The sequence below is a fragment of the Tiliqua scincoides genome, chromosome 4 (assembly GCF_035046505.1).
Source record: "Tiliqua scincoides isolate rTilSci1 chromosome 4, rTilSci1.hap2, whole genome shotgun sequence".
Classification (NCBI taxonomy): Eukaryota; Metazoa; Chordata; class Lepidosauria; order Squamata; family Scincidae; genus Tiliqua; species Tiliqua scincoides.
Genome location: NC_089824.1, coordinates 7141290 through 7213016, shown reverse-complemented (window position 1 = coordinate 7213016; position 71727 = coordinate 7141290). Strand labels below are relative to the sequence as shown.

The 71727-nt window shown below is 46.6% G+C and overlaps 2 protein-coding genes and 1 pseudogene across 4 annotated transcripts; 1 reads left to right on the top strand and 2 right to left on the bottom strand.

The window, feature by feature from the left end:
• Positions 1-18219: 18219 nt before the first annotated feature.
• Positions 18220-23085, bottom strand: LOC136649370 (mas-related G-protein coupled receptor member H-like). 3 transcript variants are annotated; one of them, XM_066625947.1, is made up of 3 exons: positions 23011-23085; positions 21562-21789; positions 18220-19751 (listed from the first exon to the last, which is right to left on the bottom strand). In XM_066625947.1, exon 3 carries the CDS (start codon positions 19695-19697, stop codon positions 18777-18779), a length of 921 nt encoding a protein of 306 aa, XP_066482044.1. In that variant the 5' UTR covers positions 19698-19751; positions 21562-21789; positions 23011-23085; the 3' UTR covers positions 18220-18776. The 3 variants fall into 3 exon arrangements, with proteins under 3 accessions (XP_066482044.1, XP_066482045.1, XP_066482046.1); XM_066625948.1 differs by having other exon boundaries at positions 21562-21798; positions 23011-23078; XM_066625949.1 differs by having other exon boundaries at positions 21562-21642; positions 23011-23076.
• Positions 23086-43487: 20402 nt separating this feature from the next.
• On the bottom strand, positions 43488-44951 carry CATSPER2 (cation channel sperm associated 2). Its single transcript, XM_066623196.1, has one exon. The coding sequence runs from the start codon at positions 44949-44951 to the stop codon at positions 43488-43490; it is 1464 nt and encodes a 487-aa protein (XP_066479293.1).
• A 14040-nt stretch (positions 44952-58991) lies between these two features.
• LOC136650080 (5S ribosomal RNA) lies at positions 58992-59111 on the top strand (annotated as a pseudogene).
• Positions 59112-71727: the final 12616 nt, after the last annotated feature.

The following is a 71727-nucleotide window of genomic DNA, read 5'->3' as shown; positions in this document are numbered from 1 at the left end:
CTGAAACAGAGACGCCTGCGTTGGCTCGGTCATGTCGTGAGAATGGATGATGGCCGGATCCCAAAGGATCTCCTCTATGGAGAACTCGTGCAAGGAAAGCGCCCTACAGGTAGACCACAGCTGCGATACAAGGACATCTGCAAGAGGGATCTGAAGGCCTTAGGAGTGGACCTCAACAAGTGGGAAACCCTGGCCTCTGAGCGGCCCGCTTGGAGGCAGGCTGTGCAACATGGCCTTTCCCAGTTTGAAGAGACACTTGGCCAACAGTCTGAGGCTAAGAGGCAAAGAAGGAAGGCCCATAGCCAGGGAGACAGACCAGGGACAGACTGCACTTGCTCCCAGTGTGGAAGGGATTGTCACTCCCAAATCGGCCTTTTCAGCCACACTAGATGCTGTTCCAGAACCACCTTTCAGAGCGCGATACCATAGTCTTTCGAGACTGAAGGTTGCCAACTAACTATCCAGAAATAGTCTCAGTCAACACAAACCAAGACAACCAGGAGATTTCCGCCATCTTGATCCACTTGAATTCGATTTTGGTTGCTCATGACCTGTTATACATTTTACGCCCTAAGTATCTGAATGAGCATCTACTTCCCTGGATTCTGCCCACCCTTTCAGATCTTCACGATGGGGTCAGCTCGGCAAGCTACCATTGGCTGAAGGGCATGCAGAACAGGTCTTCTGCAGTGGCTAATCTTAGGCTCTAGAATGCCCTCCCTCCGGGTGTTCAGTCTGCTCTAGACCTCCTAGTTTTTAAGAAAGTGCCCTGTACCATCTAGCTCTGTGATGTGGAGAGCTGTTGATGAAGGCTGGCTGACTGCATTTTTGGGTATGCTGTATTAGTCTTTCTAGTTGTGTTTTTAATGCGTTTCTAAGTCGTTTTACCCCTGACCCCCCAAATAAGACACCAGGCTGAGGTTTTTTGGGTTGAACTAGGGCCACTTTATTAACAACAACAACACAAAACAGCATCAGGGCTAGATGGGGCCAGGGGGCTAGCCACCCGGTGTATGGGGGCCTAAAATTGGGGGAAATGGACCTAGCCATCTACCTCCCGCGGGCTCAAGGGCGAACCAACTGACTCGGGTTGCCACCAGTTGATCGACTGGGTACAGCCTGTCTACGTCACCCCCAAAGGGGGCAGGGGAGCTGGCCAGCTGGCTTGCTGGGCAAACCATGCAAGCGGAGCCAGACCAGTCAGGGGGGTTTACAGGCCTACCTCTTTGAGCTGGCTAGGCATGATGTGGGCGGTTCTGGCTCGCCCCCCCTTGACCTTGCTGCCCTGGTTGGACACCGAGTTGCCCTACCTACCCCGCCCCGCATGCATCACGCCAAGTGACCACATGAACGAGAACCTATCAGAACCACACCTCCTAGGACAGCAGTCTGGGGCAGGTGAAAAACTGACACCTTCAGCCAATCAAGGTGCCAGCAAAAAATTCCTACCCAGCCCTGCAGGAGCGACCAGCTAATCTCAGACTGTGCAAAGGGTCGCTGCTGCTCCCAGGACTGAGCTCATGCAGGCGGGAATTGCCCATGCGAGTTCAGCCCCCACCGCGCTAAATGGCGCGGGCCAGTGGGAGCCTGTCCCCTGTTGCCTGCATGAGGCGGGGTGGGGCAATGGCCGTTCATGTGCACAGCACTAACGAGCTTTATTGCCTTGGCTATTGTGTTTTAAGTGTTGCTGTTTACCACTTTGGAGGCAGATGCTGCAAGAAAGGATATAAATTTTAAAAGAAAGAAATCCTGTAAAATGGCAGTGCTTCAATTCAGAGATTCTGGCAAAGAGACCAATGTAGGTGTGTCAATTCATTCTGCAACAAATTGCAAATTGAAACAAAGAGGGTTTGTTTTGTTCATTACTCATTCATTCATTCATTCACGCACACACCCACAAAGGTCAGAGTTCCAAAATATGCATTCCATATATTAATTTATTTCAGAACTCATGCAGACCCATTTCAGTTTCCAGGTCCAATGGAGGTTGCAGGGAAGAAGGAGAGAAAGCAGGGAAAGGGAGATTGATGCTGTGTAAAGTGTCCAGTCCTTAACTGAAAACACTTGAGCACAAGTGGTCAGCACTCTCGCAGTTCGAGAACGAATGAAACCAGACCTCCTGAATGCTCCTCAGATTGGAGGATGTTCTGCAAACTCCCACTGGTCCTTGAGTGCTGAGATGTTGAGACAAAAGAAAAAGAAAAAAAAAGAGCAAAACAAAGCAAAACAGGAAGCTTGTCTAAAAGCCGGAACTTCTTCATCTGGTTAGTACTTGGATGGGAGACCGCCTGGGAATACCGGGTACTTTACGTTTATACCATAGTCATTCAAGACTGAAGTTTGCCAACCAACCTTCGTCTGGCCAAATCTGGAGCGATGCACATATTTTCTCACCAACTTCATCCCCTGGTAGTTAATGATGCTGGCATGAAAAGGAACCAGCCTCCTTAAGAACATACGAACAGCCCCAATGGATCAGGCCATAGGCCCATCTAGTCCAGCTTCCTGTATCTCACAGCGGCCCACCAAATGCCCCAGGGAGCACACCAGACAACAAGAGACCTGCAAGGCTTCCTGGGAATTGTAGTTTAAGAACATAAGAACAGCCCCACTGGGTCAGGCCATAGGCCCATCTAGTCCAGCTTCCTGTATCTCACAGCGGCCCACCAAATGCCCCAGGGAGCACACCAGGTAACAAGAGACCTCATCCTGGTGCCCTCCCTTGTATCTGGCATTCTGACATAGCCCATTTCTAAAATCAGGAGGTTGCACATACACATCATGGCTTGTAACCCGTAATGAATTTTTCCTCCAGACACTTGTCCAATCCCCTTTTAAAGGCGTCCAGGCCAGACGCCATCACCACATCCTGTGGCAAGGAGTTCCACAGACCAACCACACGCTAAGTAAAGAAATATTTTCTTTTGTCTGTCCTAACCCTCCCAACACTCAATTTTAGTGGATGTCCCCTGGTTCTGGTGTTATGTGAGAGTGTAAAGAGCATCTCCCTATCCACTCTGTCCATCCCCTGCATAATTTTGTATGTCTCAATCATGTCCCCCCTCAGGCGTCTCTTTTCTAGGCTGAAGAGGCCCAAACTCCATAGCCTTTCCTCCATAGGAAGGTGCCCCAGCCCAGCAATCATCTTAGCAGCTAACATGCATTATGTCTGCAGATGTTACTGGCATTGCGTGGGACCAAAGTGGGAGGAGCAGGCTCTCATGTCCATCTGTTGATTTCCATGGAACTCTTGTCTCAAGTGCACATTCTGGAGAAATTATTTCCTGCTCTATTCTTGACTCTCTCCTCTGGGTCCCAAACCACCACCACCACCCCCCCCAAGCCTGATGAGTGCTCTCCTCTTTGCAATCAGCTTGTGGCACTGTTGCTCAGCTGCTCTTAGCCAGCTCCTGACAGTCCACCGAACCCTGACCAATTCCAGTTTTGCTCCTCCTCGGCTTCGGCTGGGATTGCTCACCAAATGGGGCCAAGTTGGTCTGCAGCACTGATGAGCCTCCCATGAATCCACACCTGCTCCATGGAAACAGGGTCAGACAGAAAGCAGCTTCTATTAGACATCTGACGTGAAGGGCTGGGGCAATTGGCAGAACTCCGTTACGGAGCTCATGAAACCAACCACTCACCTGGGCGGAAGCCCAAAGATGCAATTAAATGCAATGAAATAAATTCTACTCAGCTGGACCACAGCTTTGTCTGAAAATTCAGCTAGTCATTTAATAAGGAAGTGAAAGGCTAGTCAATATCACTGACTGATAGTTTTTCCATGATCATTAAACAGGAGGTTTCAGCTGCCACTCACAGGAATGCTGCAGGTGTTGCTTATCCCTGGTCAGATCAGACAGCTGTGGTTGTCCGATGCAGACCCACTTCCAGCCTTTCCTTGAGCCTCTGGGATTTCTTGCTACTGAATATTTGCACCTGTCCTACCTCATCTCTCCAAAAAGCATCTCAAAGCTTATTTAGCAGGTCTTGCGTCCTGGTGGAATCTTATATTGCTGCTATTCCTTGGTTCTGATAAAAATTAGGGGTGCACTCCTTTTTCTACCAGAAGCTTCTAAATCTTCTAGCCTTCTTTTCCTTCCTTCCTTTATTAAATTATAACGAGAACCAGCTCCAGACTTTTGGGGGATTATTTGACAAGATGCCTTGAGTGGGCCCCATTCCCTGAGTGGACACACCTTCAGCTGCTTTCTCAAGAAAAGTGTATGAAGTAGCCCCGTCCCACAGCAAATGCTCCCCCGTCTTAAAAAAAAAAATACTATTAGAAAATGGATCTGTTACTATGTAACATGTATCACTTACATATTAATTGATCACATGTTTAATGGATCTCTTCCTATTTCAAAAGAGATATTTTCATGCCTCAAGCAACCCAGCTTTAATGTAAAAAATCTAACACTGGCAGTGTGATCCTGAGGGAGGATATTATTGAGACATACAAAGTTATGCTCGGGAAGGATAGAGAGAACAGAGAGATGCTCTTTTCCCTCTCACATAACACCAGAACCAAGGGACATCCACTAAAATTGAGTGTTAGGAGAGTTAGAACAGACAAAAGAAAATATTTCCTTGCTCAGCGTGTGGTTGGTCTGAGGAACTCCTTGCCACAGGATGTGGTGATGGCATATGGCCTAGATGCCTTAAAAAGGGGATTGGACAAATTTCTGGAGGAAAAGTCCATCACGAGTTACAAGCCATGATGCGTATGTGCAACCTCCTGATTTTAGAATTGGGTTACATCAGAATGCCAGATGCCAAGGGCGGGCACCAGGATGCAGGTCTCTTGTTGTCTCGTGTGCTCCCTGGGGCATTTGGTGGGCCACTGTGAGATACAGGAAGCTGGACTAGATGGGCCTATGGTCTGATTCAGCAGGGCTGTTCTTTTGTTCTCTGCTCAGAAACAGAATCGGCTCAGAATAGCATTGTTTATTCAGAAATGTCTTGTATATGCCAATAAAGGATTCTATATCTATCAGAAATGTCTTGCTATGTTTGGTAGAGCTCTTAGCCCCTTGTAACTATGCTTATGATTACAGTCTTCATTCATTTATGAGGGGGGGCTATCTGTAAAAAAAATTGCTTTAGTAGAGTGTTGATCCTACTGTCAACCCAGCTTCAGAGAAACTAGGTATTCATGTGTGGTTGGAAGAAAAGGACAGATCTGTAACGGAGAAGAAATCAATCGATAACCCATTCCGACAGTGGTCAAAGGGCTTGCTTTGTGCTGTGTTATCAGAGAAAGGGACAAAAAAATTGAAAGTTGTCCAGGCTGAGCGGTGACTCCTCTCCTTTGAGCAAGCAATTGCCTGGGAGCAACTCCTGCTTTAGATCATTAGGTCACGATCAGAGCCATGTGTGTCTCGCTTTTAAAATCACATCCTGGAAAATGTGACTTCCTGTTCCAGTGATTTCCCAACAGCAATGGGAGGCACTGATTGATGTGCCTGTTGATGTTGACCAGTTATACTGGTGTTCTGCTCTGGTGTCAGGTTCTGCCAAAATTCAAAGCCTGCATCTCAATTCCAAACACATTTTAGAGAAGTAATGTTCATAGAAACCAATGGGATTTTCTTCTCAATAATGGGCTTAGGACTGGCTGTTAGATATCACTAAACCACGAATGGAATGTCCACCTTCTCTGATTCCAGACTCGTTTTGGTGAATCAAGGCTTTAGACTTGAGATAGCAACCAATATTGCTAACAATTAGATTGTGTGCATCTTCATTGTTACAGGCCATTCTAAACAGATCACCATGTGGAATATTTGTGTATCTTTTTGCAATTGTGGCAAAATGGGATTTGTGATGGATCTTTCTCTAGTGCCACAATTTCTCTGTACCAAAGGTTTGGTGATTTGGTCTGATTTGGTGTAATGGTTTTGTGTGTTTGTGTGTTTTCTCCCCCTATATTTTTAAAAAACCCAAAATAAAACAAATACTTGAAAAATATTTTTAAAGCTGACTGGCAGTGATTGATAAATTTATCACCTTAGGTTAATGGCTTGTACCCCCGTAATGGATTTTTCCTCCAGAAACTTGTCCAATCCCCTTTTAAAGGCATCTAGGCTAGACTCCAGCACCACATCCTGTGGCATGGAGTTCCACAGACCAACCACACGCTGAGTAAAGAAATATTTTCTTTTGTCTGTCCTAACCCGCCCAACACTCAATTTTAGTGGATGTCCCCTGGTTCTGGTATTATGTGAGAGTGTAAAAAGCATCTCCCTATCCACTCTGTCCATCCCCTGCATAATTTTGCATGTCTCAATCATGTCCCCCCTCAGGCTCCTTTTTTCTAGGCTGAAGAGGCCCTGACGCCGTAGCCTTTCCTCATAAGGAAGGTGCCCCAGCCCCGTAATCATCTTAGTCGCTCTCTTTTGCACCTTTTCCATTTCCACTATGTCTTTTTTGAGATGCGGCAACCAGAACTGGACACAATACTCCAGGTGTGGCCTTACCATAGATTTATACAACGGCATTATAATATTAGACGTTTTGTTCTCAATACCCTTCCTAATGATCCCAAGCATAGAATTGGCCTTCTTCACTGCTGCCGCACATTGGGTCGACACTTTCATCGACCTGTCCACCATCACCCCAAGATCTCTCTCCTGATCTGTCACAGACAGCTCAGAACCCATCAGCCTATATCTAAAGTTCTGATTTTTTGCCCCAATGTGCATGACTTTACACTTACTGACATTGAAGCGCATTTGCCATTTTGCTGCCCATTCTGCCAGTCTGGAGAGATCCTTCTGGAGCTCCTCACAATCACTTCTGGTCTTCACCACTCAGAAAGGTTTGGTGTCGTCCGCAAACTTTGCAACCTCATTGCTCAACCCTGTCTCCAGGTCATTTATGAAGAGGTTGAAAAGCACCGGTCCCAGGACAGATCCTTGGGGCACACCGCTTTTCACCTCTCTCCATTGTGAAAATTGCCCATTGACACCCACTCTCTGCTTCCTGGCCTCCAACCAGTTCTCAATCCATGAGAGGACCTCCCCTCTAATTTCCTGACTGTGTAGTTTTTTCAGTAGCCTTTGGTGAGGGACCGTGTCAAACGCCTTCTGAAAGTCCAGATATATAATGTCCATGGGTTCTCCCGCATCCACTTGCCTGTTGACCTTTTCAAAGAATTCTATAAGGTTCGTGAGGCAAGACTTACCCTTACAGAAGCCATGCTGACTCTCCCTCAGCAAGGCCTGTTCATCTATGTGTTTTGAGATCCTATCTTTGATGAGGCATTCCACCATCTTACCCGGTATGGATGTTAGGCTGACTGGCCTATAGTTTCCCGGATCCCCCCCTTCCCCTTTTTAAAGATAGGCATGACATTTGCTATCCTCCAATCTTCTGGCACCGTGGCCGTTTTGAGGGACAAGTTGCATATCTTAGTCAAGAGATCTGCAATTTCATTCTTCAATTCCTTAATAACTCTTGGGTGGATGCCATCAGGGCCCAGTGACTTATTGATCTTTAATTTATCAATGAGGTCTGAAACATCTTCTCTTTTAACCTCTATCTGACTTAACTCCTCAGTTAGGAGGGGCCGTTCGGGCAGCGGTATCTGCCCGAGGTCTCTCCCTAATCACATGGGGTGGGCAATTCATCTGAACCCCCTCTTTGCACACACTGCTGCACCTACTTTAAAAGTAAATATCACAGTGTGTGAAGGGGAATAGTTCATTTGACCTGCTTCCACACAATGACAGAGATTTACCAGGAAAGCGGGAGAAGGGCTAGGAGATGCACACATCATGAGCATGCACATTATGTAACAAGGGTCAAACAGAGTAAGAGTGCATGTCTACTCAGAAGTAAATTCCATTGAGTTAAATCAGACTTACTCCCAGGTAAATGTGTATAGAATTGTAGCCTAAGTCATGTCCAAACTGACCACAGGCACATATGCACCTTCTCTTGTTTTTGTTGGTGAGATGTAGGAAGCATGTTTTGAACATTAAGGCCCACACCTTAAATTAGAATTCCCATTCTGTTTCATGAATGAGTCTTGATATGCAGTTGACCACTTCCTTTAAAAGATTTTTTATCCTACAATAAAATTTCACATGGGGGCCTGGGGAAGAATAAACAGCTGAATACTCCCAGGAAGATATGGAAGATCACCACTTCAGGTGGAATAGTTCAGTGACATGATCTCTGCTAGTAGTACAGCTGGTGAGAAGCAGGAAATGTATGTGTTGGGGGGACTTTACTGACTCCTAAGGGCCTTACTCTGCATGTGGAAGGCAATTCAGAATACATCCAAACACTCTCCACTTTGGCACCTTACAAACAGACACTTTGGCACCTTACAAACAGACACCTTACAAACACTCTCCACTTTGGCACCTTACAAACAGACAAAAACATTTCAGGGTGGGTGATCTTCATTCAGGGACTTCTTGACTACTAGTGACTGGATCTTGTGCATTTTAGTTCTTTGACTGATGCATGACTTCTCCACTTACTTCAAATGTTGTAATTGCATCTTGCAAAATATACCACAAACAATGATTTAGTCATTAAGGTTTGTTTAATAAAGTAGCACAAATTAAACCCAATTGCAATTTGGTGACTTCGCTGGGGGGTGTGAGCATAAATAGAATGATAGATATAGGGAGATGGCAGCAAGTATCTTATGGTCTTGTGTGTGCTCCCTGAGGCATCTGGTGGGCTGCTGTGAGATTCAGGAAGCTGAAATAGATGGGCCCTGCGGCTGATCCAGCAGGGCTGTTCTTATGTTCTTAAGGTACTGCCAAACTTTGGTTGTAAGGATGTCTGTTGAAATTCAGTATTTCTCTCTATTTGAGTGATCAGTTCTATACTTTCCTAGCCAAGGAATAATTGATAACCCTGCAGGTCCTAAAACTGGCTTTGCTAACTTCTTTGAATTGAAATGTTACAGGTTTCAGATTGACAAAGTAGGCATCCCATTTTGGTTTAAACTGGGGGGTTCCAGTTCCTGCCCATAGAATATATCCTTGAAAACCCGCTGAAGTCTGCTCTTCATCCTCTCTCTACCTTGACCCTCCTTCTGCCTGCCAACTGATAAATAAATAAGTGAATTAATGCAGCTCTTTAGACAGATGCATACATTGCTATATTCCATTAGATTTTCAAATTTAAAATAATGAAAAGTGAAATAAAGGACACACTGCGGAATAGTGAAGATTGTGAAGAACAGGAGCGCAAGCAAGATGGCCAGTAAGAGCCTCCACCCCTGGTACTGTTGTAGTTTACAGCAGACCTTAACTAACAGGGTCACAGTAGAGATAGTGGTGACCACCAGGCAGCCCAAGGCAGTTAGAACAAAAGGGAAGTTGTCTACCTCATCCGCATATTCACCATTCCCAGTCAAGAAGACAGTCAAGTCGATTCCACAGATCAAGAAGGAGGTGGACCATATGAGGGAGCATGCGGTGGTGGTCAAGTGCTTTGGCCGACGGCATCGGTGCCAAACTGGAAACAGGACAATCACACAACTGTCAATACTGATGGCTGCCAGGAGCACATGACCGGTGGCATACAGGAATAGCAAAGGCTCAGCAAGTATCAACAGCATGAAGAAATAAAGTGTGGCATCATCAAAACAAACTCTGGTCGTCAGTGTGAGAACTAAAAGAAGTAGGACAAGGAGGGCCCCAAAATCAGCAATAGCCAAATTCAAGACATAGGTGGTTAAAGAGTTCCTCGGAATGTGGCGGCCAAGCATCCCAATAATAATGCCATTTCCCACCATGCCAAGAACGCAGAGAACTATCACAACAACATCGGGTAGAACAACTTCTAAGGGAAAATCGTAGAAAAACTCGGTCAGATCGCAAAGAAGGTCGTCATCTGGGAACAGGTTCTCATCATCAAACAGCGATGTAAAGTTGAAATTGATGGCCATGCTCCGTTCTGCGTTGGAAGTGTCTCCTCTTCTGATTTAGACCTTTGTGCTAGGACAAAAGAGAGAGAAGTGGATGCAGTTAGGAAGTGGCACAAATAATTTAAAGGCAGTGGTTCACAAGCTTTTTTTTTCAACTGGTGGCTCCTTTGACCTATTAGGCCATTGGCTGCAGCTCCCCATTAGGGCTCCAATCCTATACATTGTTTAGGATGGCAGGCTTTTTGCAAGGATTCCACGGCTCCACTGGCTGGTTTCCGCAGCTCCCCTGGGAGCCAAGGCTCACGACCCTCTGCATTATGGTGTTGTTTCATTCTTTAAAACATTGCTAAATAAAATTTTCTTCTTTTCAACCACGAAAACCAGACAAGTTCAATGAGAAATGGAAATTCCATAAATTCATGAAAATATGAAATTCCTCAGAAAGGACTGATTCTAAAGGCTCTTGATTATTTTGCTCTTGTTCTTTTTCAAGCATTCATGGAGGGGAAGATCTAGGTAAAATCTCTCTACATAAACTTTCTGAAAATGTTCCTTGCTCATAACAATCTGAAGCAACTTGACAGCTCACATTATAAAGAATTTGTTTTTGGTTTTTTATTTTTTTCCTGTAGCCTGGCACCCTTACTATCAGCCAACCCCTACCTGAAGCTCCTACTCCCGTCCCCCTAAGGAGGGAAGTCCCTGAACTAAACTATTAACTTCCAGCTTCCAAAGAGGACTGCTCCTGCAGCCATGTATCCCAGAATCTTCTAATAATACTTGTAATGACATTCCTGGTTAAGTGGTATAAAACACGTATAATGAAAAAAGGAATAGCTGATACTTGGTACAATCCTAAAATAGTATAATACCTAATGCTGGAAAAGATCATTATAGACTCATACAGGCCTATTTAACTATTGAACATAGACTACAACAGCTGTTCCCAAACTGGTGAATTGTGATCTACCAGAGGAACTGGCCTATTCCCTCTTAAGGGGAGTGACCCAGGAATGGGTCCCTGATTGCAGTGCTGGGGGAGGACCTGGGGCCAGTTCCCATGCATTGGGGCATCCAGAAGTCTCCTGGAGAGTCCCAGGCTCACAGCCCTCTCTCAACAATTGAGTTAAATGAGAACATAAAAATGTGACAATTGAAAGGCTGTCTGTCCCCATGCAGCTGGATTTGTCCTCAGTTTATACCACACTAAGGAGAGACCAAAACAACAACTGGCACTTTGCCTCTGTTGTGGATTTGAGCCCTCTTCATCAGATCGCAAAAACCTGGGCCAAAATATAACCATTACCAACTACCAAGGTTCTTTTCACTTAGCAGCATAAACATCAACCTGCTCCATGCCTGGATACCAAAATATTGGAAACAGTTTGGGGAAATTTCTATTGAAAAATAGTATTGAAATCTCATTTAAAAATTGAAACAAACAAGCAAAGGCATTTGGTATACTGCCATTGGTATACTACCAATATATGGCATTTGGTAGACTGCCATATACAGAAGATGGCTGGTATGGCTAATATTCCTTAACTCCTCATGTCTATGAATTTATATATATTTTCAAATATATATATTTGAAAGCCCTCTATGCAAGTGTATCTCTCAGTCCTTATTGCACTGCAGTTCCTGGGACTGACTATTGCACTGATTCCTGGGACATGGACTCAGGAGTTCCTTAAAACTGTCAATCCTTCATCTATTGCCTCACTGAGGCAACCACCAAGTTCCTGAATTCCATGTGAAAAAGTGTTCCTTCTTTCAACACCACTAAAAAGAATATAAAATACTCTCAAACCTCCCTGTAGACTTTTTTAAAGTCCCAGATTTGGTTCATTTAAAATGCTCTGCGTCATAAGAAAGCCTAACTCAACTTTCTGAAATTCATTTTGAAAAGTAGCAACCAGGACTGAACACAGTCCTGAGGACTGGAATGACCTTCAGGTCCTCCATAATGCATACTGAAGTCATAAGCAAGGAAATTCTAATGCCCCTCAACCCTGTGCATCTGCTCAAACATTTAAGTTGTTTTGCTGATAATTTGAATTGAGTAATGTGCTTACAGCAGCAGCAACAGGAGGTGTGTGTTTGGGGGTGGAGTCTTCCGGATGGTTTTTGGTTTTACTGGAATGGCGTAAAGGGATCACTTTGCATGTTGTCTAGTTGAAAGCTTCTCTTTATTTCAGCATGTTCAACGAGCTACCTAGAAACAGTTATCCACATGGTAACTCTGGAGCCACAACACAAGTGCAAAGGGAATCTGCTGTCCAACTCCAGGAACTGTGCTCCCATGACAGTAGTGCAATAGCTTCATGAAACCAAAAACCATCTGGAAGACCCCCCCCCCCAAAAAAAAACCACACACACACCTCCTGTTGCTGCTGCTGTAAGCACATTACTCAATTCAAATTATCAGCAAAACAACATAAATGTTTGAGCAGATGCGCAGGGTTGAGGGGCATTAGAATTTCCTTGCTTATGATTTCAGTATGCATTATGGAGGACCTGAAGGTCAGCTTCCGGACCAAAAAAAAAATTATAGAACTTTAGTGCTGAAAGGTACCTTGGAGGTCATCTAGTCCAACCCCCTGCTCAGTGCAGGCAGTGTTCCTGAGATGTGACTATCCAACCTCTGCTTGAAAACCTCTGATGAGAGAGAACCCACAACTGCATGATTGTTCCAATGCCAGTCAGCTCTTACACTTAGGAAATCCTTCTCTAATTCTAGTCCAGTGGTTCCAAAACTGTGGGTTGTGGCTTCTTGGGGAACTGCAAAAACCACTTAGCGGAGGTGCAGAATCCTTGCGAAAACCATGGCACCCTGTACAATATATAGGATTGTAGCCCTAATGGGGAGCCACAGTGAATGGACCAGTAGGTCAAGGTTGCCACCAGTTGACAAAGTTTGTGAACCACTGTTATAGTCTAAATCTGATCCCTGATAGCTTCAAGCCATTGGTTCTAAGTCTATGCTCAGGAGCCACAGAGAATAAGTCCTCCCCTTCTTCTGTGTGTCACCCCTTCAGATATTTAAAGGCAGCTGAATAATCAGATACAGCTCTTTACTCCCCAGCAGGTCCTTCCTCTGCAGGAGCATGAAAGCAGAGGAAAAGCTGGCTACCTTAAAGGGCTCCACTCACCTGTCGCAGGTGAAGTTTGTCTCAGGCTGGCAAGACAGTCAAAGATCAGGGCAGCTGCCGCTGTATCTTCACCTGCTTCTCTAGTGCTTTACTGTGCCTATAGCAGCAGCAACAGTGGATGATAATTTCAGAGAGCTTCCAGGGTGACCCTCTGGGATTTGCGACAGTCAGAGCTTGTTCCTTATGCAGCCCAGGTGTTTGTGGTCAGCAATGCAAGACAACAACTCGGATAAAAAAAACAACACCTTTCCATTGCACAGGAAATTTGTTGACTTTGTCCAGAACATGTTGGAAGGTCAGCTCTATGTTAAATGTGTTATCTTGGCCCCTGCCAGGGAGAAGTTTCATATTATGTCTAATAATCAGCTTTCAGGTTCTTTCTTGTTTAATTAGTAGCAGTTTTTCTCTTCTAGTTAACTTTTTGCAACTTTTTTTTTGGGGGGTGCTGCCAAGCTTTTGTGCCCTCCAAGAAGAACACACCTTAATTCCATCAAGCCCAGGAAACTCCTGGCAGCAGACTGTTTGGGGCTCTTCAGTCTAGAAAAGAGGTACCTGAGGATCGGGCTCTGAGTTGGTGTAATTGCTAAGAAAGACCCACTCCAAGGCCCCTCCAATCCCACTTTCAAAAAGCAATGGAACCTGAGCGGAGCTTCTCTTGCCAACTTCAGAGGACACATGGGAGGAAGCACCAGGCAGGCAGACCCAAATCTGTCTACTAGCAGAAAAGTTGTGACTGCAGGCAAAATGCTCAGATCCCTGGAAACACAGAATGGATTTAACGAACTCATTGAGGAATCATCAGAGGACAGCATGATGCCTGCCTGCTGTTGCTCAGCCTTTCTCATAAGAGCAAGCAGGTGTTGTGTAAAAGAACCAGTAGATCTGATTATCAAAGACAGACATTGATACATGCTTTACTTTCACTTAAATCAATAGGTATGAAAAGGCTTATGGAAAGCAAGCCATTTCTATTTAGGGTCTCATCAAGGTGTGTGTCTAAATTTAGATTGCTTAGCCCTGATATTAGCATCTATATCAATGAATTGTTCTTAAAGTACCAATCTTGTAGCACTGAAAGTAAAACTCATTTTAGAGGCTTAAGCCTGGATTTAGTTGCCTAATTTGTGGCCACCTGTTCTTGGAAACCTTGACCTTGGCTCTCATATGAGCTCTAGCTCAAAGGTTTTGGCCTATATGATTGGGTCAAGATTACCTGGGGCTGAAGGATCATTTAGGTATCAGGTGTTACCAGATGGTAGAATGCTTGTCCTTGCTGACCTCAGCAGTATGTGGGGGGGAGGGGTCAAAGGAGGTTTGCCCAACCAATAAACCTGTTGTGTAAGAGTTACATAAGGGTAGTAGGTGATTTTTGTAGGAAAGTGGTGGGAAGGTATCAAGATAGCTCAAAATTTGTGGGAAAGTTCTGTGACTTGCAAATTGTTTGGACCAAAAATCATATACTGTTCCTGGTCTATTTATGGTATATCCACCGTAATTCAGAAAAACAAAGCAAAATTATCATAGAACTGCGTGAATCTGTCAGGGAACTTGATAACAGGGTCCTGATTTACCAGGGGGGGGGGCACTGTTGTACCTGCAAGAGGAAGTCTGAAACTGGGTGCTTCAGGACCATGCAATTCTCAAATGGATGTTTAGCGTCCTGGAGGGGCTACCAGGCAGGGCCTGTGGTGCTGTTCTGAAGGGAAGAGTCTTCTCAGATATCTTCACTAGAGCTACAGCACACAGAAAGGAGGGACTGCACGTGCTGCTCTGTGTTCTCCTGGTCTTCCCACCCTCCATTCCTTATGATCTCATTTGCTGCTGCTGTATTCTAATTCTTTGCTCTGGTCTGGACAGTTCTGGTCCAGTTCCTGTTCTGGTTGCCACATCTCAAAAAGGACATAGTGCAAATGGAAAAGGTGCAAAAGAGAGACTTACTGGGCTGGGGCACCTTCCTTATGAGGAAAGGCTACGGCATTTGGGCCTCTTCAGTCTAGAAAAGAGGCATCTGCGGGGGGACACGATTGAGACATAAAATTATACATTGGAAGGATAAAGTAGATAGAGAGATGCTCTTTGTTGGCAACCTTCAGTCTCGAAAGACTCTGGTATCGCGTTCTGAATGCTGGTTCTGGAACAGCGTCTAGTGTGGCTGAAGTGGCCAATTCGGGAGTGACAATCCCTTCCACACTGGGAGCAAGTGCAGTCTGTCCCTGGTCTGTCTCCCTGGCTGTGGGCCTTCCTTCTTTGCCTCTTTGCCTCAGGCTGTTGGCCAAGTGTCTCTTCAAACTGGGAAAGGCCATGCTGCACAGCCTGCCTCCAAGCGGGCCGCTCAGAGGCCAGGGTTTCCCACCTGTTGAGGTCCACTCCTAAGGCCTTCAGATCCCTCTTGCAGATGTCCTTGTATCGCAGCTGTGGTCTACCTGTAGGGCGCTTTCCTTGATGCTCTTTACACTCTCACATAACACCACAACCAGGGGACATCCACTAAAATTGAGTGTTGGAAGAGTTAGGACAGACTAAAGAAAATATTTCTTTACCTATAGTGTAATTAGTCTGTGGAACTCCTTGACACAGGATGCGGTGATGGCATCCAGCCTAGATGCCTTTAAAACAGAATTAGGCAGATTTCTGGGGGAACACTCCATCATAGGTTACAACCCATGATGGGTATGTACAACCTGCTGATTTTAGAAATGGGCTATGTCAGAATGCCAGATGCAAGGGCGGGCACCAGAATGCAGGTCTCTTGTTATCTGGTGTGCTCCCTGGGACATTTGGTGGGCCGCTGTGAGATACAGGAAGCTGGACTAGATGGGCCTTTGGCCTGATCCAATGGGGCTCTTCTTATGTTCTTAGAATGATATGCTTCAAATAAGACTTTTTTTTCTCACTAGAGCTGTGGGCCAAGTCAGTAAAAGACAATTAAGACATTTCACACAAGTATTTATTAGTTCCAGGACATATTTATGAACCCAGGACATCCATTTGGCAATAAATACAAAGAGACTCACAATTTGAGACTTAAGAATTTAAAGTGCAAGTTACGTTGGTGAAATAACATCTTATAATTATTATAATTAGAAATGTACACTGCTTTACCAACTGAATGTGCAATGTGTATTGTAATATTTAAGCCAAGAAGATTCAGTCATGTTGGTGCAATATTACAGATGGGCTTCATAATGGCAATGATGAATTTATACTAGAAATGTACATTCATTTCAGGACAAATGAAAAATTGAACCCTGTTATTTGGAACTTATAGGTAGGGGGCTTATGTTTCCTTGAGGCCGCAAAGATCCCCTCAGTGGTTGCCTCCCAGTACCACCAATTTCTCTTCCCGCAATGCCTCAGGACATTGCATTGTTCAGGACATTCTTTGTTCCAGGGCATTCCTGAGAAAGAAAAATGATAGCCACCAGTGGGGTGCAACCTGCTGTTCTTTTCCCCCAATGTCTGCACTACCAGAATATCTGCTGTACTGTGAGAAAATTGAATGGCAACACAAAGAGGCAGCCTCTAAGACAGGGGTCTCCAAACCCCGGCCCAGGGACCACATCCGGCCCGCAAGATTCCCAGCATCTCAGAGCGGAAAATAGCTCCAAAGATTCACTTCCGAGTTTCCCAGGATAGGTATATATCACATTCAGCCACTAGAGGTACTGAATGTAATGCAATGGAATGGAAAGAAATTATTCCATTACATACAGCACCTCTAGTGCTGGGAGACCCAGAATAGAAATATAAATTAATGTCTACATTAAACTGATATGGAGCAGGAACTGAGACACACACACACACACACACACACACACACACACACACACACACACACACACACCCCAAAAAAGTTTGTGATTTGCATCATAAGTTGCTTGATGCTTTTTCAAAATCCATTCCTCCTTCTTTCCGCCTTCTGCTCCCCCCAATCCTTTTTCAAAATTCATTCCCCTCTTCCTGTGCAAGTCAATTTTGTCCTCTGCTTCCCTCTTCTTTCCACTCCCAGCCACTTGTTGTATTCAATCAGCACATCGCTTCTCCATGTGTGTGTTATTTCTTCTCCAGCCCTCAACACTGTGTCAGATATACGATGTGGCCCTGGTGCAAGAGACCCCTGCTATAAACAGAGGTGTTTTTTGTTGTTGTTGTTTTCAGTGAGTAAGATAGGATTATAGCCTAAATCTTTCAGAATACAGTGGACTTATTTCTGAGTAAAATAACAAACACCTCTAGCTATAAAGCAAATGTGAGTTCCTTTCTTCTTTGCAGCGTGCTTTTAAAACATCCACGCCTGTCAGGTCTCCTTCCAAGCTCTTGACAGGGATTTAGGGGAAAGTTTTGGCATATGGAAAGAAGCTGGGACCATTTTAATAATGGCTAGAGGCACTGAGTGGCATTCCTTGCACCCGCCACCACTGCCAAGGAAATCTACGGTGTGGCAAGCATTGAGTGCAATGAGGATTCCCAAAGAATAGCCATGTTATATGTTTGCAGCAAAAAGAACGAACACACGTACAATCCTTGGCATGTCAAGCTAATAAAATAAGCTCAGTTGGGGAGAAGATGCTTGATGGCGGGGGGGGGGGGAGTATGCTTGAATGAGACCTACACAGCTGCTGCTAGCAGATAAACAATATGAGGCTAGCTGGAGCAATGTTCTGACTTTATAACAGTTCAATACTGCCACCGGGTAGATGGGACTCGTCAGCCTGGGAAGGCAGCTCATCTGAGAGAAGGAAAACTCTGATCCCAAACCTCCACTGCCTTGTGGCTACATCCAGTTATGGAAAATGCTTCAGGAGTCAACCTCGAGGCAAAATCCGGAGCCAGAGTCCCTGAGGCAGTTCATGGCTGAACACAGTCACGTTCTGGCAACTCCTGCGACGCTGCTGGAACCAACCGTATTGGCCTCTGCCTTTGCATTGGACCATTTCAGCGACGTGGAGAGGGGGGATTTGCTGCGTGGGTAACAGCCTATCCTCCATACCTACTTTACCCAGGCTTCACACACTGGAGAGGACACTCTGTTCCAGAACCACCATTCAGAGCGTGACACCATAGTCTTCCGAGACTGAAGGATGCCAACAAGAAGACTATCACATTCTGTATGGCAGCAGAACAGCGTCCTGTTGTCGCAAAGTATGCATATTTTACTTACCTTCTGCAGCTGTTCAATCCCCACCACCAAGTATGCAGCTTGCACTCCACTGGCATGGCTGCACACTATAACATAGAGGGGGAAAGCGTTGGGGCATAAGACTGTTTCACATATCATCTGTTGACTACCTGGACTCAGGTACGCAGGCTGCTTCTGAGCAAAGCGGAACAGATGTCCACACAGCAAAAATGGGGTGGAACAGGCTACTAGAGGCCTGCAGGGGTGGTGCAAAAGGGCCACACGTAAGAATAAGCAGCTTCTCTGCAATGGAGCACAAGTGGGAAAGGGATGATATCGATTCTCATGCAGCTTGCTCTGCTTGCTGCTCTACGTAGGCAGAGGAAAGTAAAAACATACCACACATCTCCTTATGAGGTTACCTTAAACATGAACCCATTTATTTTGAGCTGCCTACATTGTTGGGATTTTTGGACCATCTATGGACTGAATCTTGCTTATTGCACCCTGTAGGCCATCAAACAGACTTTCCTGACATCTCTGAATCAAATCGTTACAGAAGTTACCATTATAACAAAGTGCATAACATCTTTTGGATTTTATGGACATATCATAACTGGTTTGGAATTGATACTTCAACGCCTTCTCTAGAGTCTTCCTCCTCCTCGAAAACCCTCTGCAGAAGAACCTTCATGCTCACACAACCCTGGGTCTGTCTCCCAACCAGGAAATAAATCACTGGCTTAACACTGCTGTTTAGACACACCCCTAACAAGCCACAAAGTATTGCATGAGCAGGGACGTACTGAAAAAAATGGACGATGAAAACGACGTTGAAAAGAGAAGCAAGGAGGATGGAGAAGAAAAGAGTACTCAGGATGGCTGCTGAAAGCTTTCCGCTCTGCCTCTGTTGTGTTTTAAAGCCAGTGTGAGCGAACAGGATCAGACTGGAGATAGTCATGAGTAATAAGCAAACAAACTCAGTCATATAGTATGGGGTGAGCACCAGTTTAGAATTTCTAGTGACCTTAATGAGCCGAAAAAAATAAAATCCAGAGAGAAGGCAGGAGAGGAGCCATATTAGAACACACAGAGTCGGGGACAAGTATGCTGGTCTGCGGCATCGATGCCATGCTGGGAAGAAGATGGACACACACCGCTCAATGCTGATGGCTGTCAAGAAGAGATGACCTGCCATATACATTAACAAGAAAAGCTGGAGAAGTGAAGGAGGAAGCAGTAATGGGACATTTCCAACAACGGCCCCATAGAAACCAAGAATTCCAGCTACAAGAATACCAAAGTCAGCGACAACCAAATTCAGGAAGTAGGGGGCAAAAGTACTCCTCTTAACATGGAAGTCAAACAGCCAGAGGACCACTCCGTTCCCAACAAGTCCAAAACCGCAGATGACTAGTATGCAGATCCAGAGGACACATTGCAGATTAATGGATGATGGATTGTTGAGTCTGACGTTGACTTCTGGTTCAGAAACTGTAGGTGGCACCGATGCCAGGCTCAAAGTGGACATGATGCTCAGACACAAGCACTGGGCTCCCAGCCCTCTTGTGTACAGGTGCTCCAACTAAAAGGAAAAAAGGCAGGTATATATTCATTAATTTAGGGCGCAATCCTAACCCCTTATGTTAGGCGAAATCCCAACAGCACTGGCATAGCGATGCCAATGGGACGTGTGCTGCATCCTGCAGTTGGGTGTCACTCACAGAGGCCGCCTCAAAGTAAGGGAATGTTTGTTCCCTTACCGCAGAGCTGCATTGCCCTTATGTCATTGCTGGAAAGCACTGACATAAGGGGCTAGGATTGCGCCCTTAAAGGATTTTATGCTGCTCCTCCACAGCTCAAAGCATAAAACATAAAAACGTAATTTAAGATGACTAAAAACAACTATACAAAATTTTTAAAAAATGAGGACTGGCATCCCCATGTATGTGCAAATTCAGGGCCTGATCCAGAGCCCTGTGCACACCAGCTTAGCGCCGGCGCGCACTGTCATGTTTGTGAGCCCAGACCGTGGGCCTAATGCCAGAAATAGCCTAGTGCGAGCTCATGTTGGGCCAGCTCCAATGCTGGGCCTGTGTTCTGCCACCTATTAGTTGCCCGGACCACACGGTGGCAGAGAGGTGAGTGGGGGTGTGGGGGAAGGCAGGGAGGAGACATTCCAGGGTGGGGGGAGGTAGGTAGGAAGGTCAGGGAAGGTGTGGCGGGGAAGGGAGCACTCCATCCCCACCTTTCACAATAATTAACTTTGTTTTCATTCTTACCAAGAGAAACAAGAAAAAATGTTCTTCCTTTTACCGAACACTACAAACATGCAAGCTTATAGCAGGACGCGCAGGCAGGTAGCCTGAACACTTGAAGAAGCTAATCAAATGCTAACAGCAAGAAGTTAATTTCCTGCTTTAGTGTTCAGCATGCGTGATAAAGACCCGATCGTGTGATAACAACCTAAATGACGTTAATGGGCACAGGGATGCACAGAGATAGGGTCCCCCAGTAGCCACAGTTTCTGCATCCATGGGGGGTGCTGATAGGAGTGTGCCTGTACTTTAAAACCAGCTAGACAGCAACATTGTATGAGCAGATTCATAAAAGCAGCATTAAGTAGACAGGAAATGGTCACAGACTCACATGGGGGATCATCCCTTCTCAAGGCATAAGAACATAAGAACAGCCCCACTGGATCAGGCCATAGGCCCATCTAGTCCAGCTTCCTGTATCTCACAGCGGACCACCAAATGCCCCAGGGAGCACACCAGATAACAAGAGACCTCATCCTGGTGCTCTCCCCTACATCTGGCATTCTGACTTAACCCATTCCTAAAATCAGGAGGTTGCGCATACACATCATGGCTTGTACCCCATAATGGATTTTTCCTCCAGAAACTCGTCCAATCCCCTTTTAAAGGCGTCTAGGCTAGACGCCAGCACCACATCCTGTGGCAAGGAGTTCCACAGACCGACCACGCGCTGAGTAAAGAAATATTTTCTTTTGTCTGTCCTAACCCGCCCAACACTCAATTTTAGTGGATGTCCCCTGGTTCTGGTATTATGTGAGAGTGTAAAGAGCATCTCCCTATCCACTCTGTCCATCCCCTGCATAATTTTGTATGTCTCAAGGCAAAGCGAAACAGCTGTGTTTTTAAACCCCACTGGAAACTTTATAAGAAGACCTATCCCGATCCAAGGGAACAAAAGTCCCCTTGCCTCAAGCAGACCTCTTGATCTCCACCACTACCACCACCACTGTAGCATGCAGTGTATCCCTCCTTCACAAGGCTGGAAGGGGACAGGATTGGGGCAAAATTCCATCACCTCCTCCTGCTCTAAGCCCACATTTCTCCTCAATGCTAACTTCCCCATTTTTATTACCTCACCTGTTTTCACAGCTGTGCCAGAACTTTCCCCCTGGTTGCTTTTTCTTTCCTCAGAAGTGACAGAACTCCCCTTGGTGGCTGCTATGTGGAAGACATCAGAATCAACTCCCAACAGTCAGCGTGGGTGTCCGTCCTTTACCAACAGATTTCTCATGTTCTAGAACCCTTTGAGAGCCCCACCCGCGTTGCTTTGTGACGAAGGCCTTCTCTTCCTCCTCTGCCTTGAATCTGCAATGACTCCAAATGAAAAAAGGGTTGCCAACACTGACTCAAGCTATTCCTGGAAATTATTTGTTCCCCAGCGTGATGTGATGTTGGAAATACAGTACCACTACAGTACAATTATGCAGGGGATGGACAGAGTGGATAGAGAGATGCTCTTTACACTCTCACATAACACCAGAACTAGGGGACATCCACTAAAATTGAGTGTTGGGAGGGTTAGGACAGACAAAAGAAAATATTTCTTTACTCAGCGTGTGGTTGGTCTGTGGAACTCCTTGCCACAGGATGTGGTGATGGCGTCTGGCCTGGACACCTTTAAAAGGGGATTGGACAGGTTTCTGGAGGAAAAATCCATTATGGGTTACAAGCCATGATGTGTATGTGCAACCTCCTGATTTTAGAAATGGGCTATGTCAGAATGCCAGATGCAAGGGAGGGCACCAGGATGAGGTCTGTTGTTATCTGGTGTGCTCCCTGGGGCATTTGGTGGGCTGCTGTGAGATACAGGAAGCTGGACTAGATGGGCCTATGGCCTGATCTAGTGGGGCTGTTCTTATGTTCTCTGAATTGGGCTTGGTGTAAACCACACTATTTCGTAACGTTTCCCTGGAAAACATTTTTGTGCAGAGCCCAATTTGAAACCCAACATGGGAAGGCACCTTTTCCCTGGAGGAATACAGTCCTGCTGTGAACAGTCTGGAGTAGTCAGGATTGTTTGTGGGTCCTAAAAACGGAAACTGAAAAGCCGATAGTGGACAAGAAAGATGCATTGAGCCCTATGGAAAGCGAAACTGAGCAGCACGTGCATTTGCCTACTCGTGAGTAGGCAAATGTGTCTCAGCTCTCATGGAAGGCCAGGTGAAGGAGAATGCAAGGCCACCAGAACGGTCCTGATGTGATGAATGTGGAGCTCAACAAACAATCCAAAAGGTGGTATCCCCCCCCCCCACCATAGTAAAAGGGATGAAAACAGAGGCTTGAGCCACTGGTAAAGTGAAACTTTCTTTCTAGTCTCATAAAACTAGGTAGGTCCCAATGCATAAAACCTCCCCAAAAGTTGTCTAACAGAAAAGGACCAACCCACAGCTCTGCTGTTGCCTGTATTCTGCCAATAACAGGCCTGGCGCCGGGCAAGGGCAGGAGTAACCCTCCATCAAATACAGAGAGGGCCATTCTGGCATGGTGAAAGTTGGACTGGTGCCTCCTTTAAAAGGTGTTACTCACATGGCATAGGCAGTATTCCTCAGGTGGGTGGGGCAGGGACTCACAGCAGGATCTGTACTTGCTCCTTGGTATTTGATTGTCAGTCCAGCAGCAGCAACAGCATAAGATTTCAGGAAGTGCCTGGGACCCCACTAAGGGATTTGTGACAGACGGAGCTGTTTTCGGAGCTGCTTTCTTACACAGACCACCTCTTATGGCTGGAAGTCATAAAGGGACCTTTGAGGGGGATTGCAACTGTCAAAATTCCTTGTTCGACAATCCTGTCTTGGTTGCCAGCAAATCCAGAGGCCCCTTTGGGATGCATTATGCTCCAGCTGAATCTGACTTGTGGAGAGTGCTAGATTCATGGGGTGCCTGCATGGCATTTGGTGGTCAAGCATGCTATTCTTTTTTCAATTACAGGCCCAGCCTATTTATACACGGATTTTTTATACATGGATTTGACTCAACAGGAATGGCCCCTGCAAATGAGAAGGAATGTGCTGATCCCTGGAGAAGGGGAAAATGCACCCCTTTAAAATCAGTTTAAAAAACTGAACAGTCCTTTAACAATAGCCTCCTTAATGAGAGAGAGAGAGAGGGCAACTGACTGACAATCCATCAATCCTTCTCTCTCCAGGCGACCCCTCCCTTCCCCTTGAACACGTGAAAGAAAGGTGATCGCTTTGCATTTGTGAAGGGAGGGGCTGAGTGAAGCTTTCTAAGCTCTTGGAGGAGGACTGGTTGATGGATTGTCTTCTTAATGATTCTTATCTTAGAGTCAAAAGGTCAGCAAGGCTGTTTTTCAATCAGTGGAGCAAAGAAACTTTGTTTTTTAAATTGATTTGCTATAGTGCATTTTTTGTCATCCACGTGAGTGCTTGGAACGGAACCCATGCAAATAATTAGTCTCAACCTGTATACACAATGCATTTGCTGAGTGACCTGGTGGTGGGATTATACATTTTGCACAGGAGAGGGATAGGTGCCATAAGGTGAACCACTATGTGTTTCCACCCATGTTTCCCCCTTTGCCTGAGGTTGTCCAGTGGTATGTGACTTCATCTGACTTCATCCTGGGCATCTCATGATTGCTAAATTCACTATAGGGAAGCGAGACTAAGACCCCTAGAGACTAAAAGGTGCTTCTGGTCACTCTGGAAGGCATCCTGGAGCCTATAGAGGCAAATGGAGTGGGTTGTGGGCCCAGCACAACCCAGAAATGGCCTCTGGGGTTCACAGAAAGACTTTGCAGCTGAGTGTTGAACATGGGGCCATGATCCCCACACATCAGGTCATAACCCACAGTTCTCTCTCTCTCTCTCTCTCTCTCTCTCTCTCTCTCTCTCTCTCTCTCTCTCACACACACACACACACACACACACACACACACACACACACACACACACACACACACACACAAATCCACTTGGCAGAGATCTGGAAAGGTTTTTGGTGTGTTTTGCAAAGGGAGAAACAAGCTGGGGCCATTTTCATAATAGCTACAAGATGCTGTGGCAGGACTTGTGTTCCCTGCACTTGCCCACATTTCCAAGGAGATCTATGGTAAGCCAAAGGATGGGTAAAAAGAACAGAAAGGATTCAGGACTTTTCGACTAATTCCAAAAGAACAGCCATGTTTTTTTCTTCTGCATTGAAAAGAGGAAAAAAAGGAACAGTACTGCTTGTTCCACATGCACAGCAAGGGCAGTCAGTCCTATGTCTTCCCAGATGGCTAGTGCTACACTGCCAGGGCTGCAGGCTCATGGGGAAGGGTCGCAGTGGGAGAATAAAGGCCTGGCGCATAGAACAGGTTGCAGGTCCAATCCCTGGCACCTCCAGATAACAGATGAGCTGGCAGGTGATGGGGAAAACCCTTGCCTCAGCCCCTACAGAACCTCTGCTGGTCAGCGCAGATAATGATAGGCTAGCTAGAGTAATGGTCTGGCGCAGCGCAAGGCATCTTCATGTTATTCATTCATTCCCCAGACTCCAGTGTACAGGCTGCTCCTGGGAAAAGCAGAAATAGAACTTCACACAGGGGGCCTGAGGAAGAGCAAGCCGCAAGATGCTCCCCAGGGAGCTGCAGATGGGCCTCATGTAAGAGTGAGCAGCTTCACTACAGCGTTGTCTGCACGGCAGCGCACTGGAGGACAAGGGGTAAGTTAAGGTTCCTGGCCTGGCTCCAAAATCCTATGGAGCTTGCTCTGCATACTGCTATGCACATGCAAGGTCAGTAGAAGGGTGTCCCAAAACTCCTTATTGTGGCACCTAAAAGATGAGCTCATTTATTGTGAACTATTAACACCCTTGGGCTTCTGACTCCCTAGTGACTGCATCTCAATAATTTCAGTTGCTTGACTCATGCGTCTTATATCTCTGTTTTCTAATCTCTTTTTCCAAAAGATGATGCCACCAAAAATGGGTTTGTCATCAAGGGGCCAGTTTGGGCAATATTTTACCCCCTAAACCAGCCCCACATTGTAATGAATGTGCAGGCTGATGGGGCCCTCTCCTTGCTTCTGAGATAGTTTCCCTAACCACACCGGGAGAGCAATTTCAAAATAGGTTTGGCAGCACATGGAGGCATGTGATTCAGATGAACCATGCACCCACATGATCAGGGAAGGAAGTGCACAAGTGTTATCTCATAGGGGAGATTCTGGAGATGCAAGGGAGGGCACCAGGATGCAAGTTTCTTGTTATCTGGTGTGCTCCCTGGGGCATTTGGTGGGCCGCTGTGAGATACAGAAAGCTGGACTAGATGGGCCTATGGCCTGATCCAGTGGGGCTGTTCTTATGTTCTTAACTACGATTCCCAGGAAGCCTTGCAGGTCTCTTGTTATCTGGTGTGCTCCCTGGGGCATTTGGTGGGCCGCTGTGAGATACAGGAAGCTGGACGAGATGTGCCTATGGCCTGATCCAGTGGGGATGTTCTTATGGAGGTAAAGGAGCTTGGCTTTTCAATGGCTGTCCTTTAGAAGAAATTATTAGTGTCTGGTTCTTCATGCTAGTTATCTGCCCTTCTGGACTGCTGGGAAATGGAGCTGTCATCCACCGAGTTGGCGTGACAGCCCTCAGAGATATCTGTGCCCCAAACCTGTTCATCCAAGTCTGCTTTAAACCTCAACAGGGGCAGAGGGAGAAGCTCCCAATGGCTGTCCTGGTCACTCTTTTCTTCTCCATCCTTTTTGCTTTTCCTTTCAATGCCATTGACATCCACAGGTTTTTTGTTTTTTTTTAATGAATCCTCATTAATAGTACATTTTGCTATGCTTCCATGCCAGTGCTAGTTTTGCAGACCCTCACTCCCTGCGCCTTCCAAACTCAGCAAGCTTTCTTTCTCTGCTTTGTTTATCATCTTTATTCCCCTCTCTCATCTTGGCCCAATGTTTTTAATCCCCCTAATTAAAACACTTTATTTAAAGTTGTTTTTAAAGTAATATTTTTACCCCCCCCCCAAAAAAAACAACTATAACTGGCTTAAATGAGAAACTTAACAGAGCCAGACCATTGCCATTTTGAAAGACAGTCCCCAGATTTCATTTTAATTTCATGTAATGCTTGACAATTTATGATGTTTTGTGATGATGCATCTGTTTTTATGATGTTGTTAATCAGACTGATTCTAACTTTCATGCCACAACATTTCTAAACAAAGTGTCACTATCTTTGTGAACCCTGAACTTTCTCAGGCAAATAAGAAGCTTTTGCTGGTTCCTCCGTGGACCAGTTTTGGCAGACAGTTTGTACAAGTACAGACACTGCAAAACACCTCTCTCTCTCTCTCTCTCTCTCAGACAGAGAGGGAAGGGGCTATGCTAGACATGCATTCCTGAAGCACAGTGAGTGTCATAGAGAAAGTGATGAAGAAATTGGCAAGTGTTGAAAAGTTGCAAGACTCCTTACAAGCCCGACAGATGCAAGTCAAGAGAGGAGAAAGGTGGCTGATACTGTGGAAGAAATCCAATGTGGAACAACCCAGAAGACCCCCTTCCCAGTGTAAAGCAGTCGGAGAAGAAGCACTGAGAGATGACTACAGTGAACAGCATCACCCAGAGCTTAAAAAGACAAAGCACCAAAGAAAACTGGCAGAGAGCCCAAGCAGCTGCTTCTCTCCGTCCCTGGGATAACAAAACCATCATGTGTGCAGTGACTGGCTAACCTCAGTAAGCATGTGCGGGTGAATGGATGAGTGGAGAAGCATATGCCTTATTAAATTGTCAGCTTGCTGGTCCCCCCTCCCAATCTGTGTTCAGTAAAGCTTGTTTTAATTGGATCTTGCTGCCTCAGAGTGCTCTGTAGAAGCAGGACCAAAAGTCATCACTTGGGGGTGGATTCCCTGGGGCCTGCACAGCCCCTCTCCCCTGGAGGCAGACTCCAGTGGGCCAGTGTCAGTTTGCCCTCTAACACACTGAACAACAATATAGAAAATGTTTGCAGAAATAAGCAGGACACCTTCAAGCAAAATCAGCTATCCCTGGAAAAAAAGCTAAATAATGATGTCAATGAAACAGGTTATAGACCAGAGATGAACAAGGCCTAGTCCGGGTAGCATTTGGGGGAGTTTAAATAAGCCACAGAACCAACAGGAGAACAGATACTGCAACTTAAGCTGTAATGGATGTGCATTGCTTTGTACTTCTTGGGCTCCAAAACTGATCAGCCAAAATCTCTAGCATATTCTCATGTTGGCAACCTTCAGTCTCGAAAGACTATGGTATCGTGCTCTGAAAGGTGGTTCTGGAACAGTGTCTAGTGTGGCTGAAGAGGCCGATTCGGGAGTGACAATCCCTTCCACACCAGGAGCAAGTGCAGTCTGTCCCTGGTCTGTCTCCCTGGCTATGGGCCTTCCTTCTTTGCCTCTTTGCCTCAGTCTGTTGGCCAAGTGTCTCTTCAAACTGGGAAAGGCCATGCTGCACAGCCTGCCTCCAAGCGGGCCGCTCAGAGGCCAGGCTTTCCCACTTGTTGAGGTCCACTCCTAAGGCCTTCAGATCCCTCTTGCAGATGTCCTTGTATCGCAGCTGTGGTCTACCTGTAGGGCGCTTTCCTTGCACGAGTTCTCCATAGAAGAGATCCTTTGGGATCCGTCCATCATCCATTCTCACGACATGACCGAGCCAACACAGGTGTCTCTGTTTCAGCAGTGCATACATGCTAGGGATTCCAGCATGTTCCAGGACTGTGTTGTTTGGAACTTTGTCCTGCCAGGTGATGCCGAGAATGCGTCGGAGGCAGCGCATATGGAAAGCGTTCAGTTTCCTCTCCTGTTGTGAGCGAAGAGTCCATGACTCGCTGCAGTACAGAAGTGTACTCAGGACACAAGCTCTGTAGACCTGGATCTTGGTATGTTCCGTCAGCTTCTTGTTGGACCAGACTCTCTTTGTGAGTCTGGAAAACGTGGTAGCTGCTTTACCGATGCGTTTGTTTAGCTCGGTATCAAGAGAAAGAGTGTCGGAGATCGTTGAACCAAGGTACACAAAGTCATGGACAACCTCCAGTTCATGTGCAGAGATTGTAATGCAGGGAGGTGAGTCCACATCCTGAACCATGACCTGTGTTTTCTTCAGGCTGATTGTCAGTCCAAAATCTTGGCAGGCCTTGCTAAAATGATCCATGAGCTGCTGGAGATCTTTGGCAGAGTGGGTAGTGACAGCTGCATCGTCGGCAAAGAGGAAGTCACGCAGACATTTCAGCTGGACTTTGGACTTTGCTCTCAGCATATTCAGTGAAAGGCAAAGCAGACCCTCCAATTGGTCCTCGTGGACCTTGGCAGCAGGGCCGACCCAAGACTTCCGGAGGCAGCATGTGAAATCCTGCCCCTATTAGTCAGTGATGAGGCAGCTTCTGCTCTTTCCACAGTTCAATATTCTAGCTCAGAACTCTCCTGCCCTCTACATTCCTCTTACTCGCTGTCTCCCGCTTCCATTTCTAGTCCAGGGAGCAGAAGGAGAAAAAGGAGCAGTGGCGGCAAGTAGGAGGGCAGCGAGGGCACACCTCACCAGTCTGCTGCCTGAGGCAACCGCTTCAGTTGGCCTCATGGAGGGGCCGACCCTGCCTGGCGGCACCAGGTGGGCAGCACACTTGCTCACCCACTCATATCCATGGTGGTGGCACTCAGTGGGGGTGCCCTCAAGAAGAGCCCTCAAGGCGGTGGCGTAGCTGGAGGGGGGCTCCGTTTTGCCCCCCCCCCGCCGGGAATGGCTCCGAAGGGAAGGTCCGCTCGCCCACTTCCCTGCCAGGCTGAGTGCTCCGCCCCCCTCCAGCTATGCCACAGCCTCAGGGAGCACTTGGGTCTTTGAATCAACTCCCCTGGTTTCAGCTAATCCAGCTCTGTCATATATGGTTCTTCTTTAGGAGTCTAGAAGGTGATGGATGACCATTTGTAAGAATTTCCAAGTACTTCTCTGACAATTACTTAGTTACTTTTCTTGGTTTGTGAATGATTTATTATACAGACACTTCCGTTTTTCTCTCTCACGATGATTAAACAGGAATGTAATAACCTATCATTCTGAGATTATTGCCTCAATATTAGTTTAATGGAGAGTTGAATTAAACCACCATCTCCTGCTCTGTACAAAAAATTATGAATGAAATTATGCCAAGGATGAACCTAATGAATGCAAGCATTCGACTGTGCACTTTGAAATATTTCAACCTGAAGGAGAATATCGCTACAGACCTAAACTCAGAGTTTGCTAGTGAGTAATCCCCATTAAACACAATGGGATTAACTTCCAAGGCAATATGCTTTGGATTGCACTGCAAAAGTACCATAAGAAGAGCCCTGCTGGATCAGGCCAAAGGCTCATCAAGTCCAGCTTCCTGTATCTCACAGTGGCCCACCAAATGCTCCAGGGAGCACACAAGACAACAGACACAACCTGCTTCCCGGTGCCCTCCCCTGCATCTGGCGACCGGAGGCAGCCTGCCTCTAAAACCAAGAGCTTGTACATACCATCCCTGCATCAGCTCAATCGATGTGAATAGGAGTTTCACAGAGCAGAAGAGTTTGCTTTCATCCATGATAAAGCACCTGCTCTGCATGCAGAAGCTCCCAGTTTATTTCTTTATTATTATTATTATTATTATTATTATTATTATTATTATTATTATTATTATTATTATTATTATTAACAGTATTTATATACCGCTTTTCAACTGAAGTTCACAAAGCGGTTTACAGAGAAAATCAAATATCTAATGGCTCCCTGTCCCAAAAGGGCTCACAATCTAAAAAGATGCAACACCAGCAGACAGCCACTAGAACAGACAGTGCTGGGGTGAGGTGGGCCAATTACTCTCCTCCTGCTAAAAAAAGAGGAGCACCCACTTGAAAAAGTGCCTCTTACCCAATTAGCAGTGGTCTTTACTCAGCATGTGGTTGGTCTGTAGAACTCCTTGCCACAGGATGTGGTGATGGCGTCTGGCCTGGACGCCTTTAAAAGGGGATTGGACAAGTTTCTGGAGGAAAAATCCATTATGGGGTACAAGCCATGATGTGTATGTGCAAACTCCTGATTTTAGAAATGGGCTACGTCAGAATGCCAGATGCAAGGGAGGGCACCAGGATGAGGTCTCTTATTATCTGGTGTGCTCCCTGGGGCATTTGGTGGGCCGCTGTGAGATACAGGAAGCTGGACTAGATGGGCCTATGGCCTGATCCAGTGGGGCTGTTCTTATGTTCTTATCCCTGACCTGTCCAGATAGGGCTGGGGAAGATCTGTGGCTGAAAGCTCTGGGGAATTTTGCCAGTAGACAGTATACATGGACCAGGAGTCTGACTCAATATAAGGCAGCTTCATATATTCTCACTGGGCTTTGGAAGACACAGAGAAGAATTCATGAATGGTGTTCTCACCTGGAAGTTACTGTGAGGACAAAATGGCAGGAGTTATTTTCTGGATTACCAGGAATCCACCATGCCCCACCGGGCAAGGAAAACTGAGCAATTGAATTGTTTCAGCCAGGTGCCTTAGCCTTCTTGCCTTACCTGGAAACACTGGTTGAGAAAAAAAGAAATGAAGACTTCTTTGTAACTGTATAAGACTATGAGTCCAATTCTGAGCTTGCACCATCTGCACTGAGTGTGGCAAACGTGCCATAAAGCACATTTGTGATCCCCAGCGCCGGTCCAACAGCTGTGCTAGCTCAGCTAGGCTAGCTGAGTCAGTGGTCGCATGGATGGCGGAGAGATGAGTGGAGGCGAGGAGGAAGTGTTTTGGAGTGGGGGAGGCAGAGGGAGGGTGGAGGTGTGCCAGGGGAGGGAGGGAGGCGGGATCGGAGGGAGATGCACCACTGGATCCTGAGCCTCCATGTCGAGTTTGACCCCAAACAAAGAGGCTCTTGATTCTGCAGTGACCGAAGGGTTGCTGTAGAATTTAGCCCCATTGCAGGGCTACTTCCCTTACCCTTACCCCCGAGGAGTTGCCGGTGGCTGCCTGGTTGCGCTCAGGATACCGTGGTAGCCATTTTTGGCGCTGCAGCAGTCCCAAGCTCTGGACAGCTCAGGACTGGGCTGTATATCTCATTTAGAGCCCAATCCTATCTCCCCCCCCCCCCGTGCAAACACACCAAAAAAGGGGGGAGGCATATTAGGAGGCTTCAGGGACTAAAGAGGATTTAAATCTGAGTAAACTAGTTGTTTGATTTTTCTCTGTAAACCGCTTTGTGAACTTTTAGTTGAAAAGCGGTATATAAATACTGTTAATAATAATAATAATAAAGTCTCCTGACCCACAGTAGGTCTCTGGAATTTCTCGTGTAGTTGATTTTCTCCCTGGCAACCTTTTAGTTGTTTGGTCTTGTTTGCTCTGAAACATTTCAATTAGTCTTTGGATACTTGGTAAGAGAATTTTCACCAACATTGAAAACACCAAATGAAAATCCAGTTCTTCCTGGAGAGATTTATCGGCTGGCTTCCTTCCCTGATCCTTGGGATTTCCAGGCAATTTACCTTTGAGATCACGGATTGTGTGCCCTTGGCCATCCTCTTTTTCACATGACAGGCCTTTGCTCAATTTTGTAACCTTTTCCTCTCACTGTGTAGAGTGCATCCAGATTCTCACAGAATACTCCAGGGATCTCTTGGGTTTCTGTCTGTAGGAACAGATGGTTGATAACACAGGGAACCACAGCCAGGAGTCACAAGCAATGAAGGGAACCCTCTTCTCTGATTGGTGCTCAGCTTTCCATCTCTGCTCACAAGTTTTCAAGCAGGATGAAAATGACAAACCTTAACACTTGCATAGGTGTCAATAAGAAGTATTATTCCAACACACTGGGAACGTTGGACATAATTTAAGGAAACTGATCACAGTCAAGCCTCCTCAGATATTATGAAACTGTGGTGATCTCTGCAGTTTGACAACATCCACAAGCACATCAGCAAGCCATATCCCCACCACCAATGCATCCATTGCTCTACGCACCACACTTACATTGTGTGTTTGAAGCAACAAATGTACTCAGGAAGAGACCCTTCTTATGGGCAGGGAAACTGGGTGGGGTTCTCCAGCATGCTTCCAGATGTTCTGAAACGATGGCAACTCTCCCCAGTTTCATAATGTCTGCAGAGGGCCAGAGAGTAGACTATGTCTGAAGTGGGCTCCAATCACAATTTTTAGCTTCTTAGAGGCTTGGGGAGCCCTACAGAGGCATTTGCAGGACTCCCTGCACTCCCTGGAAGTCGGCGCTCGCTTTGGAAATTACAAACCCCCCCTTCTGTCCCTGGCAGTGGAGCAATCCTGGGGATCATGTCGCTGCCATCCCCTGCCCCACCCCACCTCACTCCGCCCTTTGTGGGGCCAGGGACAAGTGCTTCCCTGGCAGGTGGATCACAACCCACCAGTTTGGAAGCCACTGCTATAGTAGATCATTTTGCTAATCCATTTCTTGTATTGGGAAGTTGCCTCTTGCATACATAACAGATGAAAAAAAAAAATCCTAAAGGGGCCTCCCCTACTACAAGGAAGAATCATCTCCCCCCACTTTCCAAGGCAGTTCCTTGTTGGCATCCTTCAGTCTCAGAAGACTATGGTATCGTGCTCTGAATGGTGGTTCTGGAACAGTGTCCTCTCCAGTGCGCAAAGCCTGGGTAAAGTAGGTATGGAGGATAGACTGTTTCCCATGCAGCAAATTCCCCCTCTCCACATCGCTGAAATGCTCCAATGGAAAGGCAGAGGCGTCTAGCCTAGACGCCTTTCTTTAAAAGGGGATTGGACAAGTTTCTGGAGGAAAAATCCATTATGGGGTACAAGCCATGATATGTATGCGCAACCTCCTGATTTTAGAAATGGGTTAAGTCAGAATGCCAGATGCAAGGGAGGGCACCAGGATGAGGTCTCTTGTTATCTGGTGTGCTCCCTGGGGCATTTGGTGGGCCACTGTGAGATACAGGAAGCTGGACTAGATGGGCCTAGGGCCTGATCCAGTGGGGCTGTTCTTATGTTCTTAATACGGTTGGTTCCAGTTGCGTCGCAGGAGTTGCCAGAACATGACTGTGTCCAGCCATGAACTGCCTCAGGGACTCTGGCTCCGGATTTTGCCTCGAGGTTGACTCCTGAAGCCTCTTCCATAACTGGATGTAGCCACAAGGCAGTGGAGATTTGGGATCAGAGTTTTCCTTCTCTCAGATGAGCTGCCTTCCCAGGCTGACGAGTGCCATCTACCCGGTGGCTGTTTAGTCGCCTCTTACGACAAGTACAGCCAAACTGAGGGCCTATTCAAAGCACTCGCTTTGGAAATTACAAACCCCCCTTCTGTCCCTGGCAGTGGAGCAATCCTGGGGATCATGTCGCTGCCATCCCCTGCCCCACCTCGCTCCACCCTTTGTGGGGCCAGGGACAAGTGCTTCCCTGGCAGGTGGGTCACGAGCCACCAGTTTGGAAGCCACTGCTATAGTAGATCATTTTGCTAATCCATTTCTCGTATTGGGAAGTTACCTGTGGCATACATAACAGATGGGAAAAAAATCCTAAAGGGGCCTCCTTTACTACAAGGAAGAATCATCTCCCCTCACTTTCCAAGGCAGTTCAGCATACCACAGATACGGACTGGGCAGGGTTCCAAAGAAAGGTGCATGCAGGTAATAATTCCAAAACACCCAAAAAGCTGAGCCAAGGATGAGCTACAACATCCGCCATACAGATCCAATGTTTGAGAGAGGGGAAACTCAAAGAAGCGGAAGTGACCTGGACTTTTCTCTCCCTGTTCTTGCTGTAACATCAGTAGTGAACTCCAGGGGGCATCTGGAGGCCACCGATTAGCTACAGAGTTCATTTCTCTGTGAATTTTCTCTTGCTATATGAATTCTACATCAGAAGCAAAGAATCAAAAGCATGAGCAGCTCACACTATTTGCAAGGCCGGTGTGGAAAGAAGTCCTTTGACTGAAATTCATGTAGTCTCTTTGTTAAAAGACTCCAGTATCCACATTTCCACAACTCCTAGCCTGTTGTTCCATTGACTGGCTGCTCATTCAGAATGGGGCAGAAGTAAATTCAGTGGGGCCCAAATGCTCCTAGATCAATATTTTTTCATTCTCTAAGGCAGTGGCGTAGCTAAAGGGGTGCAAAGTCTTGCAGGGATCTTCACCACAGCATGTAAGGAGTCCCTCCCTCTCCCCTTCAGAGCCATTCCAGACGGGGGGGGGGGAGCAAATCAGAGACATTTGCCTTCACAGTAAATGATAAATAAAAGAACTTAGCTATCTGTGGTTGGAAAAGGAGAGAGAAATGCTTTAAGCACAAGGGTTTTGAGGTCTTCAGGGAAGCTTCTCACAGCCCAATCCTGTACTTCCCAGTGTCCAGGACTGCCAAAATGGCTACCACTGTATCTCACTGGGCTGGGAAGCAATGCTGGGCTGGGCTGGGAAGCAATACCCTTTTTAGAACGCAAATCTCCAGAAGATTTAGAACGCAAATCACCAGAAGTGATGTCGTGACCGAAAGTGACATCATCAAGCAGGTAAATTTTGAACAATCCTGGGCTGCAATCCGACCCAGACTTACCCAGGAGTACCTCCCATTGTTAAAACATCATACATAGTAGCTTGTTAAAAATACAGGTCTGTAACTATATATGTAGGCAACCTTCAGTCTCGAAAGACTATGGTATCGCGCTCTGAATGGTGGTTCTGAAACAGCATCTAGAGTGGCTGAAAAGGCCGATTCGGGAGTGACAATCCCTTCCACACTGGGAGCAAGTGCAGTCTGTCCCTGGTCTGTCTCCCTGGCTGTGGGCCTTCCTTCTTTGCCTCTTTGCCTCAGACTGTTGGCCAAGTGTCTCTTCAAACTGGGAAAGGCCATGCTGCACAGCCTGCCTCCAAGCGGGCCGCTCAGAGGCCAGAGTTTCCCACCTGTTGAGGTCCACTCCTAAGGCCTTCAGATCCCTCTTGCAGGTCCTTGTATCGCAGCAGGTCTGTAACATGCAGTCACATGCCATGGTAGCATCAAGTCTAATAGATTAAAAATAAAATATTTAAATGAATGGGGACCCACCTGAAATGGACTCGCGACCCACCTAGTGGGTCCCAACCCACAGTTTGAGAAACACTGATGTAGTGGAACTGCCTGCAACAAAATGCCCGATTTGAATATAAATCACAAAACCATCTCATCAATAGATGACAATCAGATTACGGTAATTGAGTTTGTTTTCCTCTTCTTACCGAACGACAGGGAAGGAGATTCTACGGGATCATGCTTTGCAATCCAGTAATACACTCCCTACTCTAAATAAGATGTAATTCAGTACATTGAATTTTTATGCACATATCTTTGCCTGCATAACAAAGCAGGAGTTACTGAATGATCAGGGCTGTACTTAAACAGTTGCTCCTGTCAGTTATACTAACATAGAGGGCAGGCAGATGGGGCCTAGATAGGATCTTCTGAGTACTAAGTATTTTCAACCCTGTGTTCTTTATTGCATTAATTCCCTGGCTCTTTGACATTGATTTATTACCAATCTTTCTCCCTCTGGTCCCTAAGCAAATTCTTTTGTATTGGAAGCATGCTTTTTTCATTAGCAACAATACAGTAATGCTCTAGAAAAATTTATACGGTTACAGCCCAATCCCACAGGCACCCTGCACCACCAGAACTCATGGTTCCCAGCACAAGGCGCTTTACAGCAATGCAAAAGCCAGGCTGCTGTCACGCACTGCTGGGCTGATGCTCTGACTTGGCCACTCAAGTTAAGCCGGTGGCGGCAGCGATGGCAAGGAAGGGGAGTCAATGAACCAGAGGGTGTGTTGGGGTAGGAGTGGATCTGGCGGCAGTTGTGTGCACCAGATCCTATGCCCTGAAACCCCTCCCCAGAATGCCCCCCTCACCATTACACCTTCTTTGTAGCTGACTATAAGGTAGACCACAGCTGCGATACAAGGACATCTGCAAGAGGGATATGAAGGCCTTAGGAGTGGACCTCAACAGGTGGGAAACCCTGGCCTCTGAGCGGCCCGCTTGGAGGCAGGCTGTGCAGCATGGCCTTTCCCAGTTTGAAGAGACACTTGGCCAACAGTCTGAGGCTAAGAGGCTAAGAAGGAAGGCCCATAGCCAGGGAGACAGGCCAGGGACAGACTGCACTTGCTCCCAGTGTGGAAGGGATTGTCACTCCCGAATCGGCCTTTTCAGCCACACTAGATGCTGTTCCAGAACCACCTTTCAGAGCGCGATACCAGAGTCTTTCGAGACTGAAGGTTGCCAACGCCCATAAGTTCAAAGAGACCCATAGGCCATCAGGATGGGTCTATAGAGAGCTAAGGAAAAGATATTTGCCCTTAATTTGAGCAGGCCTCCTGATTCCGCCCTCCCACCATTGGCTGCAGAGTTTGCTCCATCAGCACAACTGCACTGACGCCAATGGTGGGGCATAGGATTGGGCATGTATCTGTCCAGTGGCGTAGCTAGAGGGAGTGCAAAGCACTAAGTTTTGTAGGGTGCCTCACCACAGCATGCAAGTAGCCCGTCTCCTTTGGAGCCATTCCGGGCCGCTAGAACAAAATGGAGGCCACTTGCACACCATTGTGAGGCACCCTGTAAAACTTAGTGCTTTGCACCCCTTCTAGCTACTCTACTGAATCTGTCCATTTAACAACAGTACGTAAGGCTCAAGACAGACATCCATGAAAACAGTCCAGATTCAAGTCATGCCCCAAAAACACAGAATCACATTGTTATATGTCTTGGCAATGGAAAGCCAGGCATCAGGCCTGAAGCCAGTCTACTTTTTTTATTGTAAACACATTAAAAAGAATTAAGTAAATTTAAATTATCTTTTCACAACATTTAGAATTTAGGAGCACCCCTCCCTACACAAACATCTGTAAAGATTCGCTCCCTGATTACGGCATGCCTGACTTCAGAAGTCAGATGCACCCATAGAAAAAAAACCTTTTAGAATGAGAATCTGTCAGGACCCACTGGAAGTAATATCATGACCGGAAGTGACATCATCAAGCAGTAAAAATTTTTAACAATCCTAGGCTGTAATCCTACCCACACTTACTCAGGAGTAAGTCCCATTGACTATCATTGTTAAAAGCATCTTCATAGTAGCCTGTTATGTTATCCATGACTTTGTTGTAGTTGTCCATGTAGTTGTCCATGACTTTGTGTACCGTGGCTCAACGATCTCCGACACTCTTTCTCTCGATACCGAGCTAAACAAACGCATCGGTAAAGCAGCTACCACGTTTTCCAGACTCACAAAGAGAGTCTGGTCCAACAAGAAGCTGACGGAACATACCAAGATCCAGGTCTACAGAGCTTGTGTCCTGAGTACACTTCTGTACTGCAGCGAGTCATGGACTCTCCGCTCACAACAGGAGAGGAAACTGAATGCTTTCCACATGCGCTGCCTCCGGCGCATTCTCGGCATCACCTGGCAGGACAAAGTTCCAAACAACACAGTCCTGGAACGTGCTGGAATCCCTAGCATGTATGCACTGCTGAAACAGAGATGCCTGCGTTGGCTCGGTCATTTCGTGAGAATGGATGATGGCCGGATCCCAAAGGATCTCCTCTATGGAGAACTCGTGCAAGGAAAGTGCCCTACAGGTAGACCACAGCTGCGATACAAAGACATCTGCAAGAGGGATCTGAAGGCCTTAGGAATGGACCTCAACAAGTGGGAAACCCTGGCCTCTGAGCGACCCGCTTGGAGGCAGGCTGTGCAGCATGGCCTTTCCCAGTTTGAAGAGACACTTTGCCAGCAGTCTGAGGCAAAGAGGCAAAGAAGGAAGGCCCATAGCCAGGGAGACAGACCAGGGACAGACTGCACTTGCTCCCGGTGTGGAAGGGATTGTCACTCCCAGATTGGCCTTTTCAGCCACACTAGACGCTGTTCCAGAACCACCTTTCAGAGCGCGATACCAGAGTCTTTCGAGACTGAAGGTTGCCAATACACTACATAGTACAGATCTGTGACATTTCTCCAAATGCATTCACATACATTGGTAGCACCAAGTCTAATATATTAAAAATGAAATATTGAAATGAATGGGGACCCACTGAAATTGGCTCACAACCCACCTAGTGGGTCCCAAACCACAGTTTGAGAAACACTGACAGCACTTCGGCTGTGTCAAAAATGCACTAGGTAGCAATGCAACAGGTTTCAAATGATTAGACTAGTGTTTCTCAAACTGTGGGTCGAGACCCACTAGGTGGGTTGAGAGCCAATTTCAGGTGGGTCCCCATTCATTTCAATATTTTATTTTTAATATATTAGACTTGATGCTACCATGGAATGTGACTGCATTTGGGGAGATCTGTACTTTTAACAGGCTACTATGTATATACTTTTACTCCTGGGTAAATGTAGGTAGGATTGCAGCCTAGGATTGTTAACAATTTTCCTGCTTGATGATGTCACTTCTTGTCATTACATCACTTTCAGTGGGTCCTGACAAGATTCTCATTCTAAAAAGTGGGTCTCAGTGCTAAATGTGTGAGAACCACTGAATTAGACCAAAGTGTCCCAATTCTTAGCTGTGCTGTTGCATTCTAGACCAGGTAAAGTTTCCAGCCAGTTTACAAGGGCAGCTCCACATGAAAAGCCCTGCAGTAATTGAAGAATAAAGCTGAAATAATGTTCACAGCAGCTCTTGAATACATCATAACGAATCTGCTGTGGAAAGTCATAGAAATAAATCAAATCCCATGACTTTGATACATATTACATTAATAAACCACAGCACCTACAGAGGCCTTGAACGCAATCAAAACTGTGAGCACAGGTAAACAGTTGCCTCTAGCCCTGGTACATTTTCCTCACATAAAAACTATGTTAAATACAGGGCTTACATATGAATTTTTAAAAAATGCAATTAGTAACCAAGGCAACTCACTGTGATGAAACCTTACTTTTCATAACAAATACCAAAATAAACATTAAAAAAACAGTGTTTAAAAAAGCATGGCTGCATATAGTATGCAAATTTAGATCATGCTATAAGAGATGGAGGGACAATGAATATCAACCTGTCAACACATTATCTATTTTTTAATAACAAAGCTTTCAGTCCTTGCGCACGTACAGGAATGGCCCAGTATCCACGAATTCGGTATCCACAGTTTCAGTTATCCACGGATACCATGGACACCCCTTAAAAAAAGATAGGGGAACAGTTTTTACCCAGATTTTTTAATCTTTCCCCCATCTTTTTAAATGTTTCCCAGTATCCACAGTTTCAGGTATCCACAGGGGAGCCCGGAAGGGAAACGGTTATTTATTTATTTACTTACTTACTTTTCACATTTTTATACCACCCTTCCTCCAAAGAGCTCAGGGCGGTGTACACAGTTGCTCCCCTGTCTTCACAACAACCCTGTGAGGTAGGTGAAGCTGAGAGAAAGTGACTGGCCGAAGGTCACCCAGGAAGCTTCATGGCTGAGGGGGGATTTGAACCTGGATCTTCCATGTCTAAGTCCACCTCCCAAACCAATACACCACCCTGGCTCTGGGGCATACCTGTAATTCAGGATCAGTATCGTAGCTAGAGGGGGTGCAAAGCACTAGGTTTTGCAGGGAGCCTCATCGCGAGCCTCACCTCTGTTTTGCTCCGCCCCCGTCCTCCAAAGGGGAGGGACCACTTGCACACTGCGTGGAGGCTCCCTACAAAACTTAATGCTTTGCAGGCCCTCTAGTTACGCTGCTGCTGCAGTGTATATTTCTGCAGCTATATAAAACACACAGTAAGTACTGTGTGCTATGGACAAATGCTTCTGCAGTAATTGCCATCTGCCAAACAAATGAGGTCTGTCTTCATCATGTCCACCTCTTGTGCTACAGTTGTTGATTTTGCAGGTGATACCATTTGACCTTTTAAGTCCACAAATGTAGCTCATAAGGCTGGTAATTGAAGCACACAGAGCTCTTATTTTTCCCACAGGGAGAGGAAGGGAACCTGGAGTATTCACGCTGATCCTCTTTGTTTTTAAATCAATCACACTTCTTTCACATAGATTGTTATGAGACGTTGCTTTTGCTCGGGTAATGATTTGTTGTTCAATTGCATTTCATGCTGCTATTATCTGCAAAGTGCTTTGAGATGCTTCGCACGAAGGCGGCCCTGCTAGCCGTTTATGGGATGGAATGAATACGCAGGTATCAACAGGCTGCGATTAATGGACCTGCACTAAATAATCAGAGCGCTTGTTCCTTCCTTGATGCCTGCCTGCCTGCCTGCCATGTGAGGCAACACGGGGATTGAAAACAAGCAAACAAATGTCATACCAGAGATTGAGATGAGCATGGCTGATGCCTGAGTCCGGTGGCTCAAAGCCTCAAAAGAATTGATCATTGATGCCACTTGTCATTATCCTTATTCCACAAAGCTGTCGGCGGTGAAGTAATAGACCCGGAGCAAACTGGTGGCCTCCACTGGCCAGAGCCAAGTCTGTTATCAGGTACCCAAACAACAGAGCTAAATCCAGGTGTGACAAGAGGGAAGGTGATGGAATGCTGGTTGCTCCCACACTCCCAGCATTGCCTAAGCCAGGGGTGCTCAATGGGTGGATCGCGATCTACCAGTAGATCACGATGCAAAATGAGTAGATCGCGGAGTGCCGACCCCCCCTTCAGGTGCCTCTGGGAGGAAACGCCGGGAGTAAGGCCCATTGTACTCAATGGGGCTTACTCCCAGGTAAGTGTGGCTAGGATTGCAGCCTCACAGCCTAATCCTAGGCATGTCTACTCAGGAGTAAGTCCTGTTATACTCAGTGGGGCTCAAGGTACACCAACATACATTGTACACATAAATGTTATATGTTATGATGGCGTGAACATTGTAAAAAAAAAACTCTGGTAGATCTCCGGGCCTTGCTGGGTTTCAAAGTAGCTCTCGAGCCAAAAAAGTGTGAGCACCCCTGGCCTAAGCATTAGGGCTGCCAGATCAGTCAGGAGGAGAAAGGCAGTCCCCTTTGATTGGTCCCATGGCAGTGCCTCCTTCGCCCCTCTCCCTTCTCACCCTGTCCATCTATCCCCATCTCTGAACTTATTGCCTTCATTCCTGCAGCAGCTAAATTGCTTGCTGCCACTGTGAGACCATCAAGGCAGGCAGGAAACTCCTGCCCATATAATTTAGATGCTGGATGGAGATACAAACAGCCCCATGCAAGTGTCCTGGTAAGGGTTGAAGAGCAACCTTTTGACGCCCTGGCCTGCATCTACTCAACAATCACACACTTTCATGGTTCAAAGCCCTCTTATTATTTACTTACTTGTTTCAAAAAATGACAGACTAGCTTATAAAACAGCATTAAAAGCATAAACATCAGTAAATTATGAAGAGATTATCACATTTGGCCTTGCAGGCTCACCGGAAGAGCTGCTTTTTGCAGGCTCACCGGAAGAGCTGCTTTTGAGTAAAAAATAAAATTAAAATAATTCTTGTGATATGTCAAAAACTCCCTGTGTACTGAAAAGTAGCATGTCAAGAAGAGGAGGAGGTTATTCTCTTCCTCCTGATTAGCTAGCTTTCCAGTGGCAGAGCCGAGAATCACAGACATTCAAGTTTGTGTCATCATTGTCCCCCCATCCCAGTTGCATAGTAAAATATTACAGCCCCGGGAAGTGTGCATCATATGATTTTGCTGAATCATTTCAGAAAATATTGTTACCCTGCACATGCCTGATCTTGTCTAATCTCAGAAACTAAGCAGGGTCAGGCCTGGTTAGTACTTGGATGGGAGACCGCTTGGGAATACCAGGTGCTGTAGGCTTATACCATAGTCTTTCGAGACTGAAGGTTGCCAACCAACCATTAGGCCCAGCTTAAACAAAGGGCCTTCTAAGTTTGCATTGCTGATAGTTTTTGAGAGGCTGAAGGTTGGTGCCCAAGGATGCAAAAAAAGACCAGGAATGATTGCACAAGAGAGACCTTTGCAAGAGGTGCAGACACAGGGCAGCGAGTGGGAGAACAGCTGCTGTGGCAAGCATACCGCCACCCATCACTGTGGTGCTGGGTGGAACTCATTCAGGAGGAAGGACTGGAAGTCTTGACCAAGAGACACACATGGAGGAGAGGCAGGCAAATGGGTGCCCCCAGCAATAGCAACCTACCAGCAATGCATTGCATGGTGGCAGACTGGCTGCCCTCCATGCAGGTGGGACTTCTGGAGGACTGGATTCCTTAAGGAACATCACAGAGTACAGCAGTGGATTAGATTCCCCTTTGGAAGAGGCCACATGACCACAAGTGTACGTAGAAGGTGGCACAAGGCCAGCCCCTTACACCAAGGTAGGATTAATCACCCTTAACTACATTACTTTACCAGAATCCTTTCTCCCTTTTCTTCTTTCAAGAACATAAAAGGAAAATTTATGGGCCTCTCCCCCCATCCACCCCCAGGATGTGTGAGCATAAATCTTATTTCTTCCCCATTTTCTCTTGCTCAGGAGCAGCGTTGCTGCCCCTTTCCATGTTTTACATTGTTCTATGTACATTGAACATTGTACATCTACATTGTTTTATTGCTAACTCCCCTCCCCCAAGTATAACTCAATCAAAAAAGCAATCAAACAGCCCTGCAGCCAAGAAGCTTCTACATACACACACAGAGAGAGAAAATGCCATTCATACTCTCCACCGGAGTGAGAGGAGAGAATGCTGCATGAAATGGTAAATATCTGAACTTGCAACTGCAGGGTAGAGTTTTTATGTCAGTTCAGGATTTATGATGTGGAAGCCCACCAGTATCAGACCATTTCAATGGTTGCTGCGGCACCTGACTTAGAGCAAACCAGGCAAGCCCTGTGATCTGTCTTGTACAATGCGGTTTTGGGGGGATGATTGAATTCACACACACACACACACACACACAACCTGGTTCAATACCTATATTTTGCCTTTTTTCAAGGCTCTGCTAAATTGGGCCGGGATGGGGGTGGGAGACAATGGTGGGTAAGATCAGGATAGAGGAAAAGAGTTGATTTCCTTAGGGTCCATTTTGCTGGCTTCTTTCCTGGGGCAAGTCTGGTTCTCCACCCCTACTTATCCTCCAGGTTCGAAAGGGCCAACGCAGCATATTGCTGCAGTTGTTTCCGTTCCTCCAGGTTATACTGCAGCTTCTCCAGCAGCTCAAAGTAGCGGAAAAGGAAGTCGCGGGGCCACACAACTTGCTCATCCTCACCTGCTTCATACAGGCCAGGCAGGTTCTTTTGGATGTAAGTCTCCCAGTCCAAGCCCCAGTTTGGTAAGCCAGGGTATTCTGTGGATCGAAAATCTGATCTAGTGTCTGAGCTAAGGTTGTCAGTGCCGTGTCTTGAAGCCGTATCTTGCTGCCCCTGAGACAGAGTATACCTCCTTTCCAAAAGTTCCATTTTGAACTTGTCTGCTTGATGCTGAGTCTCAATCTGCTTCACTTCTTCACTCAGGTCATTCCGGATATTCTGGAAGTTCGTGACCATGATAGCCACAAAGAGGTTTCTGAAGATAAACGCCCCAATAAAAAGCCATAGGAAGATGAACAGGCCACTGGTGACCATGTTGATCTCTGGGATCTTCCACATGTCCTGCAGGAGAGCGTACCAGTGGTCCATGGTGAAGAGGATGAAGATTGTCACCAAAGCATTGGGCATGTCTGTGAAATAAGAATTGTACTCAAGATCCTCCTGGTCCGAACGACTGTAGTTCTCGAAGAAGAAAATGCCTGAGACAGCAAAGACATAGAAGAAGAAGAGCAAGAGCACCAAGATGAAAACCATGGCCTTCAGTGCTTTGAAGATGGCCAGGATGAGGATGCGGACTTGGGCTACCCTGGAGAAGAGCTTTAAACAGCGCAGCACACGGCAAATCTGGAGGAGTCGTAAGACGGGCAGATTGTCGACACTACTGGCGGCATTTATGATCTCAGGGAAAAAGGATAACACGGTGACCGTGAAGTCAAAGATATTCCAGCCATTGAGCCAGTATCTCTGAAAGCTAACAGCCCAATTCAAGCCAATCTCCATCAAAAAGATGAGGATGATGCCCCAGATAATGACCTCTAAAGTGAATTTCACTCTCAACCAGTAATTCTTCCTATAGTCCGCGATCTCCGTTGAGACCATGAGGACCACCATATTCAAAACAATGAGGAAGAGGATGAAGCTTTTGAAGAGACTGCTGTTCAAGATCCAGGCTGCCCACATGTTCAGTGGGGGGAACTGACTGCAGCGCACCTGAATACGGTTTCGCCAGCGTTGCTCTTGGCTGATCCTGATGTTACGGACAGGTGCAATGTTGAAGCGGACCAACTGGTGGTGGTCCGCAAGCATCAGCTTCCTCTGCTTCTTTTCCGACAGGAAATCCTGGATGTTGTGTCGTGGGACAGCATGGATGAGCCCCTGCAGGTGGTCAATCAGGTAAAAAGTGTAGATCAACTTGGAGCGAATGGCATCTGCTCGGGGAAGCACCCGGAAGGGTACGTTGTCTCTGGGTGGGGGGGCACCTTTGGAGGTTGGAAGAGCCATGGATCCTGCCTGCAGCTTGCCTGCAATTCTCAAAGTGGAATGGAAGGCTCTTCACAGAAGCGTCACAGATTCCAGTGATGACCTCACAGATTGGAATACGTGTAAGCTGTGGTTGCAAAATTCCACTGGGCTTCCTTGCCATCTTTCAAACTCCACCCTGTACTCCCACGCAGAGGCATCCCTGAGGCAGGTGACACCCAGAACAGCAGTACTGACCTGAAGAAGGTCCGCATCCTGGAAGTTTGGGGGTGGACTCATGATGTAATCACATTGCCTCCGACCTTCCAGATTCTCGCGTTGATTTAGATATGATTTAGATTGCCTCCCTTTGGCAATCTTCAGGCCGCTATGGGACCAGCTGCACATGCTCTCACTGCAAGCAGTAAAACCACAATCGATTGTGAGAGTGTGTGATAGCTGGGCCCAAGGCAGCCCAAAAATTGCCAAAGAGCGGTGTGATGGCATGCATTACTGGGGGCAGCCAGCCCCAATCACCCCCTTTGTGACACTACTGTTTCCATACCTTTAACAGCTCCAAAACTGCCTTCCTGACAATGGAGTTCTTCATACTGGAGCAAAAAGCCATAAAAGAGGGCAGGAGCAGCTTACCCAGAGAAGGGGTTCTACAGTCTAGGGGTGGCAACAGAGGAGGCCCTCTCCTAGGTCCCAACCAAATTCAGCTAAGGGTTGGATGCACAAGAGTTTCCGTACAAGTTATAGACAAGTTTGTATGGGAAATGGCAAGCCACTTAAAACCCTTTAGGACTTCAGAGCCCAAGCCACTGAGAACTTTAACAATGAAAGCAGTTGGAACTTGAGCCTGGAGACAGACGGGAAGCCAATGAGAAGACAGGAACTAGGAAGCCACATGGTTTTGATAACTGGCACCAGTCAACAGCTTGGCTATAGCATCCGGATCAGTTCTGGACACTTTTCAAAGGAAGTCCCATGCAGAGTGCATTTCAATAGTGAAGCTGTTATGTAATTAAAGCATGTCTCAACAAGGCCAGAGGTCCCTTATTACACAGGAAAAGGCCTTATAGTCATATAGATTCAACAATGGAGCAAATTTCACCCCCAGACTGTGAACCAGTGACTTTATCGGGAGATCCAATCATCCACTCTCCTCCATTGAATTTCCTGTTTCCAAATCAGCAGGAGGACACCCCCCCCCCCACCATGGGTCTTGCCTGAATTAAGCTTCAGATTCTTCTCCATCCAACTCATTAATGACTTCAAGTTTCAGCTCAATTCTGCAATGGTCTCCTTCGTTTGAAGTAGAGACACAGGTTTCACCTATATATTGATGACACTGTGATCTAAATCATTAGATGATTTCTCTTAGCAGTTTCATATAGATGTAAATGAAAAATGTAGGTATGAAACAGGATGGGGGATGAGATAGAACCTTTATCAAACTGTCAAGGTGTTAAACAGCCAGCGCTATCTTCTGAAACTGCCCTTCCAGGAAAGAGCAGACCAAACATAAAACAATGTCTTTTCCAGCCAACAGAATACCATGATCTGTCAAAAGCCACTGAGAGGTCTAGCAGACTTGCAAACCCCTTGTCCAGTCCCCTGTGTAAATCATTTGCAGGAGAGACTAAGGGCGCAGTCCTAACCAACTTTCCAGCACTGACTTAGCTGCAGTGCAACCCCTAAGGTAAGGTAACAAGCATGCCCTTAGCATGAGGAGACCCCCTTGACTGCCTCCCCACTGCAGGATGCAGAGCATGCCACATTGGCACAGCTATGTCAGTGCTGGAAAGTTGTTTAGGATTGTGCCCTAAGACTGTCTCTGTATCAGAACTCGTATGGAATTTGAACTGAAATGGATGTAGAATATTCACATCATCCAGGAACATAAGAACAGCCCCACTGGATCAGGCCATAGGCCCATCTAGTCCAGCTTCCTGCATCTCACAGCGGCCCACCAAATGCCCCAGGGAGCACACCAGATAACAAGAGACCTCATTCTGGTGCCCTCCCTTGCATCTGGCATTCTGACATAGCCCATTTCTAAAATCAGGGGGTTGCACATGCACAACATGGCTTGTAACCCGTAATGGATTTTTCCTCCAGAAACTTGTCCAATCCCCTTTTAAAGGCATCCAGGCCAGATGCCATCACCACATCCTGTGGCAAGGAGTTCCACAGACCAACCACACGCTGGGTAAAAAAATATTTTCTTTTGTCTATTCTAACTCTCCCTACACTCAATTTTAGTAGATGCCCCCTGGTTCTGGTGTTGTGTGAGAGTATAAAGAGCATCTCTCTATCCACTCTGTCCATCCCCTGCATAATTTTGTATGTCTCATTCATGTCCCCCCTCAGGCGTCTCTTTTCTAGGCTGAAGAGGCCCAAACGCCGTAGCCTTTCCTCATAAGGAAGGTGCCCCAGCCCCGTAATCGTCTTAGTCGCTCTCTTTTGCACCTTTTCCATTTCCACTATGTCTTTCTTGAGATGCGGCGACCAAAACTGGACACAGTACTCCAGATGTGGCCTTACCATCGTTTTGTACAACGACATTATAAACATTTGGGGTTGAGAGGCTGCCGCACATTCATTCAGGTTGCCCAAAAATGGAATGTTAGAGCCTGGCCAGAAATTATCCAGTGGGATTCAGGGAGAACTTTTTAATTCAACAAAAATACGTATGAAACTGCTTTATGCTGAATCAGACAATTGGTTCATCCGACTGTATTATCAATACTGACTGACAGAGGATCAAGAGCGTTTCAGAGAGGAATTTTTATCTGCCCCGCCTTGAGACCCTGCAGGTTGAACTTGGAACCCTCTGTGTGCAAAACACGTGGTCTATCATTGATCAACATCCCCTTTCCTGGTAAGGGGGTCTTGCTACTGTCTCCTTTAAGCCTGCTTGTTCGTAACTATCCCACAGGGCCAGCTTCAGGGCTCAGTCTGGTAGGCGACTAATGGAAGAGGTGGTGTCCAAAGTATGATTAGAGGGCAAGTGTAGGTGCCATGGAGGGGCCCAGTACAGGACTTTTCACTAGGGCCCCTCCAACCTGACACTGGTTCTGCTGTCCCGTAGAGAAGGAACGGACACCTTCCTCTGTGGGTCACCGATTCTTCTGCATATCTCAATTGAGAGTGATTGAATCTGTTGTTACTGGATCATTTAGAGCGCAATTCTAACCCACTTTCCAGCATTGACATAAGGGCAATGCAGCTCCAAGGTAAGGGAGCAAACATTCCCTTACCTTTAGGAGGCCTCCATGAGTGTCCCCCAACTGCAGGTTGCAGCACATGCCCCACTGGCACAGCTATGCCAGTGCTGGAAAGTTGGTTAGGATTACACCCTTAGTCCTCCCATGTGGAGATGCAGCAGAATTGCTAATGCTCAAAGGAGGCTACCCATAATGCCACTGAATGAGTCTCTGCACATCAGTTGCCTCCTTCTAGTACTTAGACCTGCCCAGGAGAGTGACTCATGCAGAAACATAGGGAAGGATGGGTTCTATTGAGAGTGGATAAGTCTTAGTCTTACACATTCAGGAAGAAAAATGCGCCTGAAATATTGAAAGTCTGGGAAGCATCATCCCAGGTCCTTTAAGTCAGGGGGGCCCAAACTCCGGCCCTGGGGCCACATGCGGCCCTCAGGGAGCCCCCAGTCTCCAATGAGCCTCTGGCCCTCCAGAGATTTGTTGCAGCCTGCACTGGCCTGACACAACTGCTCTCAGCGTGAAGGCAACTGTTTGACCTCTTTGCATGAGCTGTGGGATGAGGGCTTCCTCCACTGCTTGCTGTTTCACGTCTGTGATGCAGTAGCGGCAGCAAAGGAAAGGCCAGCCTTGCTTTGTGCAAGGCTGGCCTTTTATAGGCCTTGAGCTATTGCAAGACCTTCATTCATTCATATAAGTTCATCTTTAATATATTCATTTATGTAAACTTAAGTAAATTTATTCAAATTTTAAATGTAAATTAATTCTTTCTTTTATTGAAAGAATTCCCCCGAAGCAGTGTCAGAGAGATGATGTGGCCCTCCTGCCAAAAACTTTGGACACCCCTGCTTTAAGTGAACCTAGATGCAGTAGCCGCTCAGAAGCAGTAGAGGGGGTAATTCTGTTATATTCCAGAGCCAAGAGGTTTACAACACAGTGTCATGAATCTCAGAGAGGGAAAAACAGAGACCAGTGCCATCAGCCTGCTATTATAGATGCTGCTGGCTTTGGGTTTTGCTTAAAAGCTTTCTCATTTCGAATCCCATTACAGCTCTATGCAGGCCATTAGTTAATTAAGTGAAGCCACCAGAGTCTTTGATTGTCTGAATATGTCATTACTCTCGGCCAACTGTCTTTTGGGATTTACCTCCTCCACACACCCACACTTGTGGAATTTGGAAAACAAATAAGAAAGAGAAGCAACACAGAAATAAGAAAATGAATTCCTCCTGGGATTGAGCCAAGTCGGCCTCCTTCTGCCAAACGCATTAAATCACGGGAGCTGGGCTTTTTCGTGCTCAAGTCACAGTGACACTGGCAGCCTTTTGAGTAACAGAAAAAGATGAACTCCTTGCAAACTCTGGTTATTTAATGTCTTCTTCAATACTGTCAACACAGCCAATGACATTTCGCCTTTCTCCCCAAATATCAGATCTTTATGTGGTATGTTCTTTTATTGAATGATTGACAGTGGCATAGCTAGAAGGGGGTGCAAGGTGCTAAGTTTTGCAGGGAGCCTCACCACAGAATGCAAGGGCCCCCTCCCCTTCTGAGCCATTCTGGGAGCAAATAGGAAGCAAATGCCAGAAAAGACCCAGGGGAGAGGCAAATGCCTCCATTTTGCTCCCACCTCCCAAAATGGCTCTGAAGGGGAGGGTGAGAGGCCACTAGCATGCTGCGGTGAGGCTCCCTGCAAAACTTCATGCTTTGCACCCCCTCTAGCTACACCACTGATGACTATAGCATCCTTGCAATAGATAGTTATAAACAAAGTTTATAACCAAAAATGTAATATTATACTATTATTATTAAGAATATTTATGTACTGTTTTCCAACCAATAAAAGTTCGCAGAGTCTGTACAAAGAACGTCAAATAACTAGATGGCTTCCTGTCCCAAAAGGGCCCATAATGGCAAAAGATGCAGAAGAAACACCAGCAAACAACCAGTAAAAATGTCACTGTGGTGTAGTCAAGAGGGACAGTTACTCTCCCCTTGACAAGTGCATGATGAGCACCGCTTGACAAAGTGCCTTGTTAGCAGGGGACACAGTGTCAGGACCACTACCCTAGTGGGCAGGAGGTCTGGTCTAGAGGGTAGAGCCTCCATTTGCCTGAAGATTAACATCCACAAGGTCGGCAGTTCGAGGCCACCGGCACCGTGCGACCTTGAAGCAGCTGGCAAGCTGCAGCTGAGCTGTTCCATCTGCTCGGAGCATGGGAGGATGGAGGCCAGAATGTTAAACCAGATCGGAGTGTAACACCTTGAATGTAGTGGTTCTTGAAAGAAAGAACCTTCTTTCAATTTGTAAAAATCCCTGCGTGGATTTAATAAGCCTGCCTATGTAAACTGCCTTGAATAAAGTCTTGAATAAAGACCAAGAAAGGCAGTATATAAATACTGTATATTATATTATTATTATTATTACCCTAGCTGGACTAGATGGGCCCTTGGCCTGCTACACAGCAGGGCTCTTCTTATTAAAGCAGGGCTCTTATGAATATTCTGTTTACAACAGATTGAGCCCACTTCACCCCCATTTTGCCTTCCCCACCCTCCTACCACCCTGTTCCACCTCCCCTGCCAGCCTACCTTCGTTGGCGGACCTGCCACAATCTGATGGCATGCAAGAGGCCACTCTCTTTTTAAGTTTTATGTTTGTTTTACGGCTGCTATAAGGCAGTCGCCACAAGGGAACATGCATTTTGCTGATGGCTGACCTGAATAGGATTGGGTCATTTCTCTACCAATGAGAAAGGATGTAGTGTATCATATGTAAAGAGCCAGTGGGCACAGCTCTCTTGAAACAGGTCATGCCACAGCAAGGTAGTTTCCAAATAAATATTCCATAGTCCAGTGTTTCTCAAACTGTGGGTCGGTACCCACCAGGTGGGTCGCAAGCCAATTTCAGGTGGGTCCCCATTCATTTCAATATTTTATTCTTAATATATTAGACTTGATGCTACCATGGTATGTAACTGCATTTGGGGAAATGTTACAGATCAATATTTTTATCAGGCTACTATGAAGATTCTTTTCTGAGGATCTTTTCTTTTCTTTTCTGAGGATCTCCTCTATGGAGAACTCGTGCAAGGAAAGCGCCCTACAGGTAGACCACAGCTGCGATACAAGGACATCTGCAAGAGGGATCTGAAGGCCCTAGGAGTGGATCTCAACAAGTGGGAAACCCTGGCCTCTGAGCGGCCCGCTTGGAGGCAGGCTGTGCAGCATGGCCTTTCCCAGTTTGAAGAGACACTTGGCCAACGGTCTGAGGCTAAGAGGCAAAGAAGGAAGGCCCATAGCCAGGGAGACAGACCAGGGACACACTACACTTGCTCCCGTTGTGGAAGGGATTGTCACTCCCGAATCGGCCTTTTCAGCCACACTAGACGCTGTTCCAGAACCACCTTTCAGAGCGCGATACCATAGTCTTTTGAGACTGAAGGTTGCCAACTACTACAACTACTATGAAGATTCTTTTAACAATGATAGTAAATGGGGCTTACTTCTGGATAAGCGTGGGTAGGATTGCAGCCTAGGATTGCTAAAAATTGTCCTAAAAATGATGATGTCACTTTCAATCATGACATCACTTCCGGTGGGTCCTGACAGATTCTCATTCTAAAAAGTGCATCCCAGTGCTAAAGGCATGAGAACCACTGCCATAGTCTATTGCAGGGGTCTGCAAACCCTGGCCCGGGGGCCAGATGCAGCCTGCGGTGAGCCTCTATCCAGCCCGTGGCCAGCCTCTGATCCCCTGAGAGCCTCTGGCCCAGCTGACCAAACACAACCAGAGTTGCGCTTGTGTGGTGGGGGAATGGGGTCCATTTAAGTGTATGCTTTATTTCTTGGGCTGTGTTTGTTCTTGGAGAAGTTCTGGACATTTGAGCCCATTCCTTTATTCATTCATCTAAGTTCCTTCTCTAATGTATTGATTTAAATTTTATATTTATTTATTTTTTTTATCTGGCCCTCCACACTGTGCAAGATATTTGATGTGGCCCTTTGGCCAAAATGTTTAGAGACCCCTGGTCTATAGGCTGAGAAAACTTTATAGCCATCCAACTTGTACTTTAGAGAAGCAGATTTTTATTCTCCCGGAATGGAACTTCTAAATCAGGTACTCTGGAGGGTAAAATGATTTCCTTCCAGTGGGGAAGCAAACCAAAAAAAAAAAATCTCCTCTCCACAAGAGGATGTGGTACAGTTGCTCAACAAAGCCCTGGGAGAGGTGATGCATCTTGCACTTCAGCCACCGCAGAAACACAGCCCAAAGGCTATACAGCAAATGAAGGCGCAAACTCCTCTTGACAAGCGACAACATGCGGTCCTGGAGCTCCTGCTTATTTACTGCAAGTTTTCGCAGATTTAAGAGTTGTGCCTCAGGAACGAAGCTCTCTGCTAATCCCACAGACTCCATTGACCAGCCCCTCTGTTCCTTCCTTTTCTTTGTGGCAATCTGCCGTTAGCGACAGCTCAGAACAATCCCCCACTTATCCACCTGGCGAGTGCGGCTCAACATCTTGTCACCTAGTATTATCCCAGCTGGGGAAGAGATGTTTTCTCAGGGTTTCTTCTCACAAGCATCGTCCCCTTTCATGTTTACTCCGTCACAAAATGCAATGCGCATGGATTGAGGGCACGTCTCCTGTGCTGATTGAAGGAATTGGAGTATTGAAGAACTGGTCGCCACATCTCAAAAAGGACATAGTGGAAATGGAAAAGGTGCTAAAGAGAGCAACTAAGATGATTACTGGGCTGGGGCATCTTCCTTATGAGGAAAGGCTACGGCTTTTGGGCCTCTTCAGCCTAGAAAAGAGACGCTTGAGGGGGGACATGATTGAGACATACAAAATTATGCAGGGGATGGACAGAGTGGAAAGAGAGATGCTCTTTACACTCTCACATAACACCAGAACCAGGGGACATCCACTAAAATTGAGTGTTGGGAGAGTTAGAACAGACAAAAGAAAATATTTATTTACTCAGCATGTGGATGGTCTGTGGAGCTCCTTACCACAGGATGTGGTGATAGCATCTTGCCTAGATGCCTTTAAAAGGGGATTGGAAAATTTCTGGAAAAAAAATCCATTTTGAGTTAAAAGCCATGATGTGTATGTGCAACCTCCTGATTTTAGAAATGGGCTATGCCAGATGCAAGGGAGGGCACCAGGATGCAGGTCTCTTGTTATCTGGTGTGCTCCCTGGGGCATTTGGTGGGCTGCTGTGAGATACAGGAAGCTGGACTAGATGGGCCTATGGCCTGATCCAGTGGGGCTGTCTTAAATGTGCATCGGATTGCAGCCTGAGCCCAACTGGGACCTTGCCCTACTAGAACTAGCATCAAGATGTGGTAAGACAAGCCTTAGCCACAAAAATGAGTGGTGCAATCCCATGTAAAATTATTAGAAAACTCCCCTCAGGCCCTATTTGCTGTCACTTTTATTCTCTTACCAAACAAGTTTACATGGGCTGGTGTAGAAATACATAATTCTGAAAAAAGCTGGGTTTTCAGAAGGCTCTTTGGGATGTTAGTTTCCTTCCGCACATAAGCTGTCTCATTGCCCTTTCCAAATGTGATGTGGCTTTCTGTTTCTTATGATGACGGGCTGTCCATATCTTATCTTCCCCATCAAAGCGCCATCTGGTTTGCGATTGCAAGAGGTGCCAGGATGCGTCTCCAAGAAAAGGCGGATTGTGCTTCTTTCCCGACTCTGCTCTATCACACACATTGCACAACTTCTGCAAGAAGCCGCCACTTTTTCACAGACCCACAATAACTGCTTGGAGATGCGTTGCTTCACGCAGAAGTGTGTGGAAGGCGCCATTTGTATTAGGGAAACCAAAAGTGGAGGCATTTATTGCATCCTTCAACAGGAGCGACGCTCACAGCGAGTCCTGTCTGCTACACGCAGAGCTATTAATAGACACCAATTCCTAACAAATAAGGAAAGGCAGCCAAGGATGTTTTCAAAGGCTGCTTTGCTCACTGAGCTCTTGCTTTCTCCTTCATGCGACAGGAGGGACATCATGTTCAGTGCTGGCAAACCCAACACTTGCTCTTAATTTTTGAATCCATCTTTATTTTTTTACCGTATCAGTGGTGGACCTGTTGGCTCAGAATCCGCACTGTGATTCTGGATAAACGCCTGGCAGGACAAAGTTCCAAACAACTCAGTCCTGGAACGTGCTGGAATCCCTAGCATGTATGCACTGCTGAAACAGAGATGCCTGCGTTGGCTCAGTCATGTCGTGAGAATGGATGATGGCCGGATCCCAAAGGATCTCCTCTATGGAGAATTCGTGCAAGGAAAGTGCCCTACAGGTAGACCACAGCTGCGATACAAGGACATCTGCAAGAGGGATCTGAAGGCCTTAGGAGTGGACCTCAACAAGTGGGAAACCCTGGCCTATGAGGCAAAGTCTGAGGCAAAGAAGGAAGGCCCATAGCCAGGGAGACAGACCAGGGACAGACTGCACTTGCTCCCAGTGTGGAAGGGATTGTCACTCCCGAATTGGCCTTTTCAGCCACACTAGACGCTGTTCCAGAACCACCTTTCAGAGCGCGATACCAGAGTCTTTCGAGACTGAAGGTTGCCAACTTTATTTTTTTGTCCTGAATCATTCTCCCCGTGTGCGGGCACACAGACACCTCCCCCACACACACTTTGTTTCTCCTGCTCCCCTGATAAACATTGAGGAATGCATAAGATGTTGCTCCAGGCAGTCCCATTGGGCAGGTTGGAGATCAACATGGTTGCAAAGGACACCACTTGGTTATTTTATAATACCACCTGCAACATCCAGTGCCAGGCACTTCAAAAATGCATTCATGTCTTTAGTCACCCTGAATTATCATCTCCTCCTCTGGCCTCTCTCCCCAACCCTCTACCTTGAAGAGGGTGAAGAGAGACAGTTACTCTTCCCTATGAAAGAGCCACCACTTAACTTTCCCTGTTAGCAGGGAAAGTTCAAAGCACTTCCCTTGATGCCATCTCTCCCACAAAGGTAGAAGGCTAGTGTTCTTAACCCCAGCATTGCAGCTGGGGCTGAGAGTTGGTTGCCAAAAGCCAACTGGTAAGTTCATCATGCCAGACGTGAGATTCACACCAAGAAAATCCTGATTCCTAACTCAGAGCACAGTCCTATGCTTCCTGGCCTAGAGTGTCACAAACATGCCAGAAAGCAGTGGTTAGCACCAGGACCCACTTTTTAGAATGAGAATCTATCAGGATCCACTGGAAGTGGTCATGACTGGAAGTGACATCATCAAGCAGGAAAATTTTTAACAATCCTAGGCTGAAATCCGACCCACACGTAAGTCCATTTACTATCATTGTTAAAAGAGTATACATAGTTGCTTGTTAACAGTACCAGGTCTGTAACATTTCCTCAAATGCAGTCACATACCAGGGGAGCATCAAGTCTAATATATTAAAAATAAAATATTGAAAGGAATGGGGACCCACCTGAAATGGGCTCATGACCCACCTAGTGGGTCCCAACCCACAGTTTGAAAAACACTGCCATAAAGTATGTTTGTGACTACTCTAGTGCAAGCAGTGCCAACGGAAAGGCCTGCCCTAGCCCACTAATGCCCTAGCCCACTAATGAAGATGAGTTCTGAGCTGAATGGGATGGGGCAAGGAGGATAGAACAGAGTTGGGAGGGGGCATTTCTTGATGGGGGTGGCAGAATGGGGGTGGGACAGGCCAGGGTCTCCAAGAGGAATTTTATCAGGGGGTACAAGATTTTTGTGGCCCCTTTGGTGGACGTGAAACAGTTCAGGGGAGGGTGGTGACGGGTGAGCAGAACAGGGGCAGGGAGGGGCGAAGCAGGGTGAGGGGAGGGTAGAGACAGCTAGATAAGTCTTTGGAGCCCAGGTCTACCCACCCATGTGGCATCAGTAGTGTCCCCAGCATCCCCAGTCATGGTAGTGTCCCCAGCATCCTATACAGGCAACAAGTCTGAGTAGATAGGAAAATGTCAGATCCCAGGAAATTTCTGGGCCCCCTCCTTTGGCTCCTGGGCCCCTCTTGGACCCTGGGCCTGGGTACAAATTACCCCCTTTACCCCCCTCTCCTAGGCCCTGGGTCAGGCCCAGAAGGGGGTGGGATTGATGGAGGCTCCACCATATCCTATCCTCCCTCCTATACCTAGCAGCCCTGCATAGGACTTCTCAGACATGTGCCAGCTACATAGCTGGGGCAGATCCGAGTAGTCCCATTGGGCAAGCTGTGGATCAACACAGGGTAAGGGAACACATGTTGTGTGTCCTCCAGACTCCTCCTTACCTGCGCTGGATACAACAGGGGCCATGCTGTCCCGCTGCACCAGCAGAGATAACGATTGGACCGCTCATCACTTATGTCCTACATTACACAAGCTCTGTGGGTCAGGAGGCCGACAGCTCAGCTCCTGCCCCTGCCATCGCCAACTCCTGCAGAAGCCTTAGGCAAGTCCCCTGCTCCCAGCCGCGGTCCACAGTCACGCTGCTCGGTTTCCCTACCTCACAGGCTTGTTTTACAGATCACAGGAATGTGCAGTGCCACGTCTGAAACACTCCAAAGAGCTCCCAGACAAATGGCGAAGTATTTCCTGATTATAATAATAATAATATAATATAATATACAGTATTTATATACCGCCTTTCTTGGTCTTTATTCAAGACTTTATTCAAGGCGGTTTACATAGGCAGGCTTATTAAATCCACGCAGGGATTTTTACAAATTGAAAGAAGGTTCTCTCTTTCAAGAACCACCACATTCGAGCTGTTACACTCCGATCTGGTTTAACATTCTGGCCTCCATCCTCCCACGCTCCGAGCAGATGGAACAGCTCAGCTGCAGCTTGTCAGCTGCTTCAAGGTCGCACGGTGCCGGTGGCCTCGAACTGGCGACCTTGTGGATGTTAATCTTCAGGCAAATGGAGGCTCTACCCTCTAGACCAGACCTCCTGCCCAGTTCCAAGCAGATCCCAGCATACTCTGCCAGCTTCCTTAGCCTCATCTGAACCTTCCAGAGCTTAAAAGAACATTCAGGAACCTGGAAAAGACACCTACTAAGTTCACTTTGGAAAGAATCTTTTAAAAAGAGAGAGGGAGAAGATAAGCCCTGATGTAATTGTTTCCCAAGAATCACAGGAACAGAGAATAAGTGGTTAAATAAGTTGTGTGTTATTTTAAAACATAGCCCAAAGTATTTTATTTTTTTTAAATGTGTGTTCCAAGCCAGGCCTTATGTAAACACAATGATTAAGATAAACTAAATTATAGGCTTAACCCTGGTAAGAGTCACGCCACTCCTGGGTGCGAGTTGCTGCCTCTGTGCCCCCCCCCCCCAAAAGTGCCTGATGTCCTTGGCTGACAGCTTAATTATTGGGGTGATCAGAGGGATAAAGGGACTCACTCCGCGGCGACTCCCACTTGCTCAGTGCTTGCTTGGAGTCGCAGCTGCAAAAAATGCCCCCATTCTTCAAAGCCACAGATAATAATTTCCTTGCCGTCTTGCACTGTGCTTAGAATGACTTTCATAAGACTTCTTAAAAGGCATGTTACCAGTATTAGGGATGAGCAGAGCCTCCGCTGAGACATGTCACCTGTCTGTAAGGAAGTTTCTCGGCTTCCCTGGAAAATTCTCAGGCATTTCACCTCCTGAGAAATCCTGAAACCTGCTTCAGATTTCACCTTTGGCATATCCACAGAAAGGGTCTTGGCCTCTGTTTTGCTCCCCCCCCCAACCTGGAATTGCTCTGAAGAGGAGGGGAGGAGGCCGCTTGCACTCTGTGGTGAGGTTCCCTGCAAAACCTAGTGCTTTGCACCCCCTCTAGCTATGCCACTGGTCTCAGGCAGGGAAAGGCATCTACTCTGCAACATGGCAGAGCAGACAACACTGCTACAGGGCAGTTTTGTATGGTCCTAGGAGTTTGCATGTACACGTTTGTGGCTGACTGGTGGGGGTGTGAATTGGGGATGAACTACCACAGACACTCGAGTATAAGCCAAGCTCACAGATAAGCCGAGGGCAGGTTTTGAGTCAAAAATCATTGAATTTTCTTTGACGCACGGATAAATCAGGGGGCTTAAAGTCAGACACTATAATTTTGTCTGATTTTACCCCATGCCAGATCCTAAAAAATACCCTACCAGTAGTTATTACCTAAGAACTGTACAGTCTCTAATTGATTAAAAATATAGTAAAACATCATAAGATACATTTTTATTCATTAACTTTTTTAATTCTGGTCTTCACAACCACTTTGCAAATACTATCAAAGTGCACTCTAAGTGCCATACCAGAAGAACCATTAATCAAATCCTTCTCTAAGGTGCCTGGTGTGTTAAGCCAAAGCCTCAACCTATAACATTCAACCTATACCGCATAACCGAGAGAGTGCAGTTCAATTCACAGCAAAGAGACAAGCAACACGAACGGAGGTGACCCACAGATAAGGCAAGGAGATGATTTACACTTGATTTATTGGCAAAACGTTCTCATCTTATAGGTGAATATCTGTGGAACTCATCTCAGCTCAGTTTGGAATTAGCTTGGTATTTGCACATTTCCTCAGTAAGGGAAAAAAGCAAATCTCTTTTCTTCTCCTGACTGTTCTCTCCTGGCTCACAATGTTGTCATATGCACTTCAAAGTGACCTTTTACATACACTCTCTCTTTCTAACACACACACACACACACACACACACACACACACACACAATCATCTTGCACCTTACGAATTGGAACTTAATGGCTTTACCTACCCAGCACCCATCCTACAGTACCAGCCATGGGAAAAGGCCACTTATTCTTCCTATTATTTCTTTATTATTGACATTTCAATTCCACCTTTCATCTCTGTTAGCAGCAGCTGTTACCCTGCACATGCCTGATCTCGTCTGATCTCGGAAGCTAAGCAGGTTCAGGCCTGGTTAGTATTTGGATGGGAGACCACTTGGGAATACCGGGTGCTGTAGGCTTATACCATAGTCTTTCGAGACTGAAGGTTGCCAACCATTTTTTCATCTCCGTTGATCCCCGAGTGGCAGATCAAACATGACTCAGAATCTTCAAAACAACATAATAGAACCAAAATCCAAATATCAAAGAACAGAGTCCATGAAGCAAATCCTAATCCAGTTCCATGGTGGCTCCCCAGATGTGAAACTCCTTACCACGGGAAGTGTGAGGGCCCCCTCTCTCCCTGCCTTTAAGTGGACACTGAAGACCCATTTCTGTTATCAGACTTTGAACTCTAAAAGAGACATCTGGAGGGGGCCATCACAGAGAAGGTCAATCTTAGCTCATTTGGTGCTGACATATGAAGCAAGTCCTCTAGAGATGAGCAACCTGGTTGGGTTTATCCCTAAATAATTCAGTAGGTTTGTTTTATAGTTCTGCTGTCACTTGTTGCTCCCAAAATCCTGTAAAGGCTTTAAAGGGGGATGAAGCTGCACTCTCTGAGATGAAGCAGTGGGGAGCTGGAGGTGGGGCTGGGAACTGGCTGTTATGCCCCTGTACTCTAGCCCCCATACCCAAGCAGCACAGAGCGGCTTCAAGCTGCTCAGACTTATGCCACTTCATGAGGTGGCAAAAGTCCGAGGAGACCCATAGGGGCTGCAGTGGCTTACCTGGGGATAAGGGGTAGAGTTTCTCCTTACCTTCAACTGAGCCACTTTGGTTCCCTGTGCAGGGAACGGTGCAGGCCTCCTGACCTGCCTGTTCCAGCGCAAGAGAGGATTGCACTGCAAGAGTCCAATCCCAGGCGTGTCTACTCATAAGTAAGTTCCATTGTAGTTGATGTGGCTTACTCCCAGATAAGTGTGGATAGGATTGTAGCCTTACTCCTTTGGACCTGAAGCAAAGTCTTACAAGTGAGGATTTTCCCCCTTCCCACAGGGTTGATGGTTGTGAATGAAAGGAGGTTCAACCCTCCCACCTCTTCTCCCTCACACACACCCCCCCCCACAATTCCTGACTCCCCAGCTGCTCTGCACACCAGCTCCTTCTCCCGCAATCCTCTATGTGCTCCAGTCCTCTTCTTGGTCACCTGGGACTCACTGGCTCTCCCTCATCCACTTTCCCTCCTGCCTTGAAGGATCAAGTGTTAATATCAATATCATGAGGGCTCAAAGTTAATTTAAGCTTTACCCACAAAAGCTCCTTTTGCCAGAATCGGAATCCATTTCACTTTGTACAAGGTGACTCTTTCCATGCAATGAGAATAAAGGAGGAGGGAGGCAGGGAAAAGACAGCTGGTTTGCAAAGCAATTTTTCAAGGAAGCAATTTTTTTTTCTTCCATGACACTCCCAAACAAGGGCCATTTATCAATATGTGAAAGTGATTTATTGGAACATAAATATCTCAGTCCCTAAGGGTAGCAAAAGAGCAAGGACCACACAACACCAGTTCAGAAGTTTTGCAAGGACAGCCTTGTGAAGTTCAGAGTTCAGAGCAGACCTTCCAGATCACTGCTGATCATTAACAAAGTGCCACCCATGTGTCCATACAGTTTATAAGGCAAAAGCTCTGTGCCAGATGGTCAAACAGGGTGGAGGAGGAAGACAAAATCATATATTGATCAGAAATCCCCAACCCTGGTTCATCACCGGTGACCAAGAAAAGAATTGAAGCACATCATGTACGGTGGACCAGGGGAGGTGAATGACTGGGGGATGGTGGGCAACAGATGTGGAACAGGGGTCAGTTTTAGCCAGTCCACTGCTCAAAGCAGTTACTTCACCCCACCTCATAGATGGGTCAACCTACAATAAGTTTTCTTGGTTTTATGGCTTCCTGATTTCACAGTTGTGGCATTGTAGAGGGAATTGTAGAATTTAAGAGACTTAACCCTGGCAAGAAAGGGGAATGTACTATCATAGGTAGAGGTGTTTTAAAATGATGCCATTTACCTTACTCAGAAGTAAGCCCATTGCGTTCAGTAATCTTATTCACTGGAAACATACATGTCTACTCATAGTAGAGCTCTTTTAAACCCTGAATGGCTTGGCTTGGGGGAGATAAAATCAGGAAATAAGGTGGGGGATATTACAACAATTTCGTCTGCTTGAATTGGAACACATTATTCAATGTACACACACACACACACACACACACACACACACACACACATATGAAAGATAGGAAAACACACACACACGTGTGTGTGTGTGTGTGTGTGTGTGTGTGTGTGTGTGTGTGTGTGTGTGTTTCCTATCTTACAGCAGCTTCTACTTTACTGTGCTGTTTGCGCCAGTGACATACATGGACTATATTTCTACACACTGGAACTTAGAAAGAAATTGCCAAAGATGGGAATCTTCCTTAGGAGTCCAGCATCATTTGAACTGATACCAACACCAGTAGCATAACTAGAAGGGGTGCAAAGCACTAAGTCTTGCAGGGAGCCTCACTCCTTGCAAGCAGCCCCTCCCCCTCGGAGCCATTCCTGGCCACTAGAGCAAAATGGAGGTGTATGCCTCCGTTCTGCGCTAGTGGCCCAGAATGGCTCTGAAGGGGAGGGGCCACTTGAATGGCACCGTGAGGATCCCTGCAAAACTTAGTGCTTTGCACCCCCTCTAGCTATGCTACTGACCAAGACAGAGAACTGGCTTAAGTACTGTATTGAAATTACAGTACTGCAAGTATACTTGCAAGAAATTTTGTCCTGCTGATTCCAAATGTCTGTAAGAGGAAGTGTAAACCGAGGAGCAGATGTTTTCATAAATGTGAATGTGGATCATGTGTAAAAACTTACGTCTGAGTGTATGCAGCTGAATCCTGGTAGCAAAGGAAAAACAAAACAGGTAGAAGGGTACAAATGTATGATCCATGCTCAGGAAAAAAACAGGGTTTAGATTACACTTTGTGGCCTCCAGGCATTGTGGTGTGTATGTAATCGATGCACATAGACCTCTGGGGACAAATTTTATTCAACACATAGAAATCAGGCCGGGTTGAAGCGGGCAGGCATGATCCTCTGAGCTTTTATTTCTGCCCGACTTGAGCAACTGCACAGGGCCTGTGTGTTCTCTAATCTGCAGAAGGTACACATGAATTTCAAGTGAAACAAGAAAACAAGAGGAGAGGGTAAGAGAAAAGCAACCTGATCCTACAATCTGCAATGTGAGACAAAAATGACTAGATCAGGTTCACTGACCCTTGATGACTGGGCAGTGCAATCCAAACAAGGAGGTGAGCCAGCACAGGCCCCCTGTGCTAGTTCCTGAGTATCACAAACATGCCATGAGGCATGTTTGCAACAACTCAGGAGTGGGCTGGGTCAGTGTGGATGCCCGCGCTAGTTCAGGAGGGCCAGATCCAGCCCCTGAGCCAGCTGAATGAGATATGTTTGTGCCAGGCGGTGGGAGAGGGTGGAGAGAGGGCATTCTGGGGGTGGGGAGGGGGTGATTTGGGCAGGGGGAGGTGGAACAGGAGTGCATCTGGTCCAGGAGGGAGGAGGCAGCACATGCCAGATCCTAACCCCACCTCCCAGATCTTGCAGCCTTATACGGGCTGCTTGGATTTGCACCAGCTAAATAGCCCCATAGGGCAGGCTGGGGCTTGACACCAGGTAAGGGCAAAATATCCCAAGGTGACCTCCAGCCTGCACCTAACCTGCTGTTAAGTGTGGCCTGGCTGTTAGGGCGCAGGTTAGGATTGCACCCACAATGTCTCAAGCTGCAGCATTACACAAGGTCAGGAAACAGAACTGGAAAAGACAATGTTTCCACAGATCACCACACAACACATGATTGGATTGATGCAGCCACTCCATTGGAGGGATTGTATGGCTTCGGCCCAAGATATCTCATCTTTTTCTATACGCACCTGCACAGGACTTGGGGGAAAGTGTCTCCTTCAACGTTTTCCTGCCTTCTGATGCTAGATGGTTTGGTGTAAGGAAAAAGACCTTCTTGGTTGTAGCCCTTTCCTTGTGGTATTTGTCCTGGGTGAAACCTGCCTGCCTGCCTCTCTGTGACTTTTCAAGAGACTTATTTATATCGAATGCACTGTGGCAGATTTTTTCTTTCTTTACTGTTTCTCTAACTTATTATGTATGCTTATGCTGGTTGCATGAGACATTTTACTCTTTCATTGACATTCTGCTCTCTTTCACAATGTTGTTTTATAAGTTGCTTTGTGGGTCCCCCTGGGATCCATAATGCAAGATAATGGATTAATTAATTAGTTGTATGAGTCAGATATGACCAGAAGAAGAGAGAGAGAGTGTGCGTGTAGGAGGGGCAAATTTGGTAGTTGCTATACTAACTATCCACATGGGGGAGACAATGGCGCATTCCCCCGCCCCCACTGCCCTTGCATAAATACAATATTGCAACCACAAAGTACAGATATTAATCCAAAAATGTTCAAACCAAGTACAACTGCTTTCTTTGTTCTGGCAGGACTTCCGTATATTTAAACAAGGACATGATGGGTCAAAAAACTGCCCAGTGAATCAGTGGCATAGCTAGAGGTGGGTAAAGCACTAAGTTTTGCTGGTGCCTGAATGCGCCATGCAAGTGGCTCCTCCCTCTCCCCTTCAGAGCTATAAGAACATAAGAGCATAGGAACAGCCCCACTGGAGCAGGCCATAGGCCCATCTAGTCCAGCTTCCTGTATCTCACAGCGGCCCACTAAATGCCCCAGGGAGCACACCAGATAACAAGAGACCTGCAAGGCTTCCTGGGAATTGTAGTTAAGAACATAAGAACAGCCCCACTGGATCAGGCCAAAGGCCCATCTAGTCCAGCTTCCTGTATCTCACGGTGGCCATTCCGGATGGTGGGGGCAAAATGGAGGCCAATGCTAGAGAAGACCCAGATAAGAGGTGAATGCATGCTGTGGTGAGGCCCCCAGCAAAACTTCATGCTTTGCACCCCCTCTAGCTACACCACTGCTGATCAGCCAAAGGGCATGCATTGCTCTCTGCAAGCTAGCATAAGGTTCAATTGGTGCTCGTCTAGGGCTATTCAGTGCCTAGGATTGCCAACCCTTCAGGACTGGCCTGGAGCCTTCAGGAATCAGCATCAATCTTCAGGTGACTACTGAAAGCAATAGTGGTGATTTTTAACAGAGCCTCCAGGAATATCTAACAGTACATCAGGTTGTGGGGAGGAAAAATAGCTGAAGGAATAGCGTCAGTCAGAGCCGGCAATCTTATCAACAGCACAAAAGTGTGAAATATACTACCTAGCAGGAATTACCCTCCTTGGTAGTGCACGTTCCAGAATTATGGCTCTGCAGTTCTTCTGTGCATTGTCAGATCAGTTCCCCAATGCAATATGTATTATATATATATATGCCTGACTCATGCACCAAGCTATCAAAACTGTTTGGATACTTCCTAATCAGCCTTCAGACTGGGCACATGTGTAATCTCAAACACTCTAGTTGCCAAAAAGATCTGAAAATTGGATTTTTAAAAACATCTATCCCCTCCTAAAAAAGGCCTCAAATTATGCTCATTCCTGCTTTTTTTTTCTGCTAGAAAACTGAAATTTCATGGATTTGTAGACCAAGGCAGTTTGATTTCTTATAAAGCAGGTTTAGCAGTTCATTGCAGAGAGACAGTTCAGATAATCCACGACCAGCCCCAGACACACAGACACATGATGAAAAAAAACTAGCCCCAACTCACCTGGACTTGAGGGGAGGGATCAGGACATGCTCATGTATATGCACATTTTTTAATGACTGGGGCCAGGTAGGTGATGACAGTATCATCCAAACTGGTGTTCTGCTTGATGTATAGATAAGGTCTGACAGCCCAATCCTATCCACACTTTCCTGGGAGTAAGCCCCGCTGACTCTAATGGGACTTACCTCTGAGTAAACATGCACAGGATTGGACTGTAAGGGCGCAATCCTAACCCCTTATGTCAGTGCTTTCCAATGGGACGTGTGCTGAATCCTGCAGTTGGGTGTCACTCACGGAGGCCTCCTCAAAGTAAGGATATGTTTATTCCCTTACCGCAGAGCTGCATTGCCCTTATGTCAGTGCTGGAAAGCACTGACACAAGGGGTTAGGATTGCACTCTAAGTCTCTACCTACAAATGGCATGAATGAAATGCATCCCCAAATAGTTACAATGTTTCCAGACCGCTCAGAAACCTGGTTTTTGGTACATTCATAGACCAAGACAAAATAGTTACTGAGAGCATCTAAAAATGGGGCATTCAAGTCATACATGTGACATTCAAAACTTGGGACATGACACTTATCTACCAATAGTGGACAGCATTATTCCAGCCTAGAGCAAGCCAAGCCATACATGAGATGGAATATTGGGCTATGAATGTTCTCTTGCTTCATCAACCACTTCACTCAGACCATGGGTTAGGGGAGGGGAAGTGTTGCCTGATCAGTCCTTTTCTTTTTCTTTAGATGCATTCATGGAGATATATGTGCACACGTGTATACGGTCCTAAGTGTCTGCTAAGAGTGCATAACCCAGACCAGTAAAGTGGTTTCAGTAGCAGAACAGGTGTCAAGAATCTTCAAATTCATGGGCCAAGCAGAAGATCACACTTGGAATTGTCAGTGCAATCTATGAAGCTGGCTTAGATGGAGATCTTTGGAAAAGTTCATGGGAGACTACACCTTGCTGGCCCAGTCTGTGAAAAAAGCCATGCTCTCGGAGTTTCCTGACTTGAAAGAACAAGGTAGCAACACGAAAGAAGCATCCTCTCTGCAGCACTCGGCTGCTACAGATGGAACCAACCTTCTTACTAGCGCCTTTCTCTCTGCAGGAAGTTATTTAATCAAAGCAGGAAATGCAGGGTGTGTTGGGATTGCTCCAACGTTCTTCTGCTTTGTGTAAAGAGCCCTTGTGGAGGAAGGAGTAATGGGAGAAGACCGTAATGTGAGAAGAAGGTGAGGGTCAGATCTTCGTGCTTCAAACATGGAGGCTCAGTGATCCTGCCCACTTGCCTGGCTCTTTCCCCTATGCAGGCTCTTGAAGCTAAACAGGAAAAGCCAAGTGCGCTGGGATCACTCCCAGTGTGCTCTCCACTTCCTGCTTTGATTCAAGAACCTGCATGGACGAACGGGCAAGATCCTGTTTTCCTTCACGTGCGCTCTTTAAACAATGCAGGAAATTCCAAACATGCCGTTCCAGCATGCTCTATATGTCCTGCTTTGATTCGAGGAGCAGGAAACAAGGTAAGGGGTGTAGGGGTTGGGGGGTGGCACTGGCAGGAGGCTGGCAGTGCTATTGGGCTGCCTCAGCTGGCCCTGGTTAAGCCACCTTCATTCCAGCCGCAACTCAAGAACCACGAAGCCAAGCCAGCCCCAGGCTAACATTAAGACAGTTAGTATTATAATGCCATTGTACAAATTGATGGTAAGGTCACATCTGGAGTATTGTGTCCAGTTCTGGTCGCCACATCTCAGAAAGGATATAGTCGATATGGAAAAGTAGAAGAAGAGAGCAACTAAAATGATTACGGGGCTGGGGCACCTTCCTTATGAGGAAAGGCTACAGCGTTTGGGCCTCTTTTCAGCCTGGAAAAGAGACGCTTGAGGGGGGGCATAATTGAGACATATAAAATTATGCAGGGGATGGACAGAGTGGATAGAGAGACGCTCTTTTCCCTCTCACACAACACCAGAACCAGGGGACATCCACTAAAATTGAGTGTTGGGAGAGTTAGGACAGACAGAAGAAAATATTTCTTTTCCCAGCATGTAATTAGTATGTGGAACTCCTTGCCACTGGAAGTAGTGATGGCGTCTTGCCTAGATGCCTTTAAAAGGGGATTGGACAAATTTCTGGAAGAAAAGTTCATCACGGGTTACAAGTCATGGAAGCTTTTAGAGGTAGGCTACCTCAGATTGCCAGATGCAGGGGAGGGCACCAAGATGCTGTGCCTTGTTGTCTTGTGTGCTCCCTGGGGCATTTGGTGGGCCACTGTGAGATACAGGAAGCTGGAATAGATGGGCCTTTGGCCTGATCCAGCGGGGCTCTTCTTATATTCTTAGGTTGGTCACCCTTCCCCCACCTTTTCCATTTTTTTCTGTTCTTCTTTCCTTGAGTGCAACTGAAGTCACTGTGCCAGCATGGGTAGGCCTCCTCCTAGGCTGCCTTGCAATGCTCTTTTTCTCCTGGAAAGCAGCTCCAGCTCTCCTGACTTGCTCCCCTCATCAAGACCACAACAGGGTCCAAACTTGTTTTTGAACTAATCCAGTTATTTTCTAATTAGGGAAATAGCTCAGGTTGCTAAAACCCAATTCCACTTCAGATGTTTAAGGTGTGGGTCACCTAAAACTCTGTAGGTGGATCATTTGGAGAACCTAAAGTTCTGTCTGGAACAAACACAGATGCTTGGTCTAAAAGTCTTTTGCTAGTTAATTCCACCCGCTTCCATCAGAATCATCAATCAGCCTCTTCTGTCACCTTCATAATTTTACCTGCTGCAATAAAAAAAGCACTTCTCCTTGTTAGAGACGGCCAAAGTGACATTTCTAATTACCAGTCTGCATTACAAATATTCAGTCGCCCAGCTGGGGGAAAATCAAAGGGTGACTCAGAATCAGGAGGGGTGAAAATATGAGATCAGCAGCTCTGGGTCTATTGCCAAGTGAGGGGGAGGGATGTTGTTCTAATTGGTGTCAGAGGATATCCGAAGATGTGTGCAGCAAGTGAACAGTTACCCAGAACTGAAGAGAAGGGACTTCAAAGTTTGTCTAGTCAAATACCTTTGAGCTGAATCTGGATCTACCAGTCCTGAGCCAACCTCCCCAGAGGCGAAACACATCTACAACCTGGACTTAATTCAGATGCTTATCTGTCCTTAGTGTGGTTTAAGGAAGTGCCATCCTCACCCCTCCAGTGGCATACCAAGGTCATTTGGCACCTCCCCCATGACAAAATTATTTTCAGCAATAGTCATGACATGAAAGAAAAAATAATAATGGCCAAAGAGGAAGCACAGACAGTGGATGTTTTCTTTTTTAAAACTTTATATGGAACAGAACCCTGTATGCCCTGTATACACCTGTATACAAATATAAATATACAAACTTACAAAGTTAGGGCCTGATACAAACCGGACCTTGGGCCAGTGCATGTCCCTTGCGCCAGCCCAAGGCTGTCGTGAAAGTGCCATAAAGCACTAAGTGGAGTTAGGCCAGCACATGGACATGCACCTGCCTCCCCACGCGGGTCCCAAGAGGCAGGGGTCAGGAGGGGGTGTGGAGAGGGCGGGGAGGAGGTGTTTTGGAGCAGGGAGAGGGAGAGCGGTGGGTGTTCCCAGGGGTGGGCGTGGAGAGGGGGCGGGGCCAGGATACCACAGTTATGCTGAAACCTAACCCTGTTCCCAGGCAGCCCGGGGCAGTTCCAGACTGGTAGGATTTGTGCTACCGCTTGATCTGAGTAGTCCCATTGGGGCTGCTGGGGCTTTACCTGGGGTAAGGGGAAGTGATTCCCCTTGCCCAAGGCTTGAGCTGCTTGCAGGCCCAAGCCTGCCTGGGATGCAGCTCAGGCCCACCAGCCTGCCTTGTCCAGGACAGGTTTGGATTGCGCCCATAGTGTGTATTGTACTATATATGGAACAGAACCCTAAATGCCCTGTGTAGATAGATAGATAGATAGATAGATAGATAGATAGATAGATAGATAGATAGATAGATAGATATACACAGACACAGAAAACTTTGTAAGTTTGTATATTTGTATATGCATACAGGTGTATACATGGCACACAGGGTTCTGTTCCAGTAGTGCTTTTTGAAACATAAGCAACAGGAGTGCACAAGGGAAAAACAATTGTGTGTGTGGGGGGGGACACCCAGTGTAATGGCCAATGGCACAGCTGCGTGGTTCTGCGGTGAAAGGAAAATGGAGTGAAGGTGCACAAAATTTACTAAAGTGCTCAAAACCCAAAAAGGGGTCCAAAAAAGACCCCCCAAAATGGGTCTCACTCAACTAGCTCATTCACACTTATAGCCCAATCCTACTTGGTCCTTGCACTGCCAGAGCTTGCATTCCAACAGCACTAGGCCCTAAGTGCGGTGACTCAATCAGAAAGTCCTCTATTGCTAGTCAAGGAACCCTATTGGGTTCTGCCTTTGTTTTCCCACCCAGTTGAGGATGCAGTTGCATGGCTGGTAGATTGTTTCCTTGATTAAGCATAATCATGGGATTGGTGAGGGCCCATGGAGGTGTGAAACCTTCCCTTTGTTTTACAAAAGTCTCTTTTCTTGAATTCAAGAGCCCAGGGAAGTAAGTGGCTGTGGTCACAAGACACCAAATATGCTCTACCAGCTGGATTTGGAGCTGGAAAGCACAAAAACTCCATTTGAATTTAAGAAGTAAACATGTCTGTGTTCAAATTTGTAGCATTAGGATATGTGGATCAAAGGAGAAGAGGGGGGTTGATTACATGGTTTGAAAGAAAAAAATGTGGACTTCCTGGCCAGTGGATCTATGATATCTTGCCATCAGTCCTGTAAAGTAGGTTCATAACTACTCTGGCCCTTTGTTGTCCAGGCAGGCACCTTGCATCAAGTACCTGTGTTCAGATTTCTGCCTCCTGCATATCTTGAATTAAACAGAATTAACAGAAATAAAATACTGACTATGTAATACCAGGCACCACAATAGAGAAGGCCCACATGCTGGCCAAACAGAGGCCAGTTGGTACTGACATGCTGAGCAGGAACTTCTAGAAGGACTCAGTGGACATGCAAGATCACAGGGGTGTTGGTGCCCCTTCAGGTCTCCTGGGCCCAAGCTGTTTCAGGCTTTAAAGATCATAATCAGTACTAAGATTTGCTCTAAAAGCTGACAGAGGGCCAATATGAATGAAATTAAAATGGCAGTTTCACTCTCCTTAAGAGGATACAGCATTCTTCCTCCTTTGCAGTTTCTGAGCATTCTCCATGGGCAGCCCCAGAGAAAGCACCTTGTATTAAACCAGGTATCTCCAAATGTTTTGGCCAAAGGGCCACATCTAATATCAGGCACAGCGTCGAAGGTTAGAAAAAAAAATTTAAATACAGTATAAAATTTAAATAAATACATTAGAGATGGAACTTAGATGAATAAATGCATGGGCTCAAATTTCCAGGATTTCTCCAAGCACCAACACGCACCACAAAAATAAAGCACACTCTTAAATAGACCCCCTTTCCCCCAACCCCACAAGCCCAGCTCCGGTTGTGTTTGGTCAACTGGGCCAGAGGCTCTCAGGGGACCGGGCCAGATAGATGCTTGCCATGGGCCACATCTGGTCCCCCGGGTAGGGGTTTGGAAACCTCTGCATTAAACTAAGAAAGATGAGATCAAGACCAAGCATTTTCCTGAGTGTGGAGTCCAGGGGGGATGCCCAAGTCACTTTGGTGATCCTGCCCCAAGAGTGTTGCATGGAAGCTGAGAGCATAGTTGAGAAAACATGACAGATGATTCTGGTTCCATCAGAAGGCACAAGAATGCTGGCCAAGTCATTTCCATTTTGCATAAACTCACTCCCACATGTACTTCACTTACAAGTCAATGCTCCGTAATGATCTGTGTGCAGTAAACACTTCTAAGTGATTAAAACAAATCACTATCCTTGCAGAGTGAGCACTTGCCAGCAAATGAAACCCTCCAGGCCAACTTCATCTGTGTTATGCTAATCACTTCCCCAAACTAATATCTTAGCAAACTGTGTGCAGATATGTTGAGGAAGCAAGCCTGCCCATCATTCTCTCCCTCCTAAGAGGCATCTCAGGTAGCAGCCTTCTGCTGCCCAATTATCATTGGCTCAATTATCATTCCCTACCTGTCTCTGAGTCACCTCTGAGAAACCCCCAAGAGGATGTTTTGAGTTCTATAACATGCTGCTTCGAAGAATGGGATTGGACCAGGCGTTTCTCTGGGTCTCAGAAGCTCTGTTGGCAACCTTCAGTCTCGAAAGACTATGGTATCGCGCTCTGAAAGGTGGTTCTGGAACAGCATCTAGTGTGGCTGAAAAGGCCAATTCGGGAGTGACAATCCCTTCCACACCGGGAGCAAGTGCAGTCTGTCCCTGGTCTGTCTCCCTGGCTATGGGCCTTCCTTCTTTGCCTCTTTGCCTCAGACTGTTGGCCAAGTGTCTCTTCAAACTGGGAAAGGCCAAGCTGCACAGCCTGCCTCCAAGCGGGACGCTCAGAGGCCAGGGTTTCCCCCCTGTTGAGGTCCACTCCTAAGGCCTTCAGATCCCTCTTGCAGATGTCCTTGTATCGCAGCTGTGGTCTACCTGTAGGGCGCTTTCCTTGCACAAGTTCTCCATAGAGGAGATCCTTTGGGATCCAGCCATCATCCATTCTCATGACATGACCGAGCCAATGCAGGCGTCTCTGTTTCAGCAGTGCACACATGCTAGGGATTCCAGCACATTCCAGGACTGTATGATTCCATGATATATGGTTAACAGAAAGTGCCAGGAGTAGGCACAGCTGGGCATCTGCCAGTACTAAAACCCTCGCTGAGTGTACAGCACTGATTGTCATGTCCTTCAAGGATCTAGGAAATGCCAGTGTCGCATTTCAGGTAAAAGTACATTATTGAAAAACTTAGGCAGTAAATGAGCATTTAAATTGAGGCTGGCCAGACTCTTTCATTGCC

Excerpts from the sequence above, each read along its gene's own strand:
- LOC136649370 (XM_066625947.1), bottom strand. The coding sequence starts at position 19,697 with ATGTCCACTTTGAGCCTGGCATCGGTGCCACCTACAGTTTCTGAACCA.
- CATSPER2 (XM_066623196.1), bottom strand. The coding sequence starts at position 44,951 with ATGGCTCTTCCAACCTCCAAAGGTGCCCCCCCACCCAGAGACAACGTA.